We start from the raw sequence: 72,089 nt of genomic DNA, 5'->3' as shown, positions 1-72,089 counted from the left end.
TGACGGAAGATTCAACACATTAAGTTCATATTTTTTCTGAAGAGAATTACATAAATTTGCTCCTTGACTCTTCTAGAATGTTACTGTTTAGTGAAAATTCTTTAGATATAATTTGAAAACTTCTTAAATACAAGAAAAATACGCGAGCGTAAAATGCTTCTATTGGAAACAAAATTAATCCAAATGGAGACAAGGGAAAGTTTCTAATTGGAGACAAAGAGTGTAAGTGAAACCGCGACGAAAGGCTTCCAAAACCTTGTTGAGGTGCTCCTGAGTGCAGGATTTGTTCTTATACCTGGGTTTTTCTACTTTCCCATCTAAAACAATAAGAAAATCTCTCCAAAAAAGTCATATTTCCGGGGTTTCCTATTGAAGCATTTGCAGACACTTCAAAAAAAAATCCCTTTCTGTTCACGAAATGGGTAATTATTTCATTTGAAAACTTCACGTACCGTTAACAATGAAGATTAGCACTTAATTTAACTAAAATTAGCCAGAAATACGACATAAATGTTAAACAAAACGAATAAACAACAGTTACCTTATTGTGTTTTTCATTGTAAAACATGGTCGATCTATTAAAAATTCAATGGTGAAAAGGTACACTTTTATTTTTTCTGAGAAATTAACAAATTAAAATTTGTGAAAATGAATGGATTTTCGCTTCATTTGGAGCAAAATTAACTAAATAATGAAACTATGGTGTAGAAAATATACAAATATAATAATTTAGTACTGTATTTAGCATGAAAACAATGATGTTTCCATTTGTAGTAGCGAAAAATTTCCATTTGGAGCAGGTTTTGAATTACCTTAATTTACCCTAATTCGAGTGTCAGTGATTACTTAAAAAAACATTTTTAAAAAAAAAAAAAATTTCAACAATTTTGATTTTCTTTTTGCTTAAACTTTCATAGTGTTTTATAAAGGTTTCTATGTGTTTAGTTAAATTCTCAATTTTTATATGAACCTCATGAGGTGTGTAAGTTCTATAACTTTAGTTTTATACGATGGTTATTCAAAGGCCTTTAAGATTTTCCTTAAGATGAAGTAAATGGATCAGTACAATAAAAGCTATGGACCTCTGTGTATCAAAAAATAGGAAAATCGTATTGCCTAAATTACAGGTATTACAAAACCTATTTACATCGAGTTTAGAACCAATTTCAAGTAATATTAAGTTATACACCAGTTTAAAGTAATTTTACAACAATCTTGGCAAATAAAGAAGTTTTCTGGTTAAACTGACTTAAAAGTAATCGAAGGGTACACATTACAGAAAAATGAATTATTAGGTCGAGAATAAATGTTAAACTGCATTCAAGAAACACGGAGAGGTTTCTAGAAATGAAAAATTTCTGTGTCATGAGAACACGAGTCAACTCAAGAAATACGAAAATATTTCTAGAAATGTATTCAAGAAATAGTGATATAATTACAGAAAATTTGGAATCGTTTCCAAAAACAAGGAGATTTACCTAAAAACATTGTGATAATTAGTTGTTTAATTTATAGCAGAGGTGTGCAAGAACCGTTTGAAAACGAACAAACGTTAAATGAAACTTGTACGTCAATGGTCAACACGCTATCTGAACAAACTTATTCTGAAGTTTATTCGGTTTTAAACGGTTCTTGCACACTCCTGGTTTATAGTTCTTGATAATTGAATTAATTTCTTTTTAATGCGAAAAAGCATCTATTTTTTCCAAATAGTCCTTTTTTCGGAAGAGGTTTTCTTCTTTCGCTATTATATCTGGACTGGACTATTCCTAATGTAATTGTAATAATTACATTGTAACAAATAACATACAGTCTGTGATGGGACATTTCCATCGTTTAGTCCTGGAGACTGGAATCAACGCTAAGACGGCGATGAATTAAATTGAATTGACATAGAAAAACGATTCAAAAAATAAAGAACCATTTATAAAAATGAGAGATAACGCGAGGACGATTTCAGAAACGCGAAAACCCATTTAAGAAACATGTAAACGATTTTAGAAACTCAAAAATGCAAATAAAAAACTAATGACGCTGGAACACCTTTTCAATTGAGTGAAATTCAATCGACTGAAATTTTACCTCTTACTCTTTCAAACTGAAAGCTGTTCCTTTCTGTCAAATGAAAATTGAAAATGAAATTGAAATTCCAATTTTCATTTGACAGAAAGAGAAAAATATATCTTATTTCAGTTTGAAAGAGTAAGAAGTAAAATTTCAATCGATTGAATTTCACTCAATTAATAAGGTGTGCCAGCACTATAAGAAACATTTTCAGAAAACACGTTAATGATATTACAAATTCAAAGTCGTATCCAAAAAATGAATTTCAGTTTTAAAAAAAAAGAACAGGGAAACACTTTCGAAAACAGAAACATAAATCCAAAAAAGACGGTAGCGCTTCTAGTAACAGGAACAATTTATTAACAAAAAAAAAACTTGGAAAAATTTCTAGAAACGAAGAAAACATAGGAATTATGTAAAAACATCATGTTTCTAGCAACAAGAATCATGTCATTTTTTCCTTATGAGCAATTTCTTAAGAAAAATAGTGATATTAATAGACATTGATTATGGTTTAATCCCGTTTCCAAAGATTTCATATATCTACACTGAGAGAAATCCGAAAAAGTTAAATTAACATTCCAGAAATGTTAATTTTACCCTGCAGTATTGATCCGAAATCGGTGTAAATAGTACCCTTTTTAGGTGTATTAGTGGTTAAAGTTATCCTTTTTTTCATGTTAATTTTACCCTTAAAAAGGTGTAAAATTAACATTAAAAAATGTTGATATATTTTTACACCTAAAAAGTGTTAATGTTATGAGGAAAAAATGTTAATCGCACCCTCTTTTTTTTCTCAGTGTAAATAAAAATAAATTGCAGTAACTTAACGTAAAGAAATTGTCCTTAAAATACAATCCTAGGCCGAAATTATTAAAAGTTAAGCTTTGTGGTTTTTTTTTTTAAATCTAAAACGACCTAGATTAGAGATTAAGCCCAGTTCCCGAAAGTCTGAAAATCCTAAATAGCGACTAATTTTATGTGCTCTTCAGAGTCTGATATATTGATGAGTTCATATATTCTGTCAGTAGAAGAGGTCGAAAGTTTGGAGTGGTATATCTCAGCTCCTGATGAACATAATTGGATGGGTGAACTATTGTTGGAAAGCTTGGCTCATTAGCTTTTAGAATCTGGTATATGTAGTCTGCTATGAGTAAACCATGGTCATCCAGAACCATTTATGTCGAAGAAGATACTTTTTGCAACGTCTTTTTTGACCATCCACTGCTGCGACCAGGAGTAACCCACAATTCTCGCACTTGGACTGTTCGTTAGAGGAACTCAAAGGGTATAATTCGTAGAAGAAATTTTTTTTTGGACATCTTACATTTTTTTTTATTCATCGACTTTTGCAAGAATTTTAACATTTTACACGCATAGAAAAAAATGACAGAAATCCTTCTATCTCATTTTCTGGACAAACTAATGAAGATATCGACTTGGAATGTTCTAAGTACTCCCCCATAAGTTGATCCAAGGAGTCCAAATATCACATCAATTTCGTCCCCACGTCTATCCTTCCCCTCCAGAAACCACTCTTTTAGGATTTCTGTAATTTTTTCCTTGCGTTTAACACTTCAAAATTCTTGCAAAAGTCGATGAATAAAAAAAAGTAAGATGTCCAAGAAAAAAGTTTCTTTGACAAATTATACCTTTAGAGTTCCTCTAACAAATAGTCCTTGTGCGAGAATTGTGGGTTACTCCTGGTCCCAGCAGTGGATGGTCAAAAAAGACGTTGCAAAAAGTGTCTTCTTCGACATGAATGGTTCTGGATGACCATGGTTTACTCATAGCAGATTAAGTATACCAGATTCTAAAAGCTAATGAACCAAGCTTTCCAACAATAGTTCACTCATCCAATTATGTTCATCAGGAGCTGAGATATACCACTCCAAACTTTCGACCTCTTCTACTGACAGAATATATGAACTCATCTATTTTCCTTTAATAATCCAATCATAAGTCAAGATTTTCCAAAAAATCTTGAAAAGAAATTAGAGAAGTTGAACCGTATGACTAAGCCTTCTGCTGTAGACAGACTTAAGGCTTGAGCCGAAGGATGGCTTAAGCCGTCTCTAGGCTTAAGTCGTAAATCCGTCCAGTACATTAGGTCTGAAGCCCGTATAACATGAGTTTCACGCTGTGTGTCTTAAACTCAATAATTTCCAATAATCGAGATCACTGCAAACGTACGACCTAGCATTTTTTTATCATGGACAATTGATCCCACTATGGCATATAAAATATCAATGAAATTTACTTCCATTTCATAAATTCCAGATTTTCGGGAACTAACCTAAATCTCGAGTCCCTCTAGTCTGAAGACCGCTTAATGACCATTTTACGTTAAAAGGGTTGTGACTAATGGGATCAGTAGCAGAATTCTGTAACAGTATGACAATGTCATATGAGAAATTTAATTTTTTATGTGGTAAATTCAAAAGAACTAATTAAAAATCTGATTCATATCAGTTACTGAAGACTTAACAGAACTGCTTACAATAGTAATAAAATGTTCACTGGGCTTTAATGTTCTCCTACTCCAAAATTTACCAGGAAAATTTGTCATATGTTACAAAATTCCCCTACAGATTAGAAATTCTGAAGTAAGATTTGGGATTTTTTACATATGAACTGACAAAATAAATTATTAAAATTTATAAAAAATCTAGAAATTGTCCTAGCAACGATTGCACAAATCTCGCGGATCACAAAGAGTTTTATTGGCTATCAAAGACTAATTTTTCGCTTTCAAAGCTTTTTGAAGCTTATTCTATTAATATTCAATGGTAGAAGTTCGTTTAAAACCACAGAAATTTATCTTAACCGTTTTGCATTGAAAAATATCCAAATACTAAAGGAAACCTTACCTCTTGCAGGAAGTCACCCTTCCAGACGCCTACGAAAGACTCATCCTGGACGTTTTCTGTGGCTCTCAGATGCATTTTGTCCGTTCTGACGAACTTCGCGAAGCATGGCGAATCTTCACTCCATTGTTGCACAAAATTGAAGCTGACCAGTGCGATCCCATTCCATACATTTACGGCTCTCGAGGACCCAAAGAGGCTGATCTAAAGTGCAAAGAGAGCAACTTCAAGTACTACGGCTCCTACAAATGGCACAAACTCTAAAAGGAGATCCTAACAAAATTTTCTCACAAAATAATTCGGGTAGCGGCGGGAAACTATTTATGAGCAAACGCAAAACGAATTTTTATGGTGTCAGGAAATACTTACAAGATATTTAGAAGTTTCTTTTTTTACACAAAATGTTGTTTTTTTTTTTAACGGAATCTTTGAGATGAACCTCTGTTTTGTACATTCCGTATGAGGACATTTTTTTTTCTACAACGTGTTTATTGTGTTAAGACAATGATTACAGAGAAAAAAAAAAGATGAAACAAAACTGATATTATGACAAGCAATAAAGATCATTCCCTGAATCTTGATAATTTTCTCTTTATTTTCCTTGTTGGAGATATGTGTTTATAATAGTCACTTAATTTTGGGCGTATTTTTGTTTAGAGGGGCTGTCATCAGAAGAATTTTTGTACATTTACTTTCAAAAACTTGTGCAGTGAGGTAGGTTGAGTAAGTTTGTGTTAACTTACTATATTATTGTCTTGAGTCAATTTTAGTCAAAAATAATTTTAAGTTATGTCCATTTTAGGAATAATAGCCAATTGAAGTTGATTTTTTTGTATTTGCAATGATTAAAGGCAATAATTTAGAGACAGGCTCTTTCTACGAAATTGAATTATAGGGCAAGTGTGCCAAATTTCGGCATAGTTGCATGCAAGCGCTAAAGTCTCAAGTTTGAAATGTAATATTCTTAATATAAATTGAATTTATTTGTTATCTTTTTATAAGGAGTGTTCATTGGAACCTTGTAGATAGTCTATCGTTTTTATTTTCTCTAAAATCATTTTTAATACTTTTTAAAATGAATAAAAATGTAGACATAGCATTGATGGCCTATTTCGGCCACTTTCATTCTCATAGTTCCTTGCCTTTCCGGAATTCTTCCAATGCCTTTTTCAGATCATCTTGCTCGTCGAAGCGATATTTTCTGTTATTCTTTTGCATTGTATAATCTCTAGAGTATACAAAAACTAAAACTTCATTGAAATTTGAGGAACAAAAAATGTGGCCGAAATTGCAAGCTGGCCGGAATTTGGCACACTTACCCTAGGTCTAAAGGACCATGTTCCTCAAAAAAAAATCAAAATTTATAGCTAAATGAAAAATTGAATTTCTTTGAAATGGATTATTGATTTTTGACAGATACGCTCACCCGGATGCCACATTCATATCAGTTTACCTTTTCTAACGAACGTTCCCAATTTATAACCACAACCTTGATTTTTGACTGTGACATTGGATAACTTCTTCCCTTTTTACTTTTTTCTATAGTGTCATTTTTCTTTGTTTTGCATTAGCAATACGACAAAGTATCAGATCAGAGATACGACAGCATGAAGAATATTTTTGGTGCCAAATTAACGACCATCTTTTTTCATGAGTTTATCTATTCATTTCCAGAAGTGTTATGGGCCTTCTGGGTTTCATTTCTACAATGAAGCATAAAGATCATCTATTCATTTGGATAATTAAGTTTTTGATTATCCAAAAAATCTATAGTTTCTCAAACATTTTCATTGTGCTTCCCACCAGTACCTTACAGAAATAAATTCAATGAAACATACCCATAAGAAATAGTGATTTCTGCGAGTTACGTAGCAATACACACTACACACGCATTCTCAAAGATTTCCCTAGTTACCGAGCGTTTTGTGTGGGTTTCTAAGTTTTCCTGATTTTCCGGTAAGTTCTCATGATTTTCTTCAAGGCTAACAAGTGTTTCCTGTAAGTTTCCATGAGTCATCTGTGTGTCTTAATGGAATTTTCGAGCGGTTTTTAGTGTTTCCCGAATTATATTTTTGGGGATCTGGGTGGCGCAAGGGGAAGACCGACGGGCCTTTGGCAATGAGATCTCTGACTCGACTTTCACAGTTGTGAGTTCGAATCCCGACCGGTGCAGGTAACTGAATGTTTAGAAAAACACGTTTTCACTGTGATAAAACCTAATAAAATGCAACGCCTTTGTTCAACAAAAGACTCTGGGAGCACGTAAGAATTCTTGCGTGCACCCATTTCTCAGCATTTTTTACAATCTCAATTCTCGAAGTGGTAGTCCATTTTATTGTATAAATGGATAGCCGACGATGGTGTAACTGAGCTAGGTTTTCCAGGACAATTTGTCCTTCTCGTGAGCGTCGGAATTTGTTGATCAAATCATATGAAATCCTATGAACAGAGAAAGACACGATAAGTGTCGAAAGCTCTGGTGAAATTGTGTGTTTGATTCGTAGGATTTGATCAACAAATTCCGACGCTCACCGGAATGACAGAATGTCCTGAAAAACCTAGCGTAGTCCCTTTTAGATCACCAAGGAGCGTCTTCCTGGTGTGTTTATGTTTCTTCCATACTCCCGGACTTGTTGCACGAAGAAGCTGCTTTGTCTAAATCTAAATCAAACATTCAGATTTTTGCACCGGGCAGGACGGAACTCGAACTAACAACTGTGAAAGTCGAGTCAGAGACCTCATCCACCTAAGAGCCAACGGTATTGCCTATTGCGCCATTGAGATCTCCATTGTAATGATTACATTGTAATACAAATAAAGTGTCTCGATACGATTGAAAACAATTGGGTTTCTATGCGTTTTCATGCGTTCTCATCAATGATCAAAGGTTTCCCGGATTCCCCTGGATTCTAATAATTTCCATAAGCTTTTCCTTAGTTCTCATGAAATACTACTGAAATACATACGTCATAAAGGTTTTCCCAGGTTCCCAAGTACTCTCTTTGCATTCACTAAGACTAAAGAGTTCCCGATCAGTTTTTATGAGTTTTTCGTGTTTTCTAGGGTTTCCTGAGAGTTCTATTTGAGTTTTCAAGTTCCCTGTGAATTTATTGAATTCCCAAGTGTTCTCCATGGGTTTCCATGGTTGTATGACTTTTTTTTCTTGTGAATTACTTAGTGTTCTCTGTCTGTCAGCTTTCACGAGTTTCATGGGTTTTTCGAGTTTTTGGGCATTAGTTTAGGCACTGCCCTGTAAGCTTTAGTTGATTTCCAAGAATTCCCACTGTTTTTTTTTTTAAATGTTTCACGAGTATTCTCCATGAGTTTCCAAGTATTCCCTGGATTCCTCAAACGTTTTTTGGGCACACTGCAATAATTCATTGCGGTTTACTACGTTTACTAAAATAGTTTTGAATTCTCTCCTAATTTAAGTTTTTGCAATTCACAAAATCGACTTAAGTTCATTAAATCAAATATTGAAATGGTTTTGTTTCTTCTGTCCAATTGTCAAAGTGTTTCTCAACAAATAATTAGATAAATGTACAGTACCTTCCCGATGACAAACCCCTTTGAATATGCTCACGCAGCAGAAATTCCGTCACAACGTACAATATAACGTGATAGTACAATCTTTCACTCATTTTCTTATCTCATTGATGGAAAAACTATCAATCATGCATGTTTACATTTAACTCTATCAATTTGTCTGGTTTTCTCTCATCGAAACGCGTTTTATCGCAAAACGAAAGGTCGTTTGCATAAATTGATATCTCGCGAAAGAGAAGCAGAAAAAAATCAAAACATCAGCACATAATTAACAGTTTGTTCTCTGTGGTGCCACTTTTTTTTTCGCAAAACATCCAAACAAGAAACTCTCAATAGGTTATTAGCACTTTGGTGTGAGGTACCGTTTTTTTTTTGCTTTGCCAGTTGATTTTCATTAACATTCTCTCTTCGCACATTTTCTTTGCTATGGAAGTAATTTATACTTTTGTCGTTGTAAGCTTTGTATCACCTTCTCAGAAAACTTTTTTTCTGTGGCATTTATCCTTGACAAGAGAAAGCCCTTAATATCCTAGAAAATATTCCTATTAGCATAAAATACTTAGTTTATTGCTCATGCCTTTATATCTTTTTAGCGTTTAAATTAATCTCATTCCAAGTGGCTGGCAATTGGAGTCTGCTGAGTAGAATGCACTTCAATATTGAAGTGCATTCTTCTCAAGTACTTCCCATTCTCATTTTCCCTCCCATTTAATATGCTCTATAAAGACGTCTTAATAATGGACAATTACAATCTTATATTATTAAAAAGGCTATTATTGCAAGATTTGTTTCGTCATTGATATGAGCAAGGTTTCTCGATATCATTTTTTTTTTTGTTCTGTAATACTCTTGTAAAGTTGCATATATAAAATATATTACGTTACGAGTAATCATATTGATACTTTGTAGTCGAGTTTTTTTTTCAGTAGTATCCTTTTTGTTAAGAAAAATTTACTTGAAATTTAATAAGTTATCAATTGAATTGTAATTCTTTTGTACCTATTTTTTTAATTAAAACCATTTAATTATTTCTATCTGTTTACAAAAAACCTCATTCATATGAAGGATATTCGTTAAACCGTGTTATCACACTAGAGAATTTCACATTAAAATTTCAATGTGATTCCCACTAATTGTTGCTGATATGTGTCCTAATGTGTAATTTTCATCAAGAGCTTTTAGAAATCAATTCTTTTAGTGATAAAAAAGTGGATTCGAGTCACAAAAATTGGTTTAAATGGATAAAATAGCATAAATACGATTGATAATTAATGAGCAAATTTATGAGCAAAATTTGCTCATTAAATTTTCATCAGGTACTGCTTTATATTCAGTCATTCAGGTAGTTTTTGCGCCACAATTTTCTCACCAGTTTATTCCTGATTAAATTGTGATAAAAAGTAGTTCCAATACCTATTATTTATCGCGAACGAGATGGAGAAAGGACAAAAGACATTGAAAACGATCGGTGAAGAGGATAAGTAAGAAAAAAGCTAAACAAAAATGTGTTTGATCTATATTTATATTCATAAACTTCTAGGATTTCGTGGTCAAATTAGATGGTGGCTGAATTAATTGAAGCTGTGCATCATGAAATCGTCATTTTGGACTAAAACTCCCGGGAATACAAAAACAGAGGCAGTCGATCTGATGGTTTTCTGGCCGTTTGCGACAAATTGAAAATAAAGCACTACGTTTTGAAGCAGTTCTTTAAATTCTTCCGAAATCATCCGGAGAAAATTACTATGTCCAAAAAATCGCCCCAGAGAATTTCAACGACACCGTGTGAAGGTCGCGTTAGGAGCCAATCTCTCGCCCACAATCTCCTTCTCGCTTGGCGGGTCCTTTTGCACGACATAAAAGTAGCATACAGGAGGAAAACTTCCTTTTCTTTACTAAAATCGCACACTTTCGCTCAAACGACTGAAATGCTTCAAAAACAAAAACACTCGCATCTGACAACCCGTGTGCCATCGTGACATTGAGCAATTCTAGCAATGTGTCTTGACTAAATCAGCGATTTCGAGTAGTTCTAGAAGTATTAATGAGCAACTTTTCACTTTAACTTTAATGTGAAATTTTCTAGTGTGATAACTCCGAAAAAAGCTCAGCTGAAGATTTTCCACATAGAGAAAGAGTTAGAGTTCAAGAAAATTTTCATCAATTTTGATTATTGGTGAGCTTAATAAAAAAGCTCGAGAAAAAAAATTAGAACAGCTACTAGCGCCATTCACGGGAGAAAACAGTGCCCTCTAGCGGAGGATAAAGTTGTCAACGTCAGTGAAAAATTAAGCCAATTCTTGTCTCTCGAAAAAGAAAAGTTACGAAAAATCGTGATAATAGCAAAGATAATACGAGAGGTCTCCCATTCATCTCTCGCCAACTATTATCGCAGAACAAAATCAACGCAATCAAATGTCAGCATAATATTTGAACTCAATTGAAACTGAGCATTTTTGCAAAGTTTAAGTTATCATGAAATAAAATACAAATGTTTGAATTTTGTCTTATCACATAAAGATTATAAATCGTAGTTTTTTCTAACGATTGAAAATCTTCTTAGAAAAAAGTCAATTATTGCGTAAATGAAACATCCCATCATTTTCTCTCCTATTCTAGAAAAGTGAGTATAACAATTAAAATTTTCTAAATCCAGAATATTTAAGACACTGAGCTTTAGTATTCCAAAAGAAACTATTGATAATATGAAATATTTACAGAAAATTCTGAATTAGAACTCCTAAAAGGACATGGATCTTTCATAGCGAATTTCCATGAAAAAATCTAATGGAATTCCTATGGACACTTCGTAGATTTCAGAAAAAAATCTCCATAATGTTTTATAATGAAAAGTCTTCTCTATCGCTTGACATGAAGTTAGTCGTAGTAGGCTTTTGATTTTGTTTTTTTTTACTTCTGAGTCGTTTCAAGAGAATGTAATCAGCTTTATTTTGATGAAATTCGCCAAAAGACGCTCATCAAGAATCGAATCCAAATGCAAGTTATGCCCAACGCACAATAACTTTTGTTTAGTAAACATGTTTTTGACATTTCAATGAGAATGATTGAGATCTTGTTATTGTTATTGAATGTTATTGTGTGTTGGGCATAATGACCTGCGCACAATAACTTTTGTTTTGTAAACATATTTTTGACATTTCAGCGAGAGTAAATGAATTGTAGATCTTGTCATCTCGTTCTCTCTCATAGGAAATTTTGAAAACATGTTTACAAACAAAAATTATTGTGCGCTGGGCATAATACCGAGTGCACAATAATGCCCAACGCACAATAACTTTTGTTTTGTAAATATGTTTTTGAAATTTCAATGAGAGTGAATGAAATGTAGATCTAGTCATCTCGCTCTCTTTCAAAGGAAATTTTGAAAACATGTTTACAAATAAAAGTTATTGTGCGTTGGTCATAATGCCCAACGCACAATAACTTTTGTTTAGTAAACATGTTTTTGGCATTTCAATGTGAGTGAGTAAGATCTAGATCTAGTCATCTCCCTCACTTTCTTAGAAAATTTAGAAAACACGTTTACAAACAAGTTATTGTGCGCTGAGCATAATTTTTATTATAAACATGTTTTCACAATTTCCCATAAGAGTGAGCGAGATGACTAGAACTAGATCTCACTCACTCTCACTGAATTGTCAAAAATATGTTTACAAATCAAAAGTTATTGTGCGCCAAGCATAATGCCCAGTGCACAATAAAATTTATTTTGTAAACATGTTTTTGACATTTCAGTGAGAGTGAGTGAGATATAGATCTAGTTATCTCGCTCACACTTATAGAAAATTTTGAAAACATGTTTACAAACAAAAGTTATTGTGCGCTGGGCACAATGCACTCGTCAAAAATATTTATGGCAATAAATCTATCTATTTTTTTTTAAATTTTAATTGCCATTTCGATTTGTTTTTAACTCAACGAACTGCTAATTTTCTGACCAATAGCGCTTATTCCTGGAATTGCTGTTTGTCTTAAAACTCCAAAACGTCAGAAATTTCAAAATATTTTATGGTTTCTCTATGTAAATAGTATCTGTTGCATTTCTTTTTTTAAAATCTTAAGAAGTGAAATAGATGGGATGCTTTTATCTTGGAAATTCAAAGAATTTTCCAACATTTTTGGCTTTCTGTTTCGTACTAAAAATTTCTTTAAAATCGCAAATAATTAAAAAAAAAAAAACTTCAACTACAAATTACCCAAATGATTACCTTTAGTGGCTAAAATTCTTATATTTCTGGCATCTGGGAGCCTTTATTCAGTGGCTCAGCAGATATCCCTTTGTCCACCAAGTGCTTCAAGATGTCCCATCAGCAATTGCTGGAGGTGATTTCTCAGAGCTCTCTCCTCACTTATTTGCTCCTTAATCTGCTTTATATCGAGCTGCATTTGTCGTACTGTGCCCCAAATTTGTCTCAAAGTCGGCGTCCTATCCTCCTTCTCAATGCCTGCAAAAGGGATACAAACTAATTTGTGGTGGGTATTAATGTCATTCTTTTAGCATTGTCTATCTACAGCATTTATCCACCCATTAGCACATTCGAGATAAAAAATATTCACAATTTCTGATCGACGATCAAGTCACAAGGGAATCCCATCTGAGAAACAAATTGCATCAACAAAGCCACAAGTCACCAGGGAACCTCTTTTTTTTAATCTTTTTTGTGAGGCTTCACCATCGCAGGAATTAAATTACAGACACAATTTTCTTTCATCATTAATAGTATTAAATTTCGAGTATGAAACATGTATTAGACAAAATATACACAGGTGTTTTTTTTTCTCCTCTTTTCTTCTTTACAACAAAATGTTCTTAGCACCGTAAGGTATACAATTTACTGATTCTTTTTTTTTAATCTTCCATCTCTATTGATTTTTGTCTGCAAATTTTTTTAATTTTGATTAATTGAACTTGATTTCTTTCTTAAATTTCACTTTTTTCTATTTTTAGTTTTGCAAAAAATCTACGGGGTTTTCCTCTGTATAGAATGCATTTTATATTTGTTTTTTTTGGGTGCTTCAGGAAAGAAGTCTTTTAGATTTATCTTCCTTCCATAGGACAAAGAAACATTTTGGATGGAAAGCCGTGTAGTCACCATGCCAAATTGAATACCATTACATCGACGATTAAATATTACAAGATTCTTACAAACAGATCCTTCTCTTTTAGTGCCATTGTGATTTTCTTAAAAGGGAAATTATATATAAGTTTTCTTTTTTGATGTATTTTTTTCTTGTTTTCCCACAAATTGCTCTTGAGATTTCTTTTCTCTATCTCACTAAAAAAATTTTAATGTAATTACTAAGATATATTTAGTACGCTCACGATCGTCCTTAACTAATTTTGTTTCAATTTTTTTTTAATAATAATAATAATATATTGTACAATTAATATGAATAATAAGTAATAAATAGGACAAATTGTTGTATATAATATGGTATAAATCTCAACATTGTAACGGACTAGATTAGTTTTATATTGAGGATGTACAAGTGATTGCCACTCTCTTCTCCTCTTCATCACTAAAATCGTAAAGTTAAAAAGACAATATACAGATGCGTAGGCAAAATGTTGTAGAACAGAATTTTGATAGGGTGGTAGTAACCACTTATCGCCATGTTTAGGAAAAAGAGGAATTAATTTTATTATAACTTTTGAACATTTATTACAAGATAACTCAAATTAGACGCAAAACCACTTAGATGTATTGGCTCTAGATTCGTGAAAACGATAGTCCTAGAATTTAACGCTGGACTACTTAAAAAACTGATTTTTATTAACAATGCAAAAATAACCACTTTGTCGCCACTTTTCACCACTTTTCGCCAGTTTTGTAACCACTTCTCGCCACCCACTTGGAAAGGTCCAAACTCGATTATTTTAGGCAATGTTATAAAAAGAATACATTCAGCATTTCTTTTTCCTCGTGATTACCCTATTATTACTCACTTTAAACGATTTTTATTCACTTTTATTTGAAAAATCAAATTATAGGTCTATTGCAGAAAGTAAACTATGCAAATTTGACAACTAAGAACCTACAAAATGAAGTTAGCGTCGCCTATTAAAAAGAAATGGCGACAGGTGGTAAAATTAATTGCAGAAGATAACCACTTTTCGTCATGCCTGATTTTTATATAAAAATAATGTAAAATTAAATATTAATTAACTAAACACAAATTTTATGTATTCCATAAGTGTAATTAAATATTCAATAGACAGATTATTTATCCAAAAAGGTATTTTTTGCTTGATGAAAATTTAATAACATTTAGTATATTTGGTAAGAAATAATGTATTTGATGCACTTGCTTAAAATATTACTCTAAAAAATCCTCAAAATCGTAAATCCAAAAAGAATAATTATTTTTTTTCGACACTATACATAGCAGCAGTAAAAATACAAAGATCTTTGCGGCTCATTTATTTCACAAATCGCGAAAAATTGCGATTTCAATATAAGTGGCGAAAAGTGGGGCACTCACTGGCGAGAAGTGGTGATTCCACCTTATTAGTTATTTTTTAATAAGAAAAATTATGAAAATACAGTAGATGCGAGTGATATTGCACCCCTGGTTTTCGTAAATTTTACTTAAATTGTAACACACTTAAGGATGATTTTTAGACCATCCCTACGTCTTACAATTAACGCAAAGCTACCGAAAAACAAATGTGCAAAGCCACCCTGGGATTGGAAAGTCACTCGCATCTACGGTATGTTCAATTATTTGAATTCCTAAAAAGTGTCAAAAAGGATCTCACATTGTTTTGAATTTCGAAATAAGTACAATGAACCGATCATTTTTCGAAAATAAATTCAAACCTAAATTCGAAAAGCAAAAAGTGTACTTTATCAGGTTAAAATTGAATTATTCCTTCTTTTTATAAAATTAAAAAGATATTGTGATTTATTTTAATGATTTTGTAATGTCGAAAATATTCCTAAATTTATTTTTTAACATTTCAATCTTTGCTGACACAATATTCCGTATAGGAACCTAGGCCTTCCCGGATGCAGAATTTCTAAACAAGCATTATTATTATGTTTTTTTTTGTTCTTATACATTGGTGGGGTTATCAATCCCATGCCTTGAATTCAATTTTCGATTTTATTTCGAATATCGATTTTACTCTAAGAAAAATACTGAAAAAAATTCAATATCGAATTATGAATATTTGATTTACGGAACTAAACCTAAACTGAACTGAACCGGAACTGAAAATAAAACCACGTAAGAGACTTCAGAGAAGTTTTCGATTTCGAATAAGTTAGTTTTATAAGTTTCGAACTTCTGAGATCTTTTTTCGAAGTCATTTTTACCGTTTATCTGGGATTAGATGTATCTGACTGTTCTTTTAATTTCGAAAGGAACATTAGGAACATTTCAAAAGGAATTAAATAAATTGAAAAATAGTTTCTAAATAAGGTCTATCATTCTTAATTTTTTAAGATTGTGTGAAATATCGAAAAAGCTTCTCAAATTTCGAATATGGATTCAAATAGCGCTGTTTCTTTGAATATTTTTTTCTCCGAAACTGAAATACTTATGGACAACTGGCAGTAATCTTCAATTTTTACCTAAAACAGATTTCGAAAAATCATAACATTGTTAATCACATCAGAAAATGTCATTTTTTGATATTTCGAAATTTATTTTAGAATTCGAGTAAAATTAAGTTTTCTGCAAGCTGTTCACAAATGTATAACGTTCACAAGTGATGACTTCACCCTATTTAAGATTGAAAGGAAGGAAATTTGTCAGTTAAATGTATTTCGAAAAATTTTCGAAATTCCGAAAGATAGACGGGACCGGGCAAAATTACCCAGCAAATGAAATTTTAAATATTTTGATGAACAGAGTGGGAGTTAAGTACTCTTAATAAGTAGAAGTTTGCTCAATATTCTTTCTAAAAAAAAAAACTATAATAATACACTGTTAAATTCTAACCCTGACTAATTTTGCCCCGGTCTCCCATATTCGGAGTTACTGTGCTTTGATTTATGACTAAAATATCTTTTGATTTGGATTTTTCCCCAAAAATTTTCATAACGAAATTTGTTACGGTGAAACATTTGATTTAATTGAAGCTCAAGAAATTTCTGATCTTTTACATTTTAGCCTTCACATCTGTACTACACTTAACACTACATAAGAATTTATACACAAATCTCTCAAATATTCTCCCTCTCTTCTCCCAAATATTGGCACGAAAGTGTTTCTGATCTCTTCCACCTCACTTGTGCTGCTCAAATACCTCTAAATTCTAAATACTTTTTTTCCGTCATATACATATACAATATATAATATAAATTGGAGTAAATAGATGAAAAATTCTACACAATTTAAACATTCTCTCTGCGAAGAAAGGAACCCTTTCGATTCGTCAACAAAATCACGACACGGATTTTTTTTTTCTCTTAAATCATCATCTCTGCAACCTTTTTCTCCCACAATTTATCGAAATTCATTGAACTTTTTTTTTTATCTTCAAGTATATAAAGTCAATATATTGTCAACATTTGATCCATTGAATGGTTATTTTTTTTCACGAATAAAACGTTTTTAGACCAACTTTTTAAATTCTGCATTTTTGCCACCAACTTTTTATTTCATTGGCAGAACCCTGTAAAATGCACGATCTTCTGCGATCCTCCTTTACGATTGCGATCATTTGATCGCCATTGGAGGGAAATTACATTCTCTCGAGCCATCTCAAGTGCCATTAGCTCAAACAGAGGCGAGAAATGGGCACAACTTTATATGACATTGGTTATTTTGATTTTTTTTGGATTCTTAATTGAGGTAATATTGGAATTCTTGTATAAGCACCGCCCAAAAATTAATATTAACACCACCCTCTTCGGGATACACGAAACATTTAAATTTCGATGCGAAAAATTAAGTTCATACACTGAGAAAAAAGGGGCTACGATTAACTTTTTTGTCAGAACTTTAACACTTTTCAGGTGTAAAAACATATCAACATTTTTTAATGTTAATTTCACACCTTTTAAGGGTAAAATCAACATGAAATAAGGGTAACTTTAACCCATAATACACCTAAAAAGGGTAATATTTACACCGATTTTGGATCAATACTGCAGGGTAAAATTAACATTTCAGGAATGTTATTTTAACTTTTTCGGATTTCTCTCAGTGTAGTTGCAAAGTTTTAGCAATAACCGAGTGATAGGGGAGGGTGGGGCAGTTTAACGACGGGGCAGTTTCAATTTTTACATATTCTTCTTATCCCTTTGAAATGAATGGGATAAAACCTTTATGTTATTGAAGAAACAACTGAGACCCATGTTCATAAAAATAATTAACCCTCTAACGGGTAATACCGCCTCCAGGCGGTCTTCACAAAAATCACATTTACAGCGACAATAAAGGTTTTATTTATTTAAAAGTGCTGTAGTGTCCTCGGTAATAGTTTTATAAATATCTCTTGAGAGTTTGAACTCATTTTGACTCTTCGTTTTGTTGCTATTCCCAGTTTTGTGTGACAGGTCAGAGAGAAAGCAACAAAAAATATTTGTGCAAAAAAAACTCATTTCCAATTTCCATAAAAATACCGATTTAAAGTTATCTGACTAAAATAAATTTATTTTTTACTGAAAGATATGTCATTCTACTTTGTATATTTTATTTAAAAAATTTGAAAAAACTAAAAATGTAAATTTTAGAAGCAAAAAGAGTGTCAAAAAAATTTAGATTTTCTCACATAGCGCCTAAACTAAAAAAGATAATGAAGAATGGATGGTTTTTTCGACTTTATTGGATCATAATTATCCTAGAAAACATTGTTTTAGAACTTTTTTTCGCATATTAAAGAAAACACCATTAGAGGGTTAATTTCGTGACGCTTCGCGTTTTAATTCTGTAATTAATTTTATAAAACTGCATCAAAATGAAACTTTTTGTAATGTCCTATTTTCAGCAATTTCTGAACTATTGCACTTATCTATCGAAGTAACATAATTGTATTAAGTTACCAGTGGTTTTATTATTATAAAGCATTTAGCGTTGAATGAAATCTAAGACGGTTCTGACAATTTTCATTTGAGTTCCGGAAGTTCGTGAGGGGCGGTTTCATGCAAGCACACGGAGAAGTTTCCAGTGTCTAACAATTTACTTTTTTTAATCAAAATTAACCTTAAATGATCATTGAAAACGTTTTGTAGCTCTTTTGTCGATAAAGTTCGAAATTATGGAAAGTAGTATTTCCTAAAAGTTCATAAAAAATGTAAAAAAAATAATCTTTCAGTCTTTTGTAAGTGCTTAAAAATGATGAATTTAATTGTTTTAATATATTTTCAGAATGTTTTCAGCACGATATTGTAAATTTTTTTTAGTATATAAAAATTCAAGACTTTAAAATACTATTATAAAACTGTTATACTAAAAAGGACATGTTCTAAAGCGATATAATGACCCAACAATGTACAGAATTAACTTAGCACTAGAAAAGACATTTCTTTCGTATAAAAATTCAAAGAAAATTGCTCAATTAATGAGAAATAGGCTTGAAAATCTTTAGCGATATTTTATTTTCTCTGTATGATCAATTAGTGTTCAAATTCTGTTATAAAGTTCTTGTTTGATTATATTTTTATGTTTTAGAGTCCTAAAAGACTTCAAAATAGTAATTTTAATCAATTCTGGTATCGCAAGTTTTCTATAAACACGTTTTATCTTTCTCAAAAATTGCCTAATACTTGAAATTGCCCCGCAATGGGGGACTTTCACACATTCTGCCTTTCAAGTGAAATGAATTTCTCCACAATAGACTAATGAAATTAAAGGATTATTGTTATTATTTTTATTAACCCTAAACCCAACTGTAATTCACAGAATATACAAAGTTTTACTTCTGTTTATCAGCTTTTTGCAAAATGCTCCCAAAATACATTTTGCAATTAAGGGGTGAAATAGCCCCACCCTCCCCTACAGTGTCCAACTAATAGACCACGCCCTTTTCACAAACCACAATATTTTTACCACCAAAAAATCTAAAATCCACTTTTACCTTGTTTCATAAGATACATCTACTGAATTCAATAGAATAGCGTATCTTTATTACCTGTTAATTATTATTTATTGTACATATTAGTCACGTAAGGGCATCAGTAATTTGAAAAGCATAAAGCACTGATTCTTTTTTTTTTTGTTTTGAATAAAACTGGTCAACTGGAAATGTCATCTAGATGCATAAATAGTTGCAAAGAGTATATAATTGAGTTAGTGAAATAACATTTCAGTAGGGTAAATTAAGCTAATTCAATACCTGCTCCAAATGGAAATTTTTCGATACTCCAAATGGAAAGGCTATTATTTTCACGATAAATACAGTACTAAATTATTATATTTATATATTTTCTATACCACAGTTTCATTATTTAGTTAATTTTGCTCCAAATAAAGCGAAAATCCATTCATATTCACTAATTATAATTTGTTAATTTCTCAGAAATATTAACAGTGTACCTTTTCACCATGGAATTTTTCATTAAATGGCCATGTTTTCCAATGAAAAACACAATAAGGTGATTGTTGTTTATTCGTATTGTTTAACATTTATGTCATATTTCTGGCTAATTTTACTTAAATTAAGTGCTAGTCTTTATTGTTAACGGTACGTGAAGTTTTCAAATGAAATAATTACCAATTTCGTGAACAAAAAGGGATTTTCTGAAGTGTCTGCAAATGCTTCAATAGGAAAACCCGGAAATATGATTTTTTCTGGAGAAATTTTCTTATTGTTTTAGATGGGAAAGGAGAAAAGACCAGGAATAAGAACAAATCCTGCAATCAGGAGCAACTCTGTTTGTCTCTACACTGTTTGTCTCCAATTAGAAACTTTCCCTTGTCTCCATTTGGATTAATATGTTTCCAATAGAAGTTTTTTACACTCACGTATTTTCTTGTGTTTAAGAAGTGTTTCAAATTATATCTAAAGAATTTTCACTAAACAGTAACATTCTAGAAGAGTCAAGGAGAAAATTTATGTAATTCTCTTCAGAAAAAATATGAACTTAATGTGTTGAATCTTCTGTCAAAGTTAAAGCGTCTGGAAGTGGTTTTGAATTAGGACATTTACCCTAACTCAATTATATACTCTTTGAAACTATTTAATGCATCCAGATGACCTTTATTTTGTTAAAATATGGCTAAAGGGGGCGGGGTTATTTTTTAAAAGCAGACCTTTTAGTCTCCGCCTACAAGTGAATCAATTTTAGCAATTTCCCTTGATCTGGTAGACAAAGTAAGTCTTCTTTGAAGTATTTGAAATCAGGATTCATCTTTTTGGGCGGGGTGTTTTTTTGTGATGTAGAGTTTTAGGCTCCGCCCTTAGTAAAGGAGAAATGGGAGATTTTATCATACTTTTCTTAATTTCAGTTGATCTAGTAAAGCAAAACACTGCTTTTCTGAAGTTGTAAGTAATTTATTATAAGGGCGTGGTATCTTAAAATGGTGTATAATCCTTGTGAAAAACTTCATTTTGTCCTTTTTTAATAACTTATAGGCCCCGCTTACTAATGAAGAAATTAAAATCGGTGGTTTATGGGCTCCGTAGTTACTTCAATTTTCGATTTTTTCGAAAATACCAAATAAAAAAAACAACAAATTAAATTGACATCTCCTAAAGAGGGCGTTACTAAAAGATTTCTGGGCGGGGCTTATTTAGGACCTCAATTACTACCCTTGTAAAAAATGTAATTTTTTCAATCACAGAACCAAATGTCAGATAAAGAAGTCCCATGAAATATTCTCACAGACATTCAGAAACTATAAAGCAAATGATAAAATAAATTATAAGACATTATATAAAATGATCATCATGGAAGTTTCATAAAGGAATCGTGCTGGAACTTCCATGACACTACTTTCAGTCATATTGATGATATTTTCGCCATTGTTTCAGCACAAAACTCCCACAGCACCAAGTGGCATTCATGGAGTCTCTATTGCTGCCCGGAAGTGCCGGATCACCTTCCATTCCAGAGAGATGTGGAGTTGATCGTCTCAGTGGATGTCCTTTGGGCAATTTCATAGCCTCAGGACCCACTCCAGGTGCATCAAAGGACCTATTGACACGCCTATCGTACAAAAGTTGATGGTCTCTGTAGGATTGCTGAGGAGTATTTCGGGGTGAGGAACTACCTCCCTTGAAGGAAGGTTGCCGTGGCAGAGGACAAACCTTCCTACTCAGCAATGGTGTATTCTGCAAATTATCATAATTTGACGGTGTTTTGTACTTGATCGGTGGTGTTTTGTGCCTAGGTGATTTATCCTCCGATACCGATCGCCATTCATATGTCACCCCAGGCGCCACTCCACCGCCGGCCGTGGTAGTGGCTGCGGCTGTACCCAAGGAATAGCGATAAGATGAATTGAGCGATGACACAGATGTTGAGTACATATTGAAATTATTTGGGCTTGCCTCGCGCCAAATATACGATGAATTGAGACTATTGGTTGAATTAGTGTTATTCATCATATTTGATGGGGAGCCACAAATGAAGGGTAGCTGGGGATTTGACGTTGAGAAATGTTTCGATGATTTCAATTTGCCACCACGTATTGGAAGACACGGTGTCCATGGTTGAAGTGCTGAGATATGTTGGTGTGAATGCATCGCAAAAGAAAAGAAAGGAAGGGAAAGAAAGAAATATTGTCATATTAAGCAGCAAACTTATCACACTCTTTTATTTTTCTTCCTATTTGGCGTTTCATCTATATTTTTTTTTAAAAATCATTTTGCATACAAATGTATTTGAGGTGTTTTTCTGTGTTTGAACTCGTTATAGGGTCTCTAGATAAGTGCAAAGATAATATTAATAATAAAAAGGGACAGATAATCCTAACCGGCTTATGTAGGTGAGATTCTTAACGTGAGCTAACTCGGAGTGCATGCAAATTCGATTTAGAGCTGAAGTTGGGAGACGCCATTCAGTTATCTTGAATAAAATTCGTGAAATTATACAAATTTTGTATTTAAACCAAAATATCAAGGATTTGGATGAACTGACAGAAAGTGTTATATGGCTGAAATGTAGACCAGAATGTTCTCTATAATTTTCCCATAGAACATGATCTCATCGATTACTCAGAAGTCAAGATAAGCGAGGTTTTTTGTTTCTTAACTCGTTTTTTCATCCAGAGTGCCCCAAGTAGTCATTTGTTGAACTTCAACTATATCAAAGAATTGTTGTATTTTGTGGGACTTTCCATTTAAAACCATATTTTAAGTGTCTTTGTGGAGTAGAGGCAGTCAAATTGGCATCTGAGGGATTTCAAAGCGTTATTATGGGAAAAATCAATTTTTTCACACTTAAACGGCAAAATCGGAGTGATAGCGTAGTCTTAGTGGAAAATGATGTATGGACGAAATGTAGAGACAAATGTCCTCTACAATTATGTCGAAGTAATTATCAAAATCGGTTCAGCGACAGTCGAGATAATTAAGGTTATGTGATATTGAAATTGGTTTTTCGACTGTGGCGCCCCTGGTGTTGGTCCCACAAAGTTCAAATGTTCTAGAAAGTTGTAGCATTTGGTGAGATCTTTCGTTTAAGCCCTCATTCATCAAAATCGGTCACATAGAACCGGAGATATGATTTTTTGAATTTTGTGAACTTTGACCCCTCATATCTCCGGTTCTGTTTTAACCACAGCGCACATTTGCACCATTTTGGAAACGTCCTAGACTGGACTACAACATACTAAAATTTCATTAACTTGCACAATGCCGTTTTTGAGAAAAGTGACTTTGAATTTCGATGAATTTTGACGCTATCGCAGCGCCACCTGTGGTGAATTTTTGAACTTCCATCTGAAAGTGCTCATCGAGACGAAACCAAAAAGGTAAAATTTAGGTCGCTATGTTAATTAGAACCGGAGATAGAGGCCGGTCAATGTTCGAACTTTGACCCCTTATAGCTCGGGTCAGGGGTTATGGATCGACTTAAGGTTTTTTTCGTTTGATAGGTATAATCAACGGCTACAACATACTAAATTTTCAGCCCGATGCACAATGGAATTTTTGAGTTATTTAACTTTTAAGATTTAAAAATTTTCTTTTTAATAATAGCGCCCCTAGTGGTGGTTTTATGAACTTGCGATGTTAGAAGGGGAAGTGGCATTTCACGAGAGCTTTCCAAAACGCCCTCACTTTTTAAATTCTGACAATTAGAACCGGAGTTATAGTCATTTTAAGAAAATTTTTTTGGACCCTTATAGCTCGGGTCAGGGGGGTCGGGGACCTTAAGTTGGGTATTGATGGAAAGCTCTAAGGCCCAGCTATAACATACTAAAATTTGAGCCCGCTCGATGCCATAGGGACGGAGCTATTGAGAAAAGAAAAAAAAGGGGGGTCTTCAAAATGGCGGAAGGAGGGGTGAGGGGTGGGGGGTCAATGCACCAAGTTGCAATTTTCACCCGATATATAACCTTTGCCGAAAACCGCAAGTCGATATCTCTTTTAGTTTAGGAGCTATTAAGCTCCAAAGAGCGGCCGGCCGGCCGGGAACTTAACTTAGCCCCCCATATATTCGTGATCAGGAAGTGGCGAAACACATTTTGGCCAAGTTTGAGGTCGATCGGACGACATGAAATTTTGTTAGGATTATAGTAGGTGAGATTGTTAAGAATCTCACCTAATATTGCTGGCACAATATAGGCCTCCTCGTAAGGGGGGTAAGGGGAGCTCGGAACATGCACTATTATTATTTTTTCTTTATACAGAGCTAGAGTTGTCAATCCAATATCCCATGGAATCAAGTGCACTGAAGCTCATTGATAACATCTTCGAACCGATATTTTTATATTAAAATGGTATTTTAAATAGGTTCAAAATGTTTCAATACCAAGAAATACATAACATTAAAAAAAAACTCCAGGAGTGTCAAAGCGTCCCAGGCTTTGCGGAATTCTCGAACTCGTAACTTAGACGCTATACCTCAAAAGTACTTTCGCATCATTTATCCTTTACCGGTCCACAACCGATTGGAACTGGTCCAGTTTTATCAGAAATTCCAAGACCTTTCCAACGAGCCTAAACCACCCCATTCGGTTGAGAAATACGCTCTCTAGTGCTACTCGTGATTTTTGTATAAGGACGAAATGCCCATCTGGGTAATCCCTAATACATATCTAATAATAAAAAAAAATCGCACGAGGCGTTATCGAGTAATCCCGAAAAAAACATGGTGTTGGATAAGGTACCTCAGAACGGTTAAAGGAATCACTCGTCGAGATCGAGCGAGGAACATATCCGTTCGTGAGGAGCTAAAAGTCGAGGAGTTTCTTCCTCGAGTTGAGAGATCACAGCTTCGATGATATGGTTATGTTAAGCGCATGAATGAAAAAAATTCACCAAAAAAGCTATGCAAGCCATTGTGACGAGGCGTCGATCTCGGGGCAGGCCTAGGACAAGGTGGCTGAATCAAATTCGGGATTTCACCTTGATGTGCTTTGGGATTGCCGCACATACCTTCCTAAAGTAGCGGAGGCTCAACAGGCGTAGTTAGTGTTCTTGTTTTTGAGTAGTAGTTAGCAGTTGTTGTTTTTGAAACATTTTTCTTAGGAAAACTTTTATCATCGACATGTCTTCGTAGGTTTCTATCTAGAAGAATGCCAGCAGCGGTGAGCAGTTGTGACTTTTAGTGCACTAACAGGCTATCTTTTTTAAATTATGTAAAATCTGACTAAGCACAGTGATGGTATTATTAATGATATGGCGGCGAAAATAGGAAGAGAACAGTCAAGTGCTTAAAAAGGGTTAAAACAATGCTTGTACTGGCATGCATGACACTTTTAGGAATATACGATTTTGGCTTTCGTGATTTTTGCTTTCGGGATTTAGGCTATTTGGGATTTTGGCTTTCGGGTTTTTGGTTTTTCATGATTTTGGCTTTCGGGTTTTTGGATTTTTGTTTTCCGGAATTTTGAGCCATTTGAGATTTTGGATATTCGGGATTACGACCCATAACAAGATTTTATTTTTGGCGTTCGTGATTTCGGCCCTTTTGGAATATTGGTATTTGAAAATTTGACTTTCATTGTTTTGGCGTTTGGTATTTTAGCTTTTTCGGGATTTTGATTCATTCGGGATTTTGGATATTCAGTATTTTAGCTCTGTTTGGATTTTAGTTTTTCGAAATTTTGCATATTCGGGATTACGACCCATTTGGGATTTTAGGTTTAGAGATTATGGTGTTCGTGCTTTTGGCCTTATGGGGTTTTTGACTTTCCGAGTTTTTTCCTCTTTGGGGAATATAGTTTTCCGGGATTATGAACCATTTATGTTTTTGATATTTAGGATTACGACACATTCGACATTTTGGTTTTCGGGATTTTGGCGTTCGTGATTTTGGCCTTTTCGGGATATTGGCATACGGAATTTTGGCTCATTCGGGAAATTGACTTTTAGGGTTTTCGCGTTCGGGATTTTGACCGGTACCACGGATTACTATATTCCTGTAGGGGAATTGTGTAACAGTATGACAATTTCATATGACAAATTTAAGAATTTTCTATGTGGTAGATTTGGAAAAGTTAATTGAAAATCGTATTCTTACTGATTAGTAAGAGCTAATACTGTTGTCCTGCTACATAATTTACTACGAAAATTTATCATGTGACATTGTCATATCGATACAGAATTCCCCCACTGGATAGTAGGTAGACATTTTTGTGTCCCATAGTAGTACAAACAAAATGAATAAAAGTACGAATAAAGATGTCGTACCCTTGCTTCTTGATATTCTCGAGACTGAAAATCATTTAAATCCTACATTTTCATTCCTCAGCATCAAATCGCATCATTCCTGGGTGCACTTTTATTTGGTTTGTTTGCACTACTGAGACACGAAAATCTCTACCTACTATCCAGGAATATAATAATCCGTGCCGGTACCCTTCCAAAGATATTTCCTTCGTGTATGCATTTTTTGCCACTGTACTTTTTGACCTTGACCATCTGAAACAGTGAGAAAATCTCAAAATTCCAAAAGAGACATATGATTTTGAATAATCCCAACTTATTCTAATGCTTAAATAAATAAAAACAAGAAAAAGTTTTATTGTACACATAATAATCTAAAAACTTTAATTACACTGAAGTATCATAAAGTTTTTAAGGTTTGGTAAATACGTATAAGATGTTAAGGTCAGTTAGAAAATTAAAATATACAAATTATTGTTATCTTATTATTTTTATTATTTTCTTTTAATAAATCCGACCTTATGGAAATATGTTTCAACAGGTAGTCTTAAGTCATACTTTTTCTGAGAAAAATAAGTCAGATTCATTAAAGGAATATGGGAAAATATAAAGTGTTTGAAGTCAGAGTATGTGTGAAGTATAAAAGCTTTCTCCTATCTGTAGTAAAAAATCAAAGGATCAATTTGTTTTAATTTGGAAAATATTAAATGCTGAAGTTTTCCTCTTGTTGTATTTTACTTTCTCAAAATAAATAACCTAAAAAAGACGTTTTAATTATGTATAGTAAATAATTTTAGAAAGAAATAGTAATAAAATATGTAACATACCTTAAAGATATCGTAGTCATATAACGGGATATTTTTTAATTTGAAAATTTTTGGAAAATGTTTAAGGTTTCAAAACTTTAAAAAAGAAGCCCTAAACGAGTTCAAACACCTCAAAACGTCCTCAGTATTCACTGAAAATTTCTACTAAAACACCAATATAAATTCTAAATGTGAACTAGTGAACAATTTAAAAGAAAAGAGAAAAAAGAACACTACAAAAATACTCTTGCAGAAATGACAAAAGACAAAGCTTAATGAAAAACTCAATAAATTGACTGAAACGCCTAATGAATAAACAATAAAATGCAAAATAACTTGCTTAGTTAATTAAATTCTATGCTAAGTGTAATTACAATGTCATAAATTTTTATGCAATTGCCTTTTTTTTAATTTTGTAAAAAAAAAAATGCCCTTTTATGGAGTCTTAAACACTTTTCCTTTTAGTTTTTTGTTTTTGTAAAATTTTCAAATTTTATTCCCTATAATTTTCACATATTATTTCTATTAGCCAATATAAATTTTCTAAAGTAATTTTGCAGCTTGAATTTAGTAATTTTATTAATTATGAAGCTATTAATTAAAAAGATTATTTTAATTAATATTGTTTTTTAGATTATTTCTTTCTTGCCTTCCATTTTTGTCAAATATCCTTATCTATACCATTTTTTTTATTTATCTAATCACCAATTTATCATGTAAGTAGCTCAACAAATCTCAGTATCGTCACACTTCTTATGTTGGTAAGTGAAAAGTCGAAATGGAAATAAAATTACTTAACAACTAAAAACACATATTTCTTATTTCCTAAAAAAAAAAAACAATGCTTCAAAATTAAAAACAAATAGGTTACAGTGTAAATAATTTGTAGAAAAAATATTAATAAATAATAAAAATAAACATAAAACATAAGACATATGAAATTAAATTAACAGCTTACAGAGGAATTAAATTATTTAAAAAGAAAATCAATGCACGTGAAAAAAGCCCAAAAAATGTGGAGGATGAATGAACTTATGTACAAAAAATTCATCTGGCATTGAGTGAATTAGTGGTGATGGTGGGTAAATTAAAATTGCAAAGAATTCACAATCAAATGTGTCAGTATTAGCCCAGAAAATCAGTCGAGTGAAATGTTCTGTGTCTTGTCCATTGATTAAAAATAAACGAAATCAACACTTGTTCATTGATCAGAAATTAAATGAACAAAATAAATGTGAAAAGAGGGGTGGTTTCTTTTTCTTTTTTTTTTTTTTTGGAACAAATAAAGCACTTTCAATTTGTTCATTAAAAAAATTAAGAAAAAAAAGAAATTAGAGAAGGAATTGTGGAAAAAAAATTAAAATTGACTCACCCGAATGTGTTGTATTGCGCGAGGTACTCTGATATGCTGCACAGTAGCTCTCAATCACCCTCAACACGAGAGCATCCTCCTCATATGTTGGTGGATCTTTCCTGGGGGCAACAATTCCGCCCTGCACAGACATTCTCGATGGCGGGGCTGGACATAGGTTTGTGATGCTCCAATTAGCTGAACAGAAAATCACACAAGTCAATAGACACCTTTATCAAAGATTAATTGAATTCGATTCATTGAGTTATTCAGGATATTCGTTTAGCTTTGTGTCATTTGCACTAACTGGCGGTAAATGAAGTTTTCTATTTGCAAAGTAAATAATTTCACTTCTTCTAGAAAATATCCCAAGAAAATATCAAAAATTGACACATATCAGATAGCCTCAAAATATTCACAAAAAGAAATTAAAGTAGGGTTAATTAAGCTAATTCAAAATCTGCTCTAAATGGAAAGTTTTCGCTAATCCAAATGGAAATGTCATTGTTTTCACGATAAATACAGTACTAAATTATTATATTTATATATTTTCTATACCACAGTTTCATTATTTATATTTATATTTCTCAGAAAAATTAATAGTGTACATTTTCACCATTCAATTTTTCATCGATCGACCATGTTTTCCAATAAAAAACAAAATGAGGTGACTTTTGTTCATTCGTTTTGTTTAACATTTATGTCATATTTCTGGCTAATTTTAGTTTCGTTCAGGTTCAGATAAGTCTGACCAAGTTGAACGAAATTCAGAGAAGAACCTAAAGACTTGAGTAAGTTGTGTAAGAAATGTATATGTTTTTTGAATTGTAAATAGAAAGGTTGTCTCTTTATATTGCACCAGCCACTGATGGAGGCTTGGAGACCTAGCCAAAAGCTCTGGAAAAAGTTGATGCATTTTCCCTGAGTGATTTTCCACTTACGACGATTTCCGGACTCCAATTGATAATAGTTAAAAAAAAAAACTCATTTCCGAAAAACGTCCTATACAAAAAAGTACAGTGGATTTGAATCCGAAGACCGTAAGGCCGGTTTAGCCCAGGTCCTGATGGTCTCGAAATTTAAAGGCACATGTTGACCAATCTCAAGTGATAATTTTCTAAAAAATCTTGATTAAGAAGGAATTAGAGAAGTTAAGACATATGGCTAAGCCTTAGATCTGAAGCCCGTATAGAGGTAATTGTGCTCTCAAAATGAGCGACAAGGCACTATTTTTTTTAGCCAATCTAGGATGATATACAATTTATGTGATTATCCCGATTTTTGTTGGAATGTCCGCTCCCTCCCATCAAAAAATTTTCATGCTCAAGTCATCATGTTCCTTCCAAATTTTTTAATAAACATTCTCATTTATTGTAATTTATTAGAGCCCGAAGCATAAAAAAACAGTAGAGTTTGTTGAGAATTTCGGAAACGCATTGTGTGATTTTTATTTTTATTTCGAACATCTATAGAGCGCTCCTGAGGCCAATTTTTTATCAATATACGAAAACAGCCTTAAATCATATCTGATAAGTTTCTCACAGCCATAAAAATCAGCTTTAGACAGCTTATTTCTCAACCTATTAGGGTAAGGTTGGATTAATTGGAACGATCTTGACATTCAGGTCAAGTCTAGACCAAATCCAACCAGTTATGAACCGATAATTAATTTGTGCTCGGAATTTAATTCATTATTCTGAGCCATGGTAAGTGGTCTATAAGGTCTATAAACTAAGTTTAATTTTTTTTATCATTTATCGAATATATACCGATAGGGTAAGATGGGTTTATCCGGAATGACGTCTATTTTAGAATTTTGAGATTTTCTCACTGTTTCAGGTGGTTAAAAAGAGAAAGAAAACCACGAATAAGCACAAGACATTACATTTGAAAGTAACTTCTTCGGTCTTTTTTCTCTTTGCCACCTAAATTGTTAAGAAATCTCAAAGTTCCGAATTAGACATGATCCCAAATTACACCATCTTAACCTAAATATATTAGATGAGATCATATATTCTGTCAGTAGAAGAGGTAAAAAGTTTGGAGTGGTATATCTCAGCTCCTAATGAACATATTTGGATGAGTGAACTATTGTTGGAAAGCTTGGTTCATTAGCTTTCAGAATCTGGTATATGTAATTGGCTATGGGTAAATCATGGTCATCCAGAACCATTTATGTCGAAGAAGACACTTTTTGCAGCGTCATTTTTGACCATCTACTTCTGGGACCAGGAGTGACCCACTTTTCTCGCACTTGGACTGATCGTTAGAGGAACTCAAAGGGTATAATTTGTGGAAGAAACTTTTTTTTTGGACGTCTTACTTTTTTTTATTCATCGACTTTTGCAAGAATTTTAACATTTTACACGCAAGGAAAAAATTACAAAAATCCTAACACAGTGGTTTCTGGAGGGGAAGGATAGACGTGGGGGTGAAATTGATATGATATTTGGATTCCTTGGATCAACTTATGGGGGAGTACTTAGAACATTCCAAGTCGATATCTTCATTAGTTTGTCCAGAAAATGAGATAGAAGGATTTCTGTCATTTTTTTCTATACGTGTAAAATGTTAAAATTCTTGCAAAAGTCGATGAATAAAAAAAAGTAAGATGTCCAAAAAAAAAGTTTCTTCCACAAATTATACTATTTGAGTTCCTCTAACGAACAGTCCATGTGCGAGAAAAGTGGGTCACTCCTGGTCCCAGAAGTAGATGGCCAAAAAAGACGTTGCAAAATGTGTCTTCCTCGACATAAATGGTTCTGGATGACCATGATTTACCCATAGCCAATTACATATACCAGATTCTGAAAGCTAATGAACCAAGCTTTCCAACAATAGTTCACTCATCCAATTATGTTCATCAGGAGCTGAGATATACCACTCCAAACTTTTTACCTCTTCTACTGACAGAATATATGATCTCATCTAATAAAAAAAAAATCACTAAGTAGAAAAGGATTCTTTTTCCTTTTCTCCATGAGTTAAATTACCAAACAATCTTCTTCATTAATGTGCAGTTAAAATTCACACAAACTACTACTAATATACCAATTGTCCCTTAGAATCAGAAAATACTAAATTTAATCCTGTTACAGGCAAAATCCTGGACTGGTCAAGATCCTGCAAGGGACGAAATTATTCTGAGAATAATGTGTGGAATAGTTTCCCAAAATATAGAAAATTTCCCTTTGCCTCCAGAAAGCTCTAGTGCAATCGTGGGAGTAGCTATGACACTTTTAGGAATTTCAGATGTTGGCATTCAGGATTTTGGCCCTTTCGCGATTGGCTTTTCAGGATTTTGGTTTTTCGATATTTAGAATTTTCGGAATTTTGATCCATTCGGAATTTTGGCTTTTAAGATTTTGGTCCTTTCGATATTTTGGCGTTCGGGATTTTGGCTTTTAGGGATTTTCACTTTTCGAGATTTGGCCTATTTGGGATTTAGACTCAGTCAGGATTTTAACTTTTCGGGATTTCAAACGATTAGAAGATTTTGGGTATTTGGATTTGCGACAAATTCGGAATTTTGGCGTTGGTGGTTTTGGCTTTTCGATATTTCAACGTTTCGGGATTTTGACACATTTGGGATTTTGGTTATCAGGATTTTGGCCCTTTCGGGATTTTAGCGTTCGGGATTTTGGCTTTTAGGGATTTTGACTTTTCGAGATTTGGCCTATTTGGGATTTAGACTCAGTCAGAATTTTAACTTTTCGGGATTTCGAATGATTAGGGATTTTGGGTATTTGGAATTACGACAAATTCGAAATTTTGGCATTGGTGTTTTTGGCTTTTCGGTATTTCAACTTTCCGGGATTTTGACCCATTCGGAATTTTGGCTTACAGCATTTTGGTCCATTCGGAATTTTGGCTTTTCGGGATTTTGATTTTTCGAGATTTGGTCTATTTGGGATTTCGACTCAGTCAGGATTTTAACTTCGGAATTTTGGCGTTGGAGTTTTCAATATTTCGACTTTTTGGAATTTTGGCTATCAGGATTTTGGATAATCAGAATTACGATACTTTCGAGATTTTCGCGTTTGTGATTTTTATTTTTCGGATTTTGTCTTTTCGGAATTTTGGCTTTTCGGGATTTTGGCTTTCCGAGATTTTGGCCGTTTTGGGATTATTGTTTTTCGAGATTTTGGGTTTTCAGGATTTTGGATTTTCCGTATTTTGGTTTTTCGGGATTTTGGTTTTTCGGGATTTTGGCTTTTCGGGGTTTTGGCTTTTCGAGCTTTCGCCTTTGGGACTTCGACTGTTACCCATTTAGATAAACTCTAAGAACTAGAACAAATAAGTATAATAAATCTTTCATATCCTTTTCAGTTCTTACAGAAAGATTAGTTTTGATAAGAAATAGCGAGAATTTATAGGCAGAGAGTAGAAAACAATTATTCTTAAAAAAATGAACATTATTAAATTATTTCAGGTATGAATTAAGAATAATTTCAACCACATTGGATATTCAAAGGTTTAATGAATACTGACAACTTTCAGATCATTCACTGAGAAAAAAAGAGGGTGCGATTAACTTTTTTTCCTCGTAACTTTAACACTTGTTACACGTGTAAAAATATATCAACATTTTTGAATGTTAATTTTACACCTTTTTAAGGGTAAAATTAACATGAAAAAGGGTAACTTTAACCCACAATACACCTAAATAGGGTAATATTTACACCGACTTTGGATCAATACTGCAGGGTAAACATTTCCGGAATGTTCTTTTAACTTTTTCGGATTTCTCTTCTAACTTTAGACAATCATCACTAGATGGTACTCAAAACGAAGATATATATTTTTAATTTTCAAAATTGAATATCTCAAAAAAATATCTTAAAAAATTAATATTTCAAGTTAAAGAACGAACTTGGAATGTAACCAATAAATGTGTATATTCTGTTAATAAAAGTGTCTTACCTTTTGGGTTGACGCTCTTTTCGTTTTGCACCACTAGTGCTTGGGTATTGAGGTCCTTTGGCTGAATGGGATGATGACTGGGCGGAAGAGGTGGCGCTGGATGAGGATGCTGTGGCTGTGCCTGCTGTTGCTTCTGCAGTTGATTGAACGTGAGATGGTGATTGAAGGAGTGACTGCGTTTGTGTTGAGACATGTGAATGGGCGTTGTGACGCGACTTTGATGATTTCCTCCAAGTGACGGCGGCGGCGACATCTAAAAGCACAACACCCAGAGACATAAGCCATTACTTTTCCATCCCCCTTTTCAATACCTTGCAGAATAACATTCTCTTTTGTTAATCATCATCAACAGAGCCACAACAAGTTGACATATAAAACATTAGAAAAAAAGAAATTACTTTTTCGTTAGTTCAGAGCACACAAAAAACTTGTTGATTTTGTGCCTGTTCATTGTGTCTCTATGTAATTTTATATTTGCTGCCTGTTGAATAAAAAAAAAGAGTAATGTAGAAATGATGCTTCTGTGATGATCATGGTGGGAAATTAGTAGAGGACTCAACAAATGACTTAGAGGGGCTCAGGCAATATTACGATGAAAGTATAACACAAACAAGAGTGCAACATGATAGAAAGAGCTACAAAAAAGCGCCATGAAATTTATTTTAATTTGACATATCTTCTCCAAAAAAAAAAAAAAACAAAAGTGATCGCGAACAAGCCACTAGAGATCAAAATGTAGAATAATTATTACAAAAGACAGGTGGATGAATTATGAAGTTGAGAACTGTAATAGGCATAACTATGATTTACTGTAACATTTTTCAATTTCATATTTTGCAGGAAGTTATTGGATTTCTAATGTCAGCTCCACTCGAAAAAAATTAGGCCACGCCCACTTGGGAATTATGACCAACTGAATTTGTAATCCTAGTAGAATAAATTTGTAATAGCAGGGTCTTATAAAATTGCAAAGAAAAGTTATTTGTACTACTAAAATTTGCACGAGAGGCTGATGGAATTGATCTTTGGAAATAGAGACCACGGCCACAATAAAATTACAAAATAAAACAGCAGTGCAATTCCAGTAATCTAAATGCATATAATGCTTATGTGGATTTTTATAGGTTAATTCCAACAATTTGATGGCATATCAAATTTTAAATAAAGTTTTTGGGGTGGGAACAATGCATCAAGTGGGCGTGGTTTTTGAGAAGCATAAAAATAATAATTTTTTTCAAAGTTCTTCAATTATGAAAAATTTTCTCTGTGCCAAGCATTTTCGGCAATGCACTTGACATTTGATTTTTTTTCCTATTTTTTAAATTCTGGGCGTGGCATATTTTATGCGCAGGATCAATTGAAGGAGTTAAGTGAAAAATTACTAACTCAAAACTCAATGATCCACGTATCCTGGGTTCGATCGGTTCGATTCCCCTTTGGATTGGCCGAAATTTTCTGGCATGAAATATCTCGAATCACATCCAGTAAACTTTGCTTAAAAATTTGAGAACCTCAAGTTTTATCCATATAAAATATTTTTAAAAAATATATAAGTATATGAAATCGAAGAATAGTCATCTTCTGATAAACTTTCAAGAAACAGCGTTATAACCCCTTCTTTCATAATAAATATTTAAATTAAAAAAGTTTCAGTTAAGGGGTTACATGGGTCTCTCAGGTCAAAAAAATCAATTTTTTTTTATTTTATAGTATAACATTTGAATATTTTCTGAAAATTTTAAGTCAATCGGAGTAAAACTCTCGGAGGTAGAGCAGTTTTAGTTATGCATTCCGCCTCCGCACGCATAATTGTTGTAAAACTTTGAACGCGTTTTTCTCAAAACACAGTTAAGTGTGATTCCTTCTAATCACACCTATTGTAATCCTCGGATTTTCTCGAAGTGCTCAGATCGAGCTGAAATTCACAGGGTATATGTATTGAGCTTCCCTGATGCCGAAAATCATAAGCCGCCATTTTCGGGTCCGGCCGTTCGTAGTACGCAATATCTCTGGTTTGGATACAGATATCTTCATATTTTTTTTTTAAATATATCTACGCGCGCGTACGACGATTTCTGTGCTATTAGTTTTTTGAAAAAGCATGCAATTTTGAATTTTTTATGTTTATGTTGTAGTCCATAAAATTTAGACCAATTTAGAAAAAAAATTAAGACATTCGTCGAACACTTCAGATATTTCACTTTAAAGATTTCAATTTTAAGAAAATTTGCTTGGCGGGAAAAAACGGGAGAACCGGCGTCGGACAAGCTATACCCATATATATAAATAGCACTCACTCACTCTTCTTTTCTCTCTCTCTCTCTCTACATAGTGCGCCTATATTCGAAGATTTGTAAGGTGACATATACCATTCGTGATCTGCGATTCTTTTCGCGGATTTTCGCGGATTTTCACGGGGCGCTTCTTTTTCCTCGGATTTTACGGGGCACGAATTTTTTCGCGTATTGTCGCGGGCGCGTATTTTTTCCCGGATTTTCAAGGGATGTATATTTTTTTCGCGGATTTTCGCGGGGCGCGAAATTTTTCGCGGATTTTCCCGGGCGCGTATTTTTCGTGGGTTATGGATATCTTCGCGGATTCTCACGGGTCGCTGACAGAGGTTTCAAACTGATGTAAAGTTGAGGCTTCTATCTCATATTTTCCGAGATAATCGACTTTAAAAATTTTCAGACAATTTTATGAGTTTCTCTCAGATTTTTTTTCATTTTCAAGTGAAATTTTGCACATATCAAGCCTGATAGAGGCTCTAAATGGATGTAAAGTTTGAGGCCCCTATCTTTCATAGTTTCCGAGATAATCGACTTTAAAGATTTTCAGACACTTTTATGAATTTTTAATTCAATTTTTTCCATTTTCAAGGGAAATTTTGCACATATCAAGCCTGAAAGAGGCTCTAAATAGATGTAAAGTTTGAGGCCCTTATTTTTCATAGTTTCCGAGATAATCGACTTTAAAGTTTTTCAGATAGTTTCATGCATTTCTCATCCAGTTTTCCTTATTAATAACGATAATACGCTACATATAGTTTAAGAATAATTAAACGAAATTTGCATTATTTATGTATAAATATCGTTCAAGTTTGCCACATTCCAAATTTGCATTGAAGGAATCGCACCTCTATGAGCTAAGGCTAGGCTCTAGGCTTATCACTGGTTTTCAAATACGGTAGTCAAGATTACTCACAGTCCACTGAACCGATCTTTCTGAAATTTGGCATAGTTGTTAGAGAAGTATTATCTACTGTTTGAACGAAGGATTTGCACTTCCTTTAATCAGAACCATTTTTGCAACACAAAATGTGTTGAAAAATAGGGTTTGATACCTTTTTACAAAAGCTTTTGCCAAAAATCCAAAGGAGAATGGTCAAAACTATATGGGCGCTGGTCCCGGAATCGCCACAAACGAGAGTAGGCGCATTTTGTAGGTACTGATATAAGATTGAAAAATTGCCGAGACCCAGGACGATAAACGCTGGGAGTCCTTGTAAAAATGCCTTTATCCTTTCGATAAATCGCTGTTTTGACAACGAATTACGCAAGAACGGCTAAAGTGATCTTGATGAAATTCGGTATAGGGTGACTGTATGACGTAAAGTTTTTATCCATGCATATCACCCCCTCCCCCCACCCTCCATTCTGATAGCCCCCATACAAAATGGGGGCGCTTTACCTTATAACTCCTTTCTAAGAGGAGGTAGAAAGCTGAAATTCGACAAGGGAACAAAGCTTAGGGAGTACTTTTAAACCATGTATAATATCTCCCTCCTCTGTCCCCCTTTCTGGTAGCCCTCATACAAAATGAGAGCATTTCACCTTATAACTCCTTTCTGAGAAAAGATAGAAAGTTGAAATACAGCATGGGAACAAGGCTTAAAGAAGACTTTTTAACCACACTGAACAAACTCTTTGTCCATCACCCCTTCTGGTAGCCCCCATACAAAATAAAACTATTTTACCTTATAACTCCTTTCTAAGAGGAGGCAGAAAGCTTTAATTCGACTAGATGTCTATAAATGCATATAAAATCTAGAAAATTATTGTTAACGTTATTAATTATTCATTTTTTTTCATTCTTTTACAATTCAACTACTTCTTCTCAGAAAGGAGGTCAAAATGCTCTCACTTTGGATAGGATTACTAGAAGGGGTGGTGGAGGAGCGAGTTAACATGCATGGTTGAAAAGTCTTCCATAAGTTTTATTCCCTTGTTGAATATCAGCTTTCTACATCGTCTTAAAAAGAAGTTATAAGGTAAAGTGTCCCCATTTTGCATGGGAGCTACAAGAATGGAGGGTCGGGGGAGGGGGCGGTATGCATAAATAAAAAGTTTAAAGATACAGTGACCCTATACCGAATTTCATCAAGATCAGTTAAGCAGTTCTTGTATAATTCGTAGTCAAAACAACGATTTTTCGGAAGGATAAAGGACTTTTTTACAAGGACTCCCAGCGTTTATTGTCCTGGGTCCCAGCATTTTTCTCAACCTTATATCAATATCTTCAAAATGCGTCTACTCTAATCTTTGTATGAAGATCCAGCAGCGCCCATATACTTTTGATCATTCTTCACCATTGTAAAAAATAGTTTTTATGCTCTAGAACTGTTCCTCCATGGTTTAGAACATTGATCCCAGAACAAAAGTTGTTACCTATCCTAATGTCTATCCAATGACATAGGTCCCATTCGTGGCGATTCCGGGACCGGATTTGACCATTCTCCTTTTGTTGTTTTTTTTTCAAAAATCCTTCGGTCATCCAAGGGTCCAACTAATCCTCTAACAGAGTATATTTGGTTTTTTTGATTTCAGATGAACCTACTGGGAGGAATCCTGCCTACCGCAAGGTCTGTTTTTCGAGGAATGGTTCCGAAAATCAGCTACCAACGGTCGAATTTTCAACATTTTTCAATTTTTTTTTTTATTTTGATCTAAAGTTACTCTTTCATATTCCAAAAGTTGGAATTTCTTAAATATTTTCGACATAATAAATTATTAACAGAAAAAAGGCCTTTTTTTTACCTGAGAGACCCATGTAACCCCTTAACTCTTTCATCTCCTGGAACCCATGTACCCATGGAAACCACAATATTTTTTAGACAATCTAGAATCGATAAAAATCCGATTCTTCTGGATAATTAGAAACTATAAGTATGTCCAAATCTAGGATATTTTTTGCAGGATCCTAATTAACTCCTGAGCTTAGATATTTTTGGTCAAATATCGTGAATTTTCGATTTTCTGCTTCCTTGGAGATATTGTGACCTTTTTGATATATCTAGACCAGAATAAGGGAAAACTTCTCGAGGCCAATAAGTATGATAACTAACAATTACAGATTGCATAAATTCGAAAAACAATTTTTTCTTAAATTTTCAAAAAACTTGTTCAAAATTTATGGGTACCCTCGTCCCCAAAAATCTAGAGGTCAAATGTAAGGTTATCCCGCCAATGCCTGCCCGGGAGCGACATTTTTGCCAATATGGCTGATAATTTTGACATTTGGCAGCGTGGGAGATTGCTTTCAGGGAATTTTTTTCTATTCTTCCTGATTTTGGTGAATTCTGATTATCCAGGAAGTGTCTTTTATGCTTTTGAGAAAGCTTAATGTGTCTAAAATAGCATCGTGTTGAGAGAAATGTGTTTTAAAGTGTTATTGTGTGAAATATTTTGAGGAATCTGTTGGCAAGCAGGAATTTCGTGTCTTTTTGACCACTTCCTGGACATCCCACAAGATACTGGTCAATAATTCTTCTTGTTTTAGTGATCAGCATTGTAAAGGAGTCATTTGACACGCAAAAATAATTCACAAAATTGATATTATTGACTTTTGGAAAATTGAAGTTTGTCCAAGTTTGTATCCTTTGCGTTCTTTTGGGGACGAGAGTACCCATGAGATTTTCAATTTCCCAGAGGCGGAAAAAATTCTTTCTCTGTAAAAGTATATCGTATTTGACCACTAAGACGTACAATAAAGTGAGTTTTACTGAAATTCGTTCGTTGGATATATTGTGGTCCGGAAAGAGTTAATTGGATGCAGACTTTGAAAGGGGGCGTGGTCTAAAATTATTTCAGATAGAGCTTTTTCTTGTGCAAACTTCCTACAAAATATGATTTTTCAATAGTCACAGTAAATAATAGGTGTTCTTAATAAATGGCAGAAGCGTCATTTCTCAAACATTTATATTAATTTGCTCAGCCATTTCACTGGCTAGTTAATGACGCTCTTGTGTAATTTGTAGGTGATCTTCACTCATTTTCAATAAAAAGAATTATTTTTATTCATTGAAAAAAGAAAAAGATAAAGAAGAAAAAAGGAAAGTCAACAAATTGCAAAGAAAACCACGAATAATCTCTTGCCTGAACCCCCAGCACGTGAGCCACCACCAATACCAACATGATCACCACGATCACGATCACCAGGAGTATCTTTGAGTGCCTGGCACATGATCCCACGCAGAACGTTGCTCGGTAATTTCTCCTTTTTCCACCAATGTGCATACAAGCCCGCTCTGAACACTCTCTGTTGCATGTGATCTTCAGGCACTTGCACCACAATAACACTGCTCGTGTTATCCGAAAATTCTGGCGGAACTGTCACAGGGAGATTTTCGACAGATCGTGATCTCTGTGGTGATCGTCTCACCTGTGTCTCAAAGGTTTCACGACTTGTGGACAATTCTAAGAAATTTAGTTGTTGATCGTCATCTTTGATCAAACTATTTTCACCATATTGACCACTATCTGTAAAATCGGCCTCTTCCTGGTTATTCTGGAGTGTGATCGTGATTGGGTAGTGTCCCAAATTGTGGCTTGATCGTGAATGTCTCAATTTTGGGGAGTCTTTGGGTTTGGGAGGTTCAGGTGATCTTGCAATTGTATAACTACCAGCCATGCCAGAATCACTCGATCGTGGACTATGCGTAGAATTCTTGCAGCCACAATCATGCGGATGCTGGGAATTCTCACTGGTTAGTCTCACAAAATGCGAACTCACACATCGACGCACCGATCTTCTGTCCCTAGCCGGACTGATCCTCATGCGCATATCCGAATTGATTGAGTGCTTGGCAAATGGTGAAACTTCTCGATTGAGTAATACTGCACGATCACTTGCGCCACTGGCAAACATACTTGGTGGTTTGATCACATTGCCATCAACCTTCCCATCATGACTGTCATACAAAATGGCAGCTGTCACATGATCAGGCAGAGGAACGAGTGTTTGGGATACTTGTGGTAGTTCAATTGATGTGGAATGTGTAACTTTGGCCTTTTTCTCCGGCATATCATCAGTCAATGTGACTTTTGGCATTCCCTCATGACGATCTCGCCACGAGGGTATGTAGATTTCAGTGGAGGTGGAATTATTGAAGCGATTGCCGACAAAAAGTGTTGGCATACTGTGTCTCTCATCGAGAGAAATTTTGGGCCTGAGATTGTTGCACAACGGCATAGAATCATCCAATTTTAGCAGATTCTCATACGCCATACGCCCATTTGGCAGCGTCTGCTCAAAACTGGACACTTCCGATGCCTCTGACTGTTGCTTAATAACAGCCAAATTGAGACGTGCCGTTGATAGATGCACAACACTCTCACCCGATGAACCCATTTCGGCCATCTTCACAGGCTTCGAACACACCACCAGTGAATCTCTCAGAGCCCTATCAATTGCCTCCAACTGAGAAAAGTGCCTAAAGTATACACATCCATCATCACCATGTTTCATCTCGATCCCACTGGTTTTTACACCAGTTGATCTTTTCTTCTTCTCCATCTTCTCCTCCTCAAACTCCTCAAAGATACCCTTTGTACAATCAACCTCAACACCATGATCAATAAATGTTTCATACTGTGTTCTCTCCCGACTTTCATCTGTCAATCTCTTTCCCGTGAAATACCTAATGATACCAAATGGATTACTGGCCGTTGACCCCGTACTCCCTGAACTCTCTGACGACAGACACTCAAATGCATCTTGTCGTGATAAATTATTCCTATCACCACTACTTCCAGTTGATTTCTTCCTCAACATCCTCACAGTCGTCTTATGCCGTCTCCTCATTACAATCTCTGACGTATCATACTCCCTCAGAAATTCCGGATAGAGCAATGCTTTAACCAAATACCTCGTCAATCTGCCCTTTTTAACATGCTGAGCAAAGTGTTCATTCAATTGAGCATAGGGGGCTGTTGGTGGATAAGATTTTGGCGGCAGTGTTGTCTTGTAGTCAACATTTGCCAAATTGTACGAAATTACCGAGTTTCTTGTGCAATAGCCCCGTATGTCGAGAGGTGTGATACACTGTATACATTAATATTTTGACCATTAGTCCTCCAAAATAACACAACTATAACCCATCATCAATTTTCCCTCGAGAGAGATAGTCTCATTTCTCCCTTTGTTTACAAAATAATTATTTTTTCCATCTACATTTTCTAACAACAGCAAATGATATCATTGATTGATAAAATTAAAAAAAAAAAGAAAAAATAAACTTACATGTGGAGGCGGATGAGGAACATTTACAGATGAATTACTGCCGATGGTTCTCTTGAGATCTACACCGGGTCGACGGAGGGAAGTGGAAAAAGACGAGAGAAGATCTACCCATTTGTTAGCTTCAGCTGGTCCCTGACACACTGCAACAATTCGCTCAATCAATGGTGCACTCAATTCAAAGGCATTCTTCATTGTTGCTGAATCTTCGAGACGTTTCGCTGTTATATTCGTCAAGGGTAATTTTCCCTGTTGAAAAACAGATTTAAAACAAAAAAAACAGTGATAACGATAGGCCTAGATCAGGGGTGAAATGATAACTTTAGGTCTCGCTAGTATCGACTCGATACTATCGAATCTCTAGTATCGTTAAATCCAATGGATGAGATGAAATGAGTATCGGCTCTTCTCGCATTGTCGACTAGTTATTGTGACATTTTGGGACAGTGCAACATAACCTCACTAGTTGCTTTTATTTTGATTTGCAAACAAAGTTTTTCCAATGATTTTAGTGATTTTAATTAAAAAAGATGACCCCGGAGAAACGTTTTTAAGAAAATTGTGATATACTGAGGGACTACAACTTTCATTTTGGACGAAGACTACTAAATTCCTGTTAGTCTCTGGTGTTTTACAGTTCACAAAGAGGAGCAGAAGATTCGAAGGAAGCAGACAAAACTGTGGTCACCTTCAATAACTTTTTAGCTTTTGAGCTCCTCTTTGTGGGATTCAATTTCACCCTAATAGAATCCATTAAAAAAACTCCTAATCTACTTTCTGGACAGTGTCAAACGATGCAACTTCAATCACTTAGTAGCTGCTTCCACTCATAAGTATTTCCCGGTCCGTGTAGTGAAAAGATATTTTTGTAATTGAACATAATTAATAGAGTAAAATATTTCGCATCCGATTTGGCCAATATTATTTCCATGTTACACTGTGTTTTACGATGGGCACAGAATAAATACTATTTATATTTTATATTATCATTAACAACATTTATTAAAGGTTAATTAAAAGAGTGTAAAAGGATTTTTACTGCCGAAAAAAACCTTAAACTTTCAATAAATCTCACTTTGAGGGTACAAATCGACAGCTTCAGAGCTGTCGATAAATTAGTGGCGATAATTATCGACACTAGCGACAAAAAATGCAAGTTACAGTAGACTTTTACTCAATCGGCTCTTTTTCAATCGGGCGCAAAATTTTGTTGACAATTTTCACATTTAATTATGAAGCTAATTCGCTCAAATTCGCTGCAGTTCTTCCTATTTTATCGTGATTCTTTATAGTTGAGCACTTTTTGTGGAATTTACAAAGGCTTTGACGCTCAATTCTATCGCTAAACCGGATGACATTTCGCCCCATATTCCCGATTGAGAGAGAGTCTACTGTATCATTTCGATCGCCCATAATCGACACTCGACACTAGTGATGGGACAATTAGACAGAGTTATCATTTCACCGCAGCTTATTGTGTCAAGATGATTCAACTATAAATATCCGCAGCCATTTTTGAAACTGTAATTGCAGGATGTAGAAGAAAGTGCAAAGCTTTCAGACGATTCAAGCTTCAAATAAAATGGCTATTTCCAAAAAATTTAAGGCATTGAACTAGTAGTAATATTATAATGGCTCAAATTCCTTAAAAAAAAAATTGTAAAAAGGGATGGCAAAGCGTCTCAGGCCTTGCGAAATGCTCGAACTCGTGACTTAGATGCTATACCGCAAAGGTACTTTCGCATCATTTATCGTTTACCGGTTCTCAACCGATTTGAACCTATTCATAAATCTCTCAAAAGATCCCCCAAATTAGTTTTAAAATAAGATTGATTTTCAGATAAATTTTTTTTATCGGTTATGAACCGGTTCATTACCGATTCAAAACCGATTGGAACCGGTTCAGTTTTATAGGAAATTTCAAGACCTTTCCAACGACCCCAAACAAGGATCCCATTTGCTTGATAAATGCGCTCTCTAGTGTCTTTTTAACTTTTGACCTTGAAAAACTGTTATTTGGAATGATTCAACGGTATTTTCATCTAAGGACGAAATGTCCGCCTGGGTAATCTCTAAAACGTATCCAAAAATGAAAAAATCGCACCACAGCATGACGACATTTCTCAGAAATCGTCTGAGACGTGAAGATTTGTTGACAAAAGTGGTCTCCGGGAGGTGGAATTTTTGGGGGGGAGGTGAAAAAATCGAGGTATTATATACTGCTCTCTCCGTAGAGTTCGAGCAGTAAAAAATTAGTTTCTTGAAGCGTGACTTGTCCGCAGGTAGCCCACTTTCTTCTAGGGTAAAATTCGGTAGCTTCGGACAATTCAATTTAACTGCTCAAACTCCAAAGACAAAGTAGGGGAGACTGGGGCGAAAAGTCACTAATCGAAAAATTCAAAATTCAATATCTTCCAAGGTAAAAAAGATAGCGGCTCAAATTTTTTCCTATAGATACCCTCCATAGATCTTCTTCAATGTCGTAAGTTTCTTAGAATTCGAACAAGGAATTTAGAAAATAAAAAATATCGAAATTTTTAGTCCTATTTTTGAAATATTTTCCTTGCAGAAGATAACAATTATTACCTACTTGTTTTCCAAAATTGATGCACTGGTGAATATTTTCCAAATAATTTGGATTCTTTGAATACGAATCCGCTATCTATTTTAGAATTTCACAAAGATTCTTTTCTCCAGAAATCCTTTTATTAAAATGGCCACTTGGGGTAAAAAGTAACAAAAGGTATAGAGCCCCCATAGCAAATGAAAGCGAAATAGGAATAACAAGCGAAAAATTCCTATGGAATTTTCCAGTATTTTTCCTTGAAAAATTCCAAGAAAAATTTGATGGATTTATGCTGGATTTTTTCTGTGGAATATATCCTTGGAATGTTCGTGGAATTTATGTGGATTTTTCCACTTAAATAAAATGGAGAAAAAATTAAGCTGTCACATGCATCTCGTGATTTTACTTCCGAATATTAAAGAAATAGCAAAGATCACAAGGATTTTAATAAGTTTTACTGAACCAACGATAACGAATTACCACTTTAGATAATAAAAAACTATTTTATAAAAAAAAACTTTTTCATAAAATAGATAAGTATTGTATGATATAAAAACAGTTTTATTTTAGGTTGGCGACCTATTTTATATAATCTCTTCACTCACTGAGAGAAATCCGAAAAAGTAAAAATAACATTCCGGAAATGTTAATTTTACCCTGCAGTATTGATCCGAAATCGGTGTAAATATTATGCTTTTTAGGTGTATTAGAGGTTAAAGTTACCCTTTTTCATGCTAATTTTACCCTTAAAAAGGTGTAAAATTAACATTAAAAAATGTTGATATATTTTTACACCTGAAAAGTGTCAAAGTTACGAGGAAAAAAAGTTAATCGCACCTCCGGTTTTTCCTCAGTGCTATTATGTACACGAAACGCAGTGTCGCATAATTAATTATATTATAATTCGTCGCAGAAGTCACTAAAAATGTTTGCGGAAGGTTTGGAAATAAATAATCCACACCATTTTATTTGACATTCGAGAAAAAAAGTGGAAAAAACCATACACTGAGTGAGAGAAATCCGAAAAAGTTAAAATAACATTCCGGAAATGTTAATTTTACCCTGCAGTATTGATCCGAAATCGGTGTAAATATTACCCTTTTTAGGTGTATTCGGGGTTAAAGGTACCCTTTTTCATGTTAATTTTACTCTTAGGGTGGAATAACCGGCTATCGCCATGTTTAGGAAAAAATTAAATTCATTTAATCATAACTTTTGAATCCTTGTTACAATATAAGTCAAATTTGACAAAGAAGTGAAGTTAGCGTCGCCTATTGAAAAGATATGGCGACAGGTGGTAAAATCAATTCCAGAATATTACCACTTCTCGCCATGCCTCATTTTTATACAAAAATAATGTAAAATGAAATATTAATTGACTAAATACAAATTTTATGTATTCCACAAGTGCAATTAAATATTCAATAGACAAATTATTTACCCAAATATGTATTTTTGGCCTGATGAAAATTTGACGACACTTAGTACGTTTGGTAAGAGATGTTGGATTCTTAAAATAAATATAAATAAAATAAATAATTTCGATTCTATGCGTAGAAGCAGAAACAATACAAAAAAATTGCGACTCATTTATTTCATAAATTGCGAAAAATAGCGATTTCAATGTAAGTGGCGAGACGTGGGGCACTGGCGAGAACTGGTGATTCCACCCTAATAGGATGTAAAATTAACATTAAAAAATGTTGATATATTAGGTGAGATTCTTAACAATCTCACCTACTATAATCCTAACAAAATTTCATGTCGTCCGATCGACCTCAAATTTGGCCAAAATGTGTTTCGCCACTTCCTGATCACGAATATATATGTGGCTATTTTACGTTCCCGGCCGGCCGGCCGGCCGGCCGGCTGGCCGGCCGGCCGGCCGCTCTTTGGAGCTTAATAGCTCCTAAACTAAAAAAGATATCGACTTGCGGTTTTCGGCAAAGGTTATATATCGGGTGAAAATTGCAACTTGGTGCATAGACCCCCCACCCCCCACCCCTCCTTCCGCCATTTTGAAGACCCCCCTTTTTTTGTTTTCTCAATAGCTCCGCCCCTATGGCATCGAGCGGGCTCAAATTTTAGTATGTTATAGCTGGGCCTTAGAGCTTTCCATCAATACCAAACTTAAGGTCCCCCGACCCCCCTGACCCGAGCTATAAGGGTCCAAAAAAAATTTCTTAAAATGGCCATAACTCCGGTTATAATTGTCAGAATTTAAAAAGTGAGGGCTTTTTGGAAAGCTCTCGTGAAATTCCACTTCTCCTTCTAACATCGCAAGTTCATAAAACCACCGCTAGTGGCGCTTTTTTTAAAAAGAAAATTTTTAAATCTTAAAAGTTAAATAACTCAAAAATTCCATTGTGCATCGGGCTGAAATTTTAGTATGTTGTAGCCGTTGATTATACCTATCAAACAAAAAAAACCTTAAGTCGATCCATAACCCCTGACCCGAGCTATAAGGGGTCAAAGTTCGAATATTGACCGGCCTCTATCTCCGGTTCTAATTAACATAGCGACCTAAATTTTACCTTTTTGGTTTCGTCTCGATAAGCACTTTCAGATGGAAGTTCAAAAAGTCACCACAGGTGGCGCTGTGATAGCGTCAAAATTCATCGAAATTCAAAGTCACTTTTCTCAAAAACGGCATTGTGCAAGTTAATCAAATTTTAGTATGTTGTAGTCCAGTCTAGGACGTTTCCAAAATGGTGCGTATGCGCGCTGTGGTTTCAATAGAACCGGAGATATGAGGGGTCAAAGTTCACAAAATTCAAAAAAATCATATCTCCGGTTCTATGTGACCGATTTTGATGAATGAGGGCTTAAACGAAAGATCTCACCAAATGCTACAACTTTCTAGAATATTTGAACTTCGTGGGACCAACACCAGGGGCGCCACAGTCGAAAAACCAATTTCAATATCACATAACCTCAATTATCTCGACACGTGCTTAACCGATTTTGATGATTACTTCAACATAATTGTAGAGAACATTTGTCTCTACATTTCGCCCATACATCATTTTCCACTCAGACTACGCTATCACTCCGATTTTGCCGTTTAAGTGTGAAAAAATTGATTTTTTCAATAATAACGCTTTGAAATCACTCAGATGCCAATTTGACTGCCTCTACTCCACCAAGACACTTAAAATAGGGGTTTAAATGGAAAGTCCCGCAAAATACAACAATTCTTTGATATAGTTGAAGTTCAACAAATGACTACTTGGGGCACTCTGGATGAAAAAACGAGTTAAGAAACAAAAAAACTCGCGTATCTTGGCTTCTGAGTAATCGATGAGATCATGTTCTATAGGAAAATTATAGAGAACATTCTGGTCTACATTTCACCCATATATCACTTTTCTATCAGTTCATCCAAATCCTTGATATTTTGGTTTAAATACAAAATTTGTATAATTTCACGAATTTGATTCAAGATAACTGAATGGCGTCTCCCAACTTCAGCTCTAAATCGAATTTGCATGCACTCCGAGTTAGCTCACGTTAAGAATCTCACCTACATAAGCCGGTTAGGATTATCTGTCCCTTTTTACACTTAAAAAGTGTTAAATTTATGAGGAAAAAATGTTAATCGCACCCCAGTTTTTTTCTCAGTGTATAAAACCCTATGAAAAAATAGTGAAAATTTCCATACGATTTTTCCAGCTTATCCTGTGAACTTTTCACGTGTGAGTTTCCATATAAATGTTCCACGGAACTCCGCGGAATTTAACGCTGAAATTCCAGTGGATCGTACTTGAAATTCCATGGAGGGCTATCATTCCAATGGAATTACCGGCTCCAAATTCCATGGAAAACTTTGAGGCATTTTAGCGTTAAATTTCGTGGATTTTTCCAATTTGGACGCTAGTTTTCCATTGGAATTTCCGCGGAATTTTGCTATTGGGGCAAAGAGTAACAAAAAGCGAAGCAATTTCTTATGTCTCACGGCGAAAGGAAACGTCATTACCACGTCTCGCCGCTTGTTGTTTGCATTGGTCAAACGATTTGCAGTCTTCTGTGTGTTTTTTTCTAAAATAGCTTGAAAAGCGCTTTTCTCGTTTTCTCACTTTTCTCGCAGAGAAAACGGTGTTTTACAAAGGTGTAGATGAATAAATTTTCTATGAAAATATGTCCTCTCGGTATTTTTTCAAATTTACGGAAGCCTGTAATAAAGCGAATCAAAATATGATAATACAAAATCTCTGGTACTATTTGCCCCAGCATTTTTGAAAACAGTCACAAAATTACCTTTTAGAAATTGATTCGATAAACATAAAAATAGAGGAATACTACTTTCACAAAGTTGTAGAGCGGGAATTTTCCTATAAAACTGCGCTAATTAGAAATTTTTGAAACAATCGAGTAGCTCGTAAAAAAATAAAATATCCGTTTTGTTACTTTTTGCCCCAGTCTCCCCTATTGCATATTGTGTTTAACTCAAACCCGGCGTTTGTATTATTTTTCTTACACAAATTTAAAATTTATTGATGCTTTTGATAAAAAGAAAGCATTTAAACTTAAGGTAACTGTACCAAATTTCTGCATAGTTCCATGTAAACGCCAATGTGTTTAGTTTGAAATGCAAATTATTTGTAATAATAATTGATTTTTTATAACTTTTTTTAAGGGGTGTTGCTTGAAAACTTGTTTATAGTTTATCGTCTTTGTTGTCGCTAAAGTCATTCTTAATAATTTTGAAAATGAATAAAAGTATAGCTTTGGGTAATATTTCGGCCACTTTGATTCTCATAATTTCTTACCCTTCAGGAATTCTTCCAAAATCTTATTCGCATCGTCTTGGTTGTCTAAGTGACATTTTTATTGTCTTTTATGCATTGAATAATCTCTAGAGCATGCAAAAACTAAAAATTCATGAGAATTTGAGAAACAAAAGAAGTGACCGAAATTGCATGCTGGCCGAAATTTGGTACCGTGTCCTTAAAATTTTTAATTTTTATACAAAGAGAAAATATTTCGTAAAATCTTTCATACAAGTTTGTGAATTCCCACTGGGTCTGGAATGGAAACTTACGAAATGCTTATAAATCGTATAAATTGCAAACAAGTTCGTCAAAGTTTGTACGTTTTTCACAAACATTGCTCATAGGGCTCGTAGTATGATCACTTAACGAGCATTTTTGTTCCTTTACAAACATAATGCAACTTCTCAATCTTATTTTTCTAATATCAATTATGAATTTTTGAAAATTCTCACTAAAACAAATTTAAAAAAAAATCTAAGACTCTTTGAGAAATATTCATCGAAAAAAAAAACTATTTAAAAAAGTTTACAAGAATATTTCATTCCAATTATTTTACCAGGGAGTTGTTTGCATCAATCAATATTGACATTCTGCCTTTGAAAAAGCAACGTGAAAGCAAATAAAAAGAGCCTTTTTCAATTAAAACTTAAGCCAATCATCGTTAGGTGTCATATCAACTTCAAAGAACAATAGTTGAGTTATCCCAATGAATTCATTTTCTTGCATGAAAAACTAGTGTTTAGTCTGCTGCACGACGTGATTTATTCTCCTTTCAACAAAAAAAAGTCCAATAGAGAAATAAACAAATGTGCAATGGAAAACCCTCTTAGAACGTGATTTTCACCGCACATTCATCAATCCCAGGGAGTCATAACTAATGTGATTCACTGCTAGAGATTGTGGTATAAACACGAAACCATCCCAGCATTGATTTTTATCGGACGTGAAAAGATAGAGGAATTACTCACCTCGTAAATAAATGCACTCATCCTCTGACTGACACTCAAAATGAGCAGTGTTTGGGGAAAGAGGACGAAATACCGATCTCTGTGATCTGGTCCAACAGCTACACTTCCCATATGAATAATGTCCCCGAGAGTGCTTAATTCCTGTCCCTGCCAACCCCGAACTGGACCAGTTAATACCTGCAGTTCGAGTTCCTTTTGCCTTCTCGTGGCAGCGCACGTGGACTAAATTAAATTCGATCAATTTGTCAATTTCTCGACAGAAAAAAAAGCAAAAAAACAGATGATTGCTTACGGCAATATCCTTGTAAACAGCCACACTTCGCTGAGTGTCCCCTCGATCTGGATGACCACATTCCATGTGCCTCTCCAACTCCTGCAACATGGCTGAATACTTCTCAAGGCGACGAAATGGCTTCGATAGGCCCGTTGTTAGTACCAAAAGACCTGGCGAAGCAGCTCCTTGACGCTCCATAAAAGTCTCCAGTTCATCTCTGTACAAATAACACAAATTTCCTTTAGGAAACCTTCCGGCTTAATCCATTTTAGTTGCTTATCAAATGACCAACATTGTAATTTTTTATCCGACCATTACTACGCCTACTGGTTAAACGGATGCAGATAGCGAATTAGGGTTTTGCTGGACCCCCTTAAATTGATTTTCACATCAGTGACATAATGTTCATTTTCTCTCGATATCTCCTATTTACTTCAAAAAAGGAGTTGCAAAGCGTCTCAGGCCTTGCGAAATGCTCGAACTCGTGACTTAGATGCTATACCGCAAAAGTACTTTCGCATCATTTACCGTTTACCGGTTCTCAACCGATTTGAACCGATTCATAAATCTCTCAAAAAATCCCCCAAAATAGTTTTAAAAGTAATGGGATTGATTTTCAGATAAATTTTTTTATCGGTTATGAACCGGTTCATTACCGATTCAAAACCGATTGGAACCGGTTCAGTTTGGTAGGAAATTCCAAGACCTTTCCAACGACCCCAAACATGACCCCATTTGCTTGATAAATGCGCTTTCTAGTGTCTTTTTAACTTTTGAACTTGAAAAACCGTTATTAGGAATGATGCAACGGTATTTTCGTATATGGACGAAATGTTCGCCTGGATAATCTCTAGAACATATCCAAAAATGAAAAAAAAATCGCAAGACGTGTTTTCGAGCAATCTCAAAAAAACATAGTTTTGGAGGGGAAGTGGAGGGGTGGGGGGAAAATGAGGGGCATGTTAACGATCCTTGGGTGGACTTATGGGGGGGTCCCCCGAAGGTCCCAAGTCTTTATCTCTAACCGTTTGGCCTCTAGAGCTGGCGACAGCCGGACGGACAGACGGCTAGACGGACAAACAGCGTGACGACATTTCCCAGAAATCGTCTGAAACGTGAAGATTTGTTGAGAATAGTGGTCTCCGGAGGATGGAAGGTAGAAACTTGGGGGGGGGGGGTGTGAAAAAATCGATGGATTATAATATAGTGCTCTCTCTGTATAGTTCGAGCAGTAAAAATGTATTTTTTTTATAATTGTCGGATGACACAAAGCCACTCCAAATCCAAAACAAATCTGTCAATCGGTTCAATCTGTTATGATCCGGTAATATACTGATTCATAACCGATAAATAATTTTTGTCAGAAAATCAATTGTATTACTCCTAAACTATTCAATTTGTTCACAATCTTTTCAAAACTCGATTTTTAACCGGTAAACGGGGTAAATCATGCGAAAGTACTTTTAAGGTATAACATATAAGTCACGAATTCGAGCTTTCCGTAAAATCTGGGAGGCTTTGCCATGTCGCCCCTTTAACAAAATCTCGTTATTGATCCGATTAAACCGATCACTTCTTTACAGAAACCCTACCCAGGAGCGTCCTTTTATAACAGAAAAAACCGATGTAAAACTAGTTTTATTAATGGGGTCCGGAAATCGTCGGAAATGGAAAATCACTCAGGAAAAATGCTTCAACTTTTTCCAGAGTTTTCGGCTCAGTCTCCAAGACTTCATCAGTGGAAGTCTTTAAGTTCTTCTCTGAGTTTCGTTCAACTTTGTCAGACTTATTTGGACCGGGCCGGGCACATTTATAGAATAGTGAAACTTTCTTACTAATTTAACAATTTTCACTACTGTAGGCAATAACAAATTTTATATTTTCCTTTATATCGGGATTTTTGTGGGATCAGGGAGCCAGTCTGTTCGCACCGAACAAAGACGATACTCTACATGTTCCCGGTTCAAATAAGTCTGACCAAGTTGAACGAAACTCAGAGAAGAACTTAAAGACTTGGTCACTGATGAAGGCATGGAGACTGAACCGAAAGCTCTGGAAAAAGTTTATGCATTTTCCCTGAGTGATTTTCCACGTCCAACATTTCCGGACCCTCGTTGATAAAATTTCGTAACATACTTCGTTCTTTTCATTTCTTGATTAGAAGTAGTAATTTTTTAATAAAAAAAATTATCTACAAACTCAGTAGCGTACCTAGAGGGGTGCGGGAAGGGCGGCCCACCCAGGGCGCAAGCCATCAGGGGCGCCGGTTTGTCTATTTTTTTTAATCAAATGAACTGTCATGGGTTACCCCGTAGCTCACGTCCTGGCCCTTTATTCTTGGCATGTTAAACTGAAAAGTATTGTAACAAAAGAGACTCAGAGACTATGAGGCGCCCCTCTAATTTTTGAAATGCATTCTTTCCGTACAGAAGTAGATCTTGAAAAATTCGAAAATCTATTTGAAGATCCAAAAAAGAGACTTTCTTACTTCTTAATACTTTCGTAAGGTGGCGGAAGTAATATCCTGTTCGAATTTCGAAGTGCTCAAGTGTCAAAATGTGTCGGTCTTCGCATTGTTGTGAGGAAAAAACTGAACAACGACATTTACTGTTCTCGCCCCAGTATTTAATCACTCCATAATCACTGAGTAACTCTTTTGCGAGCTTTTTAGTGTGATATTTGATAAATTTTCCCCAACTTGTTCGAAAATTTAGTACAGTGCTGTCTCTTTATATGCACACTCTCTATATGCACAGCTTTTGTGTCGGTTGCATTCAAAATCAATTTGTTTACATTTTGGCAAAGTAATAAAGAAAATTATTTTCTTGGTAACTAATTTTTCTCGTTTTTAATTACCTTAATTTTATATTTTCTGTCTCATATTATAGTTAAAATAACACGGGAAATTCTAGAACAATAAAAAATATAATAATTTATTAAAAGAAGGAAAAAACCGTTGGGAATTTCAAAAAAAGTTGTGCATATTCAGAGAGAGAACTGTCAAAAAAAGCACCCAAACTGTGCATATAGCGAGACAGCACTGTATGAAAATTCGAAATTGAATTTGAATTCTTCGAACTTCAACGACTTTTTGTGCAAATAGAGTTCCATTTACCTTTCATCCAAGACACTATTGGAGAATCAAAATCTACTTGTGATCGGGCTCATTATGTCTTTTAATCGTTCAAACGCGTTGAAATAAAAAAAAACTTTTAATTCCTTCAGACTTTCTGGCACGCCCCTCTAATTTTTAAAAAGCATTTTGCCTTTATATTCTTTCAAGGTTTAGAGTTGAAATAAAAAAAAAATATATTAAGTCAAAATTGTTTTGAAAACACGCAAAGCTGAAGCACAAGATGGTTCAGATTGTGCATAAAACACGCACTTCTCATATTGCGCATAAAATCTGCACAGCTGAAGCATAAAACACAGACATTATATAATTGGAATAAAAAAAATAAAGAAAATCTAAAGAGCAATAATTTCTAGAATGTTAATAAATTTAAAAAAGAAAGAAAAAGTATCCTTACTTGTATTTATCCAAAATAACTATGGCACGTGGATGAGCCGCACAATAGGCCTGATGACTATTCTTGATCACTGATGCCTTCGATAGAAATAATTTCCCAACACGATCGTTGCAGTCTTCAATGTTTAACAAAAGATCCTCGTGAATTTCTACTATTTCTACAAAATTACACATTAGTTGAGCGTATTCGTCTGATGATAATCTGTCAAAATAAATAAATACAAGAAAAAAAAAGGGGAGACGCATGAAAAATTGCGTGCTGCCATGAAAAGCCACCCCCTTCATTTTCAGAAGGGCGTGTATTTATAATTAATTTCTCACATTTGACTGTTTGACAGAGGCTCCAGGAAATTCTCCAAGAGTCCCCGAATTTCTGCCACATGAGCCTTTTCGCTCTCAAGCAGATCATTGAGGACAAGGGAACGACTAGCCTGAATCTCTTCGGGTGGCCTGATGGTTTCCGCAGGAGGCAATGGGGTCTTGTACTCCTTCACGTAATTACTGGGGAACCATCCAGTCTTATCACCCAGCGTCCCCTCCCACCAACCCCCTTCCTCACGCTGAGTCACCGTTATTATGTCCCCCTTCTTGAAGCACAACTCGTCATTGTTGGACCCCTTGAAGGAATACTCCGCCTGAACTGTATACGGAGTCTCCATCATTCCTGTATCTGTCTCTCCCACAAATCACCTCTACTCCCTGCACAGTTTGATGATCACCACGCGACTGAGAACAAGAATACACAATATCCATGTTTATTCCAATCCAACTATATCAATTGCCTTCCAAAGTTCATGTGTCGACCTGTGTGTTATCCGCGGGAGTTCGACAGAGAAATTGAACCAATGGATATGATATTAGGTGGGAAATATATAATGTTTATTTGTACTTCCTCAACATCACATCAGAATACAAGGAGACAAAAAACACCATATTGCCAGAAGCTTCAGATGATGGTATTTGGAAAGTCTGGCATTGATTTTTCCACACAATACCATCCAGCATTTGCCGGAAAAAAAAGTCTCTCACTCGTCTCTCTTTCTATGATATTCTTCTCGTGGTGAAATGTGTTATTGAACTTTCAGCACTTGTAGTACAGGGTATGTACAATATTTTGCTGGGATAATTTTACTTAGGGTTAATTAAGCTAATTCAACACTTGCTCCAAATGGAAATTTTTCGCTATTCCAAATGGAAACGACACTGTTTTCATGATAAATACAGTACTAAATTATTATATTTATACATTTTCTATACCACAGTTTCATTATTTAGTTAATTTTGCTCCAAATAAAGCGAAAATCCATTCATATTCACAAATTTTAATTTGTTTATTTCTCAGAAAAATTAAAAGTATACCTTATCACCATCGAATTTTTCATTGATCGACCATGTTTTCCAATGAAAAACACAATAAGGTGACTGTTGTTAATTCGTTTTATTTAACATTTATGTCATATTTCTGGATAATTTTAGTTAAATTCAGTGCTAATCTTTATTGTTAACGGTACGTGAAGTTTTTTAAATGAAATAATTACCTGTTTTGTGAACAAAAAAGGGTTATTCTGAAGTGTCTGCAAATGGTTCAATAGAAAACCCGGGAAATATAATTTTTTTGGATGGATTTTCTTATTGTTTTAGATGCGAAAGGAGCAAAGACCAAGAATAAGAACAAATCCTGCGCTCAAGAGCAACTGAACAAAGTTTTGAAAGCCTTTCGTCGCGGTTTCACTTACGTTGTTTATCTCCAATTAGAAAATTTCCCTTGTTTCCATTTGGATTAATTTGTTTCCAATAGAAGCATTTTACACTCGCGTATTTTTCTTGTATTTAAGTAGTTTTCAAATTATATTTAAAGAATTTTCACTAAACAGAAACATTCCAGAAGAGGCAAGGAGTAAATTTATGAAATTCTCTTCAGAAAAAAAAAATATGAACTTAATCACAGCGCACAGACTGGGCTTTTCTACATGGTCATTGCTTTTTTACACGTGGAAAAAATATTCAAAAAATTACAGCACCAAAACAATTTTTCCACTAATGTGATGTTTCTTATGTTTTATAAGACAATATTCTTTGAAAAGAAAATGATTTATTAGTAAAATTTCCCAAATCTAAACACCTCGAATCAAGAGCGAAAAGCAATTGACCGGTCAATTCGGTCAATTGCTCTTTGCTCTTTTCTCAAGGTACTTGTAATCGGGAAATTTTACTAATATATCATTTTCTTTTCAAAGAATATTGTCTTATACAACATAAGAAACATCAAATTAGTGGAAAAATTGTTTTGGTGCTGCAATTTTTTTGAATATTTTTTCCACGTGTAAAAAAGCAATGACCATGTAGAAAAGCCCAGTCTGTTCGCTGTGAATGTGTTGCATCTTCTGTCAAAGTTAACCCATTCAGTCAATGTACCAGAAATACTTAAGATATTATGTTCACATTTTGGGACTAGTTTCCTACAGATTAATAGATGAATTTTTTGAAAAGAAAAAAAATTATCCATTATGGGGGTGCGGGGAGCCGCCCTCAAACACGCGTCTTAACGGTCACTGAATTTAAATTCTGTACATTAATTCATTACAAACTTTATTGCTTTAGATAGAGTAACTATCCAAGAAAACATATTGGGAACCAGAATTCAAATCAGGAAAGAGGAAAGAGGCCAATTTTAACAAATTCGACGGGATGTCGTATTTTCCGTCCGCCATTTTGAGCAAAAATTTTGCATGACCTTCCGCGAAGCGAAAAAAGAACAACAAAATGCATCTCTATCTCTGTCGGAGTATTTTTCCCAAGTAATTGAAGAACTAAAGTAACTAAAAATCCACTGCCGACAGAAATTCGAATATCAATTGCCCTGAAATAAATCATCTAAAATCACTCAATTTGTGTATGATGTGTAATATCATGGTAAGGAATGGGTTAAAGCGTCTGAAAATGGTTTTGAATTAGAACAATTACCTTACTCTGCAACGAATGCGTTCTACGGCAGATTTATTCAAAAGAAAGCCCCTGCGGGTATGCAAATTTTCTCGATGCGTTATGCCATTTCGCACGTTTTTTTTCGGTCCCGAAAATGTGCTTAATCCCGGGACTGAGTGTACGTATGTTTGCTCGAACTTTACAAAAAAAAAATTACAATCTTGACAATCTTATTATCAGTAGTGTAAATAAATTAAGGGTACTTGCGATAACTTTTATTTAAAATGTGTTTTATTAGGGTGAGAAAACGTTTTTTCTTCTAAAGTGAAGTTAATAAACAAAATTACATACAATAGACAATCTCAAATTTGGTCATTTGGGACCAAAATGTCACCTGAATTAGAGAGAAATTCGGGCGTCAAACTTTTAGATATGTGACGATTTTTTGTTCAGCTGCATACTCATATTAATTTTACATATCTATATTTATTGTAACTTTCATGAAAACCCTTCAATAATGCAAAATCACATCATAACTAAGACAAACTATGGCATATTTGCATCATTCTAAAATTTGAAAAACGTTGGAAAACTTTTTTCAAATTTAACTACTGCCAGAATTAAAAGTAGTCCGATCTTAAAACAGATGAATTAGGGAGAGTCTACTGTAGGTATATCGTCGGTTACATCAAGCGTTGTCGTATCTGCATTTCTTTTGTGTTAACATTTCACGGAAAGACGACGTCTGTATCGTTATTTACGTCAAAGGCAGATACAAAACAAATGCAGATATATATATATACCATAGGAATCATAAGTTTGTTGCGGTGCTCATTTCTAGTGAAACAGGCTTTAAAAAACAAAATTAATTATTTTTTTTTTTTAAATTAAGTGTTTGATTCCATTATTTTCTTTATTTCCATATTAAATAACTATTTAAAAGTAATAGTATTAAAAACTAATAAAATTAATTTAAAAAAAGTAATGCAACACTTCATCGATCAAAAGTTTGTTACGGTGTACGAAGTAATGAAGACAGTGGCCTAGCCATGAGGTGTTGTCAAATTCAAATGATTGGATTGGACATTTTTTCCCGGGTTAATGAGTGCTTTCAAGGATTATTTTGGTAAAAAAGTGATTTGTGCGAGAAAATAATTTAATGTGAGATAATTTATGTTAGACAAAGGATGTCCAGGATATCATAGAGTTTCTGAATGCCGAATAAAAAACAAAAATTGCCGATTTCTATGGAAAATCACGGACTACAATCAGCAAAGTGATTAGGGTCTATGGAGAGGAAGAAAGAGTTGAGCCAAAAAAACTTCTAGTAGACCCAGCACCACAAGACAAAGACTGGATAAATACATACTATCAATTTCTGGTACAAACCCGTTGATAAAATCCCCAAAGATCCAGAGTTATAGCTACGATTGGAGGACAAACAGGTCCCTTTTGTTTGCAGTATTCGACGAAGACTGCATGAAGCGAGAAAGAATGGGAGAATTGCCAAAAAAATTTCTTCTCAAAAGATCAATATACAGAAAAAAATCAATACTATTTTTGTAACACGTTTTCAAAAGTTCGGAATTCTAGGAAAAGTCATCTGGATGGTTGAATCGAAGATTCGAATAAAGAATTCAAATGTTTTATCCTATAAGTGTACAAAACCGACTGAGGATTAGGGCAAAATGCCATGGTTTGGGGCTATTTGACTTCTAATTCGGCGGGAAGATTAGTGCTCTTAAATTAGATGCGTAGCACTTTATTTGTATTACAATGTAATCTTCACAACGTACTCGTGTTAGAAGAATCTGCTGATCGTAGATCGCCTAGAAACGCCTTCCTCCCTATATGGAAGCTTCTTCCATATTCCCGGAGTTTTTGGGCAGAGGCGGTGCATTTTATAACATTTTTATCACATGTGAAAATGCCTTTTTCTAGACATTCAGATCTTTTTACCGGGCGGGACTCGAACTCACAACACTGTGAGTCAAGTCGGGGATCTATCTGCCAAAAATACAACGGTCTTGCCTATTGCGCCACTGAGATCGCCGGGGGGACATTGACTGGGATGGTCAATGCCGCAATGTGTGAGAAGAGAGTATATCTCGATTTCATTCACTCTTACTAAAATATGTTTACAAAAGAAAAGTAACAGTAGACTATCTCAAATTCGGGCATTTGGGACCTAAAAATGTCCCAAAATTTGCTTGAGGAGGCTACAGCGAACATACACCATCGAAAACTTCCCATAAAAATTGGTTTAAACGTTTCAAAATTGGCGATTCGAGATTGAAGTCAAAAAGACAGAAGGACCAAAAAAAATAAAGGTGCATATCTACAACTGTGACAGCTGAAACCAAGCGAATCTGTCAATTAGTTGAGAACAAATAAATTAATTTATACAATGTATTGCCCGAAAAAAGGTCTGAATGTAACAAAAACCGCAAAAATTTATTCACACTCCTAATACGTACTCCCTCTATTTTGTGACATGTATAATCTGATATACTCGACCCCTTACTCACTAAAACCTAAAAGCTAATGCTTTTGGCAGTTAAGAGCTACAGGAAATAGACGGAGACAATGAACCTTTCTTGATTTTCACAATTTTATTCTCTACAAAGTTACAAAAGGTTAAGAGCTACAAAAAACACAGTAATTTTGGACACTCTTTGAAGGGTCTCACCTCAACCATTGCCTTTCAATTTTTTTTTTATTTTGTTCAGAAAGCTTAATTTAAAATTATGCAGTTTTATAAAAGAAAAGAGAATGACTAAGAATGGGAATTACCATGAAAAGAACAATACATAGAGGTTTTTTTCGTTTTGCTCAAGAGCCTCCCAAAGCTCTAAGACAACGGAGGACGCACATGTTTTTTTTTAACACGGATAATTGCACATAAAGTAAACGTCGTGTTCAAACGCATTTAAATAATCTAAATTAATAATAAAAACCAAAATAGCATTACAAAACTTGAGCAATTTAATAATTTTATGAATTTTCTTTCACCATTTTTTTTTTCAAGAAAAGGTAATTTTGCAAGCACCCTGTGCGATAAAATGCTGTTTAAAAGCATTAGGGCATGTTTTGAAAAGTGTTTCGATTGAATTGGAGGAGGCATTATGTAAGGTCTGGACATGTGGGATGATTGAGCGTTTTATACGCAAATTTCTTTTTCTCAACAACATCGCAATCGTTTTCCCATTGACGATGACACTTTACAAGACATAAATCACTAAGCACATTTTCATTTTCCGTCCATTGACAATATATCAATTTCCTCTGTGCTAAAGATAATTTCACGAAAGTGTTGAAAATCACCTATAAAGGCTTCAATTAACTTCAAAAAGACTGTAATTAATCGCAACGGTGTCTTTTTTTAGTAACATTTTCTAGAGAATCTTAGTTGAAGAAGCTTGAGTTGAATATTAGGGATAATGAAGAGAGATTGAAATTTAATTTATTCGATATCGATTTAGTTATTTCTTCTTGAAGCAGCTATATAGGCTATATAGGATTGTATTTTGCCAAGCCAAAGGTGCGCATTCAAAACCCATTAATTTTAGATACTATAGAATTGCATAGTTTTATACTCCTTGGAAGTGACTTTTCATCGAAGTCAAAGTTTTCCAATTAAATTAACTTTTGGCTGAGTGTCACTTTTTTATTGGAGATAAAATTGATTTAAACGATTTAAACTATTTTCTAAGTTTAGATATTGAATTTCCATAATCTCATTTATCACCTTTAAACGTGCCTTCTTTTGAAAGAAGAACTCTATGCAACGACTGAAAGATGTCCAGAGTGATTAATTACTGCAAGAAATATGCCATTCAAAAATACATCTTGAATACTGAAGGGAACATTTCAACAAGCACCTAAAATTCTTTAGTGTTGCGAAATAGAATTTTCCTAACGACATTCTGGAGAGTTTAACAGAAGGCTTTTTTAAAAAATAGTGCAATAAAAATAATCACAATTTAAACTTTATTAATTGTTAAGCGTGACCATAAAAATTTACCTAATTTTGCCCAACTAATCTGGAAAACTATTTAAAACAATTAATCAATAAAATGTATTGCCTTTTTGTTTCCGAAAACGCCATTCTCTCCAAAATTGCCAAAATGCAATTTTGGGTGGAATAATAGAGTAGCATTTCATTAAATATGCACGAGAGAGGTTAACAAATACATGTACTCAGAAACAGCTTTTAAAGCAATTATTTAACATTGTTCAACATAAACACTGTGTCTCGGATTTCATCATAATAATCACAGCTATTGCTATTCTAGGGTTAGACAATAATAACCAATCGGCTTCGAAGTCTCAGGTTGTTTTGATTATTCCTTAGGTTAAATTCCCGATCGTAACCGAAAAAAAAACACATTTTATTCTATTCGGGGATTATCTCTACATCTCGTACAACACACCACTTCCCCTTAATCTGCGAAACTTTAACTTCTTTTGAGAGAGGCGTGAAATTACATTCATATTATAGGAGAAGTGCTCATAATTTGGAACAGCTTGTAATTCTGGACACCTTGAGGGTGATTTTGGACACCACAAAAAAATGATTAAACTTATGGAATTTTCTTCTATTACTAATGAGAATGAGTAATGCCCAGCGCACAATAACTCTTGTTTATAAACTTGTTTTCAAATTTTCCTATGAGATTGAGCGAGATGACTAGATCTAGATCTCACTCACTCTCGTCGAAGTGTCAAAAAACATTTTACTAAACAAAAGTTATTGTGCGTTCGTCATAAAGTATTCTGTCTAAATATTTATTCTTTTTAGAAGATATAAACACCAATACGTTGAATTTTGAATATAATTTGAATTAAAATTCCTCTGTTGAAACTTCAGTGTGAGCAACTTCTTACGAAAAATATGACAGAACTTTTTGTTTACTTCAATCTTATGACCAGCGCACAATAACTTTTGTTTGTAAACATGTTTTCAAAATTTCCCATGAGAATGAGCGAGATGACTAGATCAAAATCTCACTCACTCTCATTGAAATGTCAAAAAAATGTTTACTAAACAAAAGTTATTGTGCGTTGGGCATTATTCATTGAATATTGTGTTTTAATTTCTGTTAATAGTGAGGTTTAGCTTGTGAATTGCGTTTTTCGTGTAAAAAATGGTCAATTTTGTCACAGATTCACTAGGGTAATGTGGTACATTTTGAAACCTTTTCTGGGATGTTTTGGAATGCATCATAAATATATCGCTTAAAATCATATAAATACTTGTTTTCCCTTCATTTTTAAGTTTTATTTGAATTATTTAACTTTCTATGTACCAGATATACATAAAATTTCTTCTGAATTTCTTTTGAATAAGTTATGGAAACACCATAAAATATACAAAATATTGTTGGCACCAATTTCTTGGGTTATATTTTCAGCGCCAACACTTCATAAGTTACGCATTTCTAATTTACCGCCTCGAAAAAATTGCATAGGGGAAGGTTTTGCACCTTCGTAATGTTGCAGCTTCGTAAAAGTTGATTTTTTTCCAAGTTACTAAATGAATTTCATCAATGGACATATAATCTAAAAGCTAGTCCTACATCTCGCATTTCCTAACAAACTTGGGAGCCTAGGTCTTTTTTTACTGGGTTCAAAAGGCAAAAATAAAAAATGGGCCTAAAATCGTAATTCTGATGTGTAATATTTGATGCATTTTTGCACACTGCAAGTGTCTTTTCGAAAAAGCAACTATTACAAGTTGTAGAGGGTTTATTAGGGTTAATATTTACCGTGAAAATCTTTTGCTTGAAGGGGTCGTTTTTGTGGGTGGAGAAAAATTTATTAAAATTACCACCCTTGCAGCTCAGGAAAATTGAATTTTGCAGCTTCGTAAAAACATCTGTCAAAATTACTGAACACCGAATTTGAGAATTCCTGACTGTTTTGGGTCACACCGTGCATGCCGCTCTGGATATTTGACCCATCCAGAAATTCCACTGAATAAATTCACAAGATAATTGGGATATTAAACAATTTTCACTAAAATCTTGAAGGAAAACACGCACTTCCCCATCAAAATGAGACTTCATCAGATGTTTTTATTTCACTTCTGTCAAATTAAACATTAAGCCTGAATCTACTTGTCTTCAGTAATAGGCAAAGATACATAGATGTGTTTGCATAATCCCGATATACATAATACCGGGACCCCCCTGTAGTGCAAAAAGCGTTAAAAGTCCCGGAAAGGCAAGGGAATGCGCGAATCCATGCGTACTTTGAGTGCCGAAATCACTTCTTTTTAATGAACTAATGGAATTTTGTTTGTCGTGTATAACTCTTTCGCGTCCCACTTTTATTCAGCAGATGAATTCATGCAAAATTGAGTTTTTCCTAATGCTTTATGATCAAATATAATAGTTCAGAGAGGAAAAAAATTTTCCATTGCGTGAAAACTCGGAAAAACCCCGGGTCATATATGACCCTGTTGTCCTCAAGGGAAGTGTATTTACCATTTTCAAAATCTATATCACGGGCTTTTTAAGAGTTTTTTTGCTTGAAGTTATTAATTTGGCCAAAACCATGGCAAAGTGGATTGTCTTGATGAACACTGTACTCTTGGTGTTCAAGGAATCTTCCTGGTAATCCCTTGAACAGTCACTGTCACAATATTTTGAGTGGTATTTGGCAAAAATAAACTTATCCACATATTTATTCACACACAATACAATTGCACAATATGAGACGCTTGCAGAATACTCTAAAATATTGCAAAATATGTTATAATTCATCAGATATAAGATGAAATGTCCAGGAGCAAGATTCCCACCTGCATTTCACAAAGAAAAACAATGTCCCAACTACATTTCGCTGCAGGTTTGGGACGAAAACACTGTTACCCTTGGGGACTATAGGGTCATATATGACCCGGAAAATTCTACACGCTTTTTTTGGAAAATTTAGAGTAATTTATTATATCAAAATATGCAATATACAATCTTTGGATATTCTATTTTGTATTTCTAAAGAACTTTTTGCTGAAAAAAATAAATGAATATAAAAAATTTTGAAAAAGAAAAGTCATTTCACAAAGTTCGAAATTCGTGATTTTTGATCTCAAATATTTTCTTTTCCTGAATATCTGGAGTCTTGAGAAAATTAGCCAAGAATCTTACATCCTTCTATTATGATGTCGTGCACAAACCGATAGATTTCAATTAATGTAAATAGTCAAAAGAAATTGTTTTTTCCCCGGGTCATATATGACCCTAATGACGCGAAAGAGATAATAGAGGTGAAACGAATATATAGTATTCGTAGCAGAAAGTTCATTTTTAAACCGATAATTCGACTGAATGGATTTGTTATGAAAGAATCCCTGCTATCATAAGATAAAACAAGCTTGTTACCGACTCTCTTTGTCATTGTAATAACATGAATTTCAGAGTGCAAATTTTCAATGAAAATATCTTAGGAAAATTTTTCCAGGCTTCCCTCAATATGTTTTTCGTCAAATAACATTCCTGGTCATCACCGTAAAATCTGGTTTCAAGATGAGGTGCACAGAATGCAAAAATTACACGATACAATTTATTTGACACCTCTCTCTCATGTGCTTTCCTTGGCACACTTCCAATTATAAATTTGGCATATTTTTCGTGTCGTGCAGCCACTTATTTCCACAAATTTTCCTCTTTCATTCCCTTTTCTTGTTTTTTCTTTTTATTGTGATTAACACACAAAACTACTCTCGTGTTCAACAATAATGTGTAAAGCCTGAAAGAATACAGCAGCAAATTGTTGGAGACACACCGAAAAGATTTTCAATAAAATTTACATCAATTTGTGCGCCTTTTTGCCAAAGATCCAATTGAATTTGCCCACCCACGTGCTGAGGGAGATGAGTATTTGAGTGTGAAATTGCAAACAGAACAAATTACAAAATTCGCTCGAGGCTATTCAACTTTATTGGGCAATATCTTTCGTCACCCACGGTCCATATTCTTCATATACATAAGCATTTGGGGATGAAAGTGCTCCAAAATTTTAGGATTTCAAAATTTCACGTGAACTTTACTTGTTTCATGAGAATTTCATGTTTCACATATTACAAATTAAGCGAATAATTTTTTATTAATAATGCCGGGTTAGTTGAATAATACTCTTGTAAAGACAATGACAAGTCATAATTACAAAAAAAAAGTTTAAAAATTATGTAAAGCACACTGAGAGAAATACGAAAAAGTTAAAATAACATTTATAAAATGTTAATTTTACCCTGCAGTATTGATCCAAAATCGGTGTAAGTATTACCCTTTTTAGGTGTATTAGGGGTTAAAGTTACCCTTTAACCCTTTTAAAAATGGTTTCATTGATGAATTTGCAAAGACATCAAATAAGATATTAATTTGACATATTAAATGAGCTCTGAATGCGAATCAAAATAATAAAAGAGTCACTAATAAACTGTAAGTTGACTCGAAAACAGCAATTTTGAGTAAGATTACTGTTGGATGAAGGTATTCTGAATTTCAAAAACGGGTCCTATGACGATCGTCAGAGCGTCGAATGACGGAAAGTGGGGTATATATGTCGGCAATTACGAAAGTAATTTGGCGTCATAATAACTCTGAGATTACTCGCCCGCGACTAAACTATGACGTGCCAGATTGGGCACTTCCAGTAACTTCCAGTGTCCCTATTAAAAATGTCCCCCTCACTGAGTATGTTTGGGGGGAAATTTCACATTGTCAAATTTCAAATAGAATTACTTAGTGCTGTGAATTCGTAAAGTAAATTATTTTAGCGTGTTTTCTCAATAAAATTATATAGTGCCTGCTTTGTTATTCGAATGATTGGGAGACAAAATGACAGATGTCCGCATCGTTATCCAGATGGATTTTTGAATTTGTTCAACGTCTCGAAAATATAACACAAGATTTTTTTCTTGATTTTTTTTTGTAGAATTAGAATAAAAGTTTTAAAGAAGATTAAAAAGACATAATTAGAGAATTCTATGCTATTATACTACATCTATTAAACAAAAACATCACAAGATAATTCATTTTCATTGCTGATCACACATGCACACATAACCTCAAAATTATTTTAAATGTAACCAACGAGAACTCGTGCAAATTACGCCGATCCGGGTTAGAGGATGTAGTGTACATTGGATTGTAGTGTACATTGGGAGGAAAAGCTCCTCCGGTTGGGAAAAGAGTATTGTGATTAGTAAAAAGGCAGTCCCGACAAAAATTAAGTTAAAATTAGCCGGTTTTTAATTTGATTACACAGGTATTTTTCTTAGAAAATGAAATTGTGTTATTCAGATGTTTGCTCCTATCTCAGGAGTATTATGTGATACAAAATTTGTGTCTAGAAGATCAATTCAGTGGAGCATTTGAAAGATTTTTGTGTGTTGTTACCATTCAGATGGAAAATTCTCGACATGTCGTAAGGTTCATTCAGCAATAGTCCAACGGCAAAAATTTTCGCTAAAGTGAGTGTTGAACTAAAGTAAAATTGGCCAAACTTACATAAAAATTAGCAAAACAATAAAAGATGCCAAGAATTATTGAGAAAACAGTGTCTACAGTGATAGTGTAGTACAAAATTGTAGTGCATTTGGGTTCTTAATTAACAATACGTACGTCGATTTCGTACTTATGTGGTATGTGATAGGCAAAATGCACTATTTTCGGTACAGTAAAAGACCGACGTTTGGAGTCGCTTTTGTTACTCCATGACAGATTGAATTTTAAATCCTTAATATAACTAATGTATTACTAACTCAATTTTGAGCACTGCTCTAACTAAAATTCTACGCGAATACGATTATTTTTTAAGATTAAAATTAGGAGCAATTTTTTGACCTTCTGTTCTACTCCAAAAACTAGTCATTTTTGAGTCAGAGTAATTTTTTGCCGATTGGGGTCGTTTATACAGCCGTAACTTCAATAAATGGAGATTTTGGAAGTTGCCACAATTTTCCAAAATGAAAATTATTAATTTGAATTATTCTAACGGCGTTATCACACTTGTACATTAAAATTTTAATGTGATTCACATTAATTGTCGCTTGTGAGCGTCCAACTATGTTATTTGTGTCTTTGAGTTACTTAATATTTGGGGTTTTTCTATTTATTGATAAAGAAGTGGACTTGGCCTGCAAAAACAAGTTTAAATTTACCTAAAGCATAAATATTTTTCACATTAAAAAATTAAAGAAAAAAACGCATTAATTTTTTGCGTTAATGCTATAAATCAATTTATATCAAATTTTGTGGGCCAAGTCTACCTTATTATCAACAAATAGATCAAATTTTGAATATAAAATGATTCAAACACACAAATTACACATTTGGACTCTCACCAGCGACAATTAATGTGAATCATATTAAAATTTTAATGTGTAAGTGTGATAACACAGTAATGATAATAAGTGCCTTCATTTAATTAACTTAATTTAATTAGCTAAAAATTATTATTCCTATCCTTATAAGCTTTTATTATATAAATTATGTCGAATAAATTTTGTGGCAAAAAACAAACGAGCAGTAAAAAATTCAAAATGGGCAGTAAAATATCTAATTATGGTCAGTAAAATACTTAAATTTTTACAAAAATGTGTGTAATTTATATAATTAACATTTAAAAATTTTGCACTTAGAATGAAAAGTCCTTTATTTTCCCTTTGCCAAAATTTGGACGATAATATCACTGTTTCATTTTTTTTCTTACTGCTCAATTTTAACTTTTTACTGCTCATTTTATACAATGCCAAATTTTGTGTGTCACGTCGCGTCGCTTGCTTTATTTTGAATTAATGACATATAGGCAGGGAGTATGTACGCATTTTTTTCTTACAAATATTTACTTAAAATGATTAATTTCGGTTTTTCAAAAATTCAAAGAAAGACAAGTAAGGTAGTCATGGCAAATGCTGATTAGAAAGAATTTTGTATGGAAATATGTCGTAACTTCACCAAAAAATGGTTCTTACGACAAATACTGATAATTTTTTATTAAATAAGAGAATTTACAATAATTTTTATTTTAATTTTTTTTTGTTAGGCTTATATAATTTACTTTTCCTCAAGCATGTTTAACAAAGCAAATTACGCACAATTAAAATATGCATATATCACAAAATTGCAAAAATGAAGTTACGATAAATGCTAATTTTAACCTTTAAGGACGATTGGAACACCGGTGTCCCATAAAGAATATAATTTTTCCTGACTACCTAAAGTTATTTTTTTCTAATGTCTGTACATAATTGTAAAGTAGAAGGTTGAAGGAATCTAGAATATTTTTTGCAAGTCTCTAGCTATTTGATATGTAGTAAATATTTATGCTCAAAAATGGCGAATTTTTAAATTCTCAAATTTATAATTGATTTTATTTATTTTTATACTTATATTTTTTTTAAGCAAAACCCTTTTGGCAATAAAAACTACAATACTCATACGTAATATTTTTCATTAAAGCGAAAAATATTATTCATTGGTATTGTCAGAAAAAATTTACTTAAATTTTTGGGCTATTTTTGTCCCTATCGTTCATAGAAGCACAAAATACACCGAATCAGACTCTGTTGGACTTTCCAAGGTTAGATGTAAGAATTATCATTGATTATGTTTCCTAGTTTAATTTTTATTGTTGATTTTCAGTCCGTAAAAAGTGTCTCGTCGTTAATGGCGTCTACATAATAGAAATTTTTAAAAAAAATGCTTTTTAAAAAATTCTGACGTTTCTGCCTACAAGGATAGGGGAAATTTTCTTTAAAAAGGCATTTTTAAAAAAAATTCTACTAATGTGTAGACGCCATAAAGGGTTAAGTGATGATTTCCATATGTTTCATGAAACACAAAAGAAATCCATGTTTCACATTATAAATTTTGCTGAAAGTTTCAAAGTCTAATGCCGGGGAGACATTTATGCCGATGGCAAAATCTTGCAAATTTTCCGGAGCAGAATGGAACAATTTGTGTAAATTTACTTAGATGAGAAGATGAATGTCGGATTGTGTTACTTTTCTGACTCTGGTTCTAACAATTGACGCTACAGAGACACGCTTTCTCGAGTCAGACTGGACCAAATTGGCTAAATTTAGATGTCGTCTTCGAGAATACAAAACATCTTGTGATTGAGAGGGAGTGTCGAAAAGGATCGTGGCATTTTCTTTGATTCTCTGGGGCTCTTTTGAGCCGGAAAACCCCTTTTGTGAGTCAATAATTCTATGGAGCTATTTTTAGCAACTCACAGGGAATTTCCGGAGAGGTGAGTTATCTATGAGATAAAGGGCTACAGAAGAGTACCCTTGAACATGAAACAGCACAAAGGGTCATCAACTTCCTCTGCTTTTGTTTGGTACCTGGAGGAAATCTCCCCAAAAAAATCTTCCTTTTCCTGCACACGCTTTCCTTTCCACTTTTTCTTGAAATATGCAATAAACTGTCGCCGCTTCGCACACATCTCAGCTAATTATTATTAGAATTTTGATAAAAATAAACAAACCATCACAGCCAAAATATTCGATGGGAAAAAGTTGTGCACTCACAGAAAATTGTCTTAAATTCAATCTCACAAAACTCATCAAATTCTCAAAGAATAATCCAATAATCTAGGTACCCTTGAATATTATCTTTTTGTTTCATATGCCAATTATTGGATCCCCTTCAATTTACCCAAAAATCTCTCGAAAAATCACAAAAATTTGTTTAAAAATTGCGTGTACGGATTTTTCTGTGTGTAGCTGAAAATAAAATTTTGCGTGTGGGGAACTCACACTTTTCGTGTCACTTTTCTCGCTGATTTCCTCGATGTGACGCCCTTTTCTCCATATCACAGCATGCACCGCACATTCTTATCACTTTTTCCATACATTTTCACACAGATTTTTGGGGATAACTCGATAAAAACGCGATTTTCCGGGGAGCACAAAAATGGTGACAACTTTGACACGACTCTCCCTATTCTTCTTCTTCTTCGTCGAGTTTACTTTGATTGAAAGCGAAAACTCGACGAAATTGTGTCTCGGCTCATCGATTATGTGCTCTTCGATTTATTTTGAAATTTTCAAAAACAAGCCAACTGATTTTCCCAATTTTCCTTTCGGAATTTTTGAAAATTTTCCAGACAACACTTTAAAATCTTTTTTAAAAACCTTTCTTTTAAATTCAGATTTTTTTTTGTGCAAAATTAATTAAAATATATGTATCACATTGCAGTTAGAAAAAGATTTTTTTTAAAATAAGTTTACTTTTTTTCGATTAATTGAAGAAAATTTTATCAGTGAGATTTGTTAAAACTCAAAATTATCTGTAAATAATTAGACAATCAATTGATTTTTGCAGCCATAATTTTTAAAATTGTTTTTTAAGCCATTTTTTTCGCTGAATAAATTCTATCATTTTTCAATATAAAGCACTTGGATTGTCATAAATTATTTGGTTAGTATCTTAAAGTTGGAGTATTAAAAACTAATATATTTACTAAAAATTCAGTTTAATTTATGTAAACAGTTTGTAAGATGGTTGTAGGCATTGTGGCATATAGGTAAAATTTTTATCATCCTATTGCCTATGACGATGCGAACTTTTTCTGGTCAATTTTAATTTTTGATTTTCCTATGAAATGCTTTTTATTTAAGCTGTTTTAATTCATTTATCGTGATTTTAACAGTCATTCAATAAAAATAGAATATACTTGGAACTTCTTCTAATCGATTTTGATATTTTCATTATTCACCCAAAACAATTTTATTTCTAAAAAATTTCCAAAATGCTGTCCCTGAATGATGAAAAAATAATAACTTCTTCAAATTTTCCCTTTTGCAAATGAGTTGCCCGTAATCCGTAGATCTTATTTATATGTATTAAAAAAAATAATTCATTTTATTTCACATAAAAAAATTATTATTTTCCAAAAGTTGATAATTTTTGATGCGTCAAAAGTTTGTTGCCGAATTTGAATTAGTAATCCAAAATGATCAAAAATATGCAACTAACTTAATGGAATTGATGTAATTCTTTATGTAATTCTGACCTCCAATTTTTGACACTCTCATCCTTAAAGGACTCTCGTCCTTCTTCTAATTTGCTATTTTCCCTAAATTAAGAATAGGGAGACTGGGGCAAAAAGTAACAAAACGAATATTTTGTTTTTTTTTACAAGCTACCCTCGCGCCCCAAAAATTTCTAATTAGTGCAGTTTTATAGGAAATTTACTGCTCTACAACTTTGTGAAAGTCATTTACCTCTATTTTGTAAGGAAATACATTTATCGAGCTGTTTTGTAAAAGGTAATTTTGTGACCATTCTCAAAAATGCTGGGGCAATTAGTACCAGGTATGGGATATTATCACATTTTGATTTATTTTACTACGAGCTTTCATAAATTTAAAAGAAAATAGCTAGGTGACATATTTTCATAGGAAATTTATTCCTCTACTCTACACCTTTTTAAAACACAGTTTTCTCTATCTGAACGAGAAAAGCGCTTTTCAAGCTATTTTAGATAAAACACACAAGAGACTGCTAATCGTTTGACCAATGAAAACAAAAAGCGGCGAGATGCGAAAATGACGTTTCTTCCCGCTGTGAGACGTCAGAAATTGATTCGGTCTTAATTTTTTGCTGCATACCTTTTGTTACTTTTTACCCCAAGTGGTCATTTTTAATAAAAGGATTTCTGGAGAAAAAAATCTATATAAAATTCTAAAATAGATAGTGGTTTCGTATTCAAAGAATCCAAATCATTTAGAAAATACTTACCAGTGAGTGCATCAATTTTGGAAAATAAATAGGTAAAAATTGATATGTGTTGCAAGGAAAACATTTCAAAAATAGGGCTAAGAATTTCAATATTTTTTTTTATTTTCTGAATACCTTGTTAGAATTCCAAGAAACTTACGACTTTGAAGAAGGTCTATGGAGGCCACATATGAAAAAAATTTCAAGCCGCTATCTCTTTTATCTTGGAAGATATTGAATTTTCAAATTTTCAATTAGTGACTTTTTACCCCAGTCTCCCCTAATAAAAAAAACACAATAAATTTCTTATTATTTATCATCACTTTTATATTAATTATATTGTCCACTTTAGAATTAATTATATTATCCTTTAGAATTGTGGAAATCCACCATTTTCCAATCGAACGACATAACTTCAAAGTGTGATATGATGTTAGTTGCACGTGTTTGACCATTTTAAGTAACTTTTTTTCAAATGAGGCAACAAACTTTTGACT

At 33.9% G+C, this 72,089-nt stretch overlaps 2 protein-coding genes across 6 annotated transcripts in view; one reads left to right on the top strand and one right to left on the bottom strand.

Annotated features, from left to right (window-relative positions):
- LOC129808129 (glucose-6-phosphate 1-dehydrogenase) overlaps window positions 1-5,515 on the top strand; it is a 15,390-nt gene extending 9,875 nt beyond the window's left edge. For all 3 annotated transcript variants that reach the window (XM_055857879.1, XM_055857881.1, XM_055857882.1), the window contains exon 3: window positions 4,944-5,515. In XM_055857879.1, the coding sequence (XP_055713854.1) occupies window positions 4,944-5,195 (252 nt within the window). In that variant the 3' untranslated portion in view covers window positions 5,196-5,515. The remainder of the gene's footprint in view (window positions 1-4,943) is intronic.
- Window positions 5,516-12,706: 7,191 nt separating this feature from the next.
- Window positions 12,707-69,820, bottom strand: LOC129808123 (rho guanine nucleotide exchange factor 7). 3 transcript variants are annotated; one of them, XM_055857872.1, is made up of 9 exons: window positions 69,627-69,820; window positions 54,254-54,658; window positions 53,934-54,134; window positions 50,422-50,620; window positions 50,130-50,351; window positions 41,827-42,072; window positions 33,307-33,559; window positions 28,405-28,581; window positions 12,707-12,961 (listed from the first exon to the last, which is right to left on the bottom strand). In XM_055857872.1, the coding sequence occupies exons 2-9, from the start codon at window positions 54,592-54,594 to the stop codon at window positions 12,762-12,764; spliced, it is 1,839 nt and encodes a 612-aa protein (XP_055713847.1). In that variant the 5' UTR covers window positions 54,595-54,658; window positions 69,627-69,820; the 3' UTR covers window positions 12,707-12,761. The 3 variants fall into 3 exon arrangements, with proteins under 3 accessions (XP_055713847.1, XP_055713848.1, XP_055713846.1); XM_055857873.1 differs by having other exon boundaries at window positions 12,707-12,943; XM_055857871.1 differs by lacking the exon at window positions 12,707-12,961 and adding an exon at window positions 13,200-22,112.
- Window positions 69,821-72,089: the final 2,269 nt, after the last annotated feature.

Source organism: Phlebotomus papatasi, chromosome 3, assembly GCF_024763615.1.
Source record: "Phlebotomus papatasi isolate M1 chromosome 3, Ppap_2.1, whole genome shotgun sequence".
Lineage (NCBI taxonomy): Eukaryota > Metazoa > Arthropoda > Insecta > Diptera > Psychodidae > Phlebotomus > Phlebotomus papatasi.
This window is presented reverse-complemented; position numbering and strand designations above follow the sequence as displayed.

Excerpts from the sequence above, each read along its gene's own strand:
- LOC129808123 (XM_055857871.1), bottom strand. The coding sequence starts at position 54,594 with ATGATGGAGACTCCGTATACAGTTCAGGCGGAGTATTCCTTCAAGGGG. Across the intron at positions 54,135-54,253 it reads CCTCTGTCAAACAGTCAAAT|ATTATCATCAGACGAATACG; the intron begins GTGAGAAATTAA and ends TTATTTTGACAG. Across the intron at positions 42,073-50,129 it reads TGAGTGCATTTATTTACGAG|GGAAAATTACCCTTGACGAA; the intron begins GTGAGTAATTCC and ends GTTTTTCAACAG.